Here is a 60948-nt window from a genome sequence, read left to right on the forward strand (position 1 = left end):
AAGCGCACAAAAAACATAAAATTCCTAGCTGCGTGACATAGTCACTACGGATCTTAGTTATTACTAACGTCATTAATTTTCACAAAATAGCGCCATATATGTTATCAAATTGTCTGGTTACCTATGCTGAAATTTTGCTAAAATCTTTTGTTTACCTAAAGCCTGAAAAAATATATAAAAAATGCCAAAATGTTTTATTGAGTGAAGGCAACATCTTCGCATTTTTTTAAAGATTGTGTCCATAGTCCGTAGTCCGTAATCCGTAGTCCGTAATCCGTAGTCCGTAATCCGTAGTCCGTAATCCGTAGTCCGTAATCCGTAGTCCGTAATCCGTAGTCCGCTACCCGCGTTTTCTACCATGCCGTTTTGTTATTATAATATTAACTGTTTGTGATTGGCTAATTGCGCTGGGACTGAAAAGGGGGCGGGTTAACAAAAAAACTTAGCCAAACCTGGCAGGAAGTCTTTCGTCGTCGTCGCCTTGCCCGATTTCAAGAACCGCCTGCCATGCAGGCTATCACCAAGCCTGTTGCCAGACACTTTACCTCTGGTAATCACTGTGTCACGGACATGAAAATTAGAGCCCTCTGTCCCATTTCCGGTAATAACGATAGCCGTTAACGACAAGAAATGCGACTCATTCACAGTCTTGGCACTCTCCATCCCGCTGGCATGAATAAAAGACTCTCTTTCATTTAAGCTACTTCACCCAGAGTAATATGACTCGCATTTCTTTGTTTACATCAAAGCTGGTTGTAATACGTTTTCGTTGCTGATCAGGCTTGCCTCATTGCGGGCTATTCTTAGACCCACAACCAGGCGTCTCTTTGCCACTGTAATGTGTTCCAATTTATTTTGATTTTTTGTTTTCTATTGGCCCAATTTTATCACGTGTTTCACAGGTCAAAACGTCGATAAGTGTTTTGTCTTTTTTAGACAGTTATTATACCACATTTGATGCTATGTGTAATGTGTTTACGAATGTAGCTAAATGTTTCATACTCTCATTACTCTGTTAGTGCTTGATCGTATTCTTCTTCAATCGTGAAACAACTAAGGGACAAGTCGGCGCAAGGTTTTCGTTGGCGTGAATGATATCTAGACTCTTTGTGATGATCTATCTGAAAATTTTTCATTGTTCTTGCAATGCATGTTTACTTTCATATAATTTCTGCAGAAATCAAGCTAGTTTCAGCTCAAATATAGCAGTATTAATTTTGATTCGTATGGCGCATAATTGAGCGTCATGAAAAGTAAGACGCGGGCCAAGTGTCGGGTTTCTTCCACCTGCAACTTTTACAGCTGAACATCAGAACAAAAGTCCCGTACGTAACTATACTTTTCGGCAGGATGATAAAAAAAATAATGAAAGACAAGTGGGAATGTATGACCTGCGGAATTTACCAGAGTTACAAAAATGGTAAAATCTTTGGTACAAGAGGGAGGATAAATTATAATAATTCTTATGTATAGCTGTACACTTAATATGCAAGCATATAATACAATACATAAGCAAAATAAATTTTATATGAATCGTGTTCAAATAGGCATGAAATTGCTCTACGTCACTCTTACGTATTCAAGAGCTTTATTCATACCCTTTTCCGCCAGTATAGTGGAACAGGTGGTGTAAAAACCAAATGTTCGATTTCTTGCATAACCATCTGGGGTTTAATAGCGCTAAAGGCCAGGGGATCCCATGGTACAACCAGATTTCCGATTGTCATGCGTTCCATTAATTTTAAAAAAATTAAGTATTAATTTAACAATTTAAGAAAATATTTGTCTCTCCTGTAACTGGGTGTATGGAAAACATTTGGAAGCATTCATCCGTCTCTCGTACAAGCGGTATAGATATGGAGGTACAGCATCGAACGATTCTACGTTTCTACCGTTATTCAATTTATGAATCTAGCAATAATTTTTGAATATTTACGTAATATTCATGTACCTTATTGGGATATATAGAGAGAACCAGAGCATGCTTAGCAGATATTTTCAGTAGAAATAGATCTGAAAAAATAAGGTATTGTTAATAAATTCAACTTTTCCACTTCAGCTTTAGGTGACTGAGGAATCTTACTTGCGTTGGCTATATTGTTTATTCAGTACAAACATGAATTGCTTGAAGATTGGTGTCTTTGCTTGTATACTAATTCATGTTTCCTTAAATGAGGCGAAGGGTAGATGTGGGGTAAGTAAACCGCCGCGGGTCTGTATTTTCAATATGGCGAAGTCATTGGATTTAATTTGTTTCTCATATTCTATCAACGAAAGCGGCATATATTATACATCTCATGCATGGCCATGAACTTTTAATTAACCATTTTGTGTACTAGCAAAATAATAATTATTATAATAATATAATCAGATATTCATATATAATTATCTAAGTCTTGTGCATGCATGTACAGCTGTAGCTGCCAGCAACTTGTACTGCAGTATTTATGAACAAAAAAATTAAATGCAAGGTATAAATGGTATAGTTTACTTTTAACTTGAGTAAGTGGCAGAATTGGCCAGAGAGAAGTCATGTATTTTGGGTTAACAGGCCAGACGTTAGAATAGAGTCTTACTTCGGCAAATAAAAGTTGATAATAATATTATGTGTTCAGGTTAGAGCTAAAAAACCGCGTATAAAATCGATCGTACAAAAGCAAGGCACTTTTCCAATATCGCTCCTCAGATCAAATTCGCCATTCCAAAGAAATTTGCTTATACAAAATGAAAGCGCTGTTGAACAGAATTCAGGCTCAAAATGAATATTATAATATGAAAGAATATGAAAGTATAATAATTTATAATTATTCGTGTCTCGATTTTATTTACAAAGCTTTTTGCAGATCATACAATTTTTGCATTAATATTTATCTGTGTATATCTCAGTCTCTCTTGTATTTGCAGACCCTTCAATCCTCTTTTGTCGAGAGATGTTCAGAAAATCAAGAAGGAACGTACAGAGTTGCTCTGCAGGTTTGCGGGTACTACTGGCGTTCTAAGAAACGAAATTGCTCTCCTCAAACTCGCTTCCAAATTAAGTATGTCATGCATATATATGCCTATCGCAGCATGGCGATTTTTCCCGCTATTCACTAATTAATAATACAGTAATGGGATTAACGATACAGATCATAAAAAATTAAGACTCTAAAAATAATTTCGTACCAATTGTTTTTCAAGGTACAAGTTGTCTTGATATAAAAAGAGAGGTTGAGTGTCGGAGATGGAAAATATTTGATTGATCCGGACGGAGATGGCGCTGGTAAACAATTTCAAGTATACTGTGATATGACCTCGTTTGGTGGAGGATGGACAATGTGTTACACGACGGACAGTCATGTTAATATTAAAACTGAACTTCTCACCACACCTGCTCTTGGCTATCGTGCAGATTGTAATAATATACCGGTAAATTGACTTTTCTCGAATAAATCGGTGGAATTGTATCATGTCGAAATTGTCCTATATGACATACCTTTGAAGTAAAATGTGGTCAAATGAGGAGTATTTTATAAATTATTGCTCAAATGGCAATTTTTCTGAAACTAAAATACCTCCTCTCATTTTGCGGGTACTAAAAATTCCGGCGGCTGATTGGTCGAGAGGAGTAAATTTGTTTCATTAATCGAACATCACTGGTACTATAATTAATCACGAATTGTACTCGCCATCGCATGATTACCAATAGCTATACTAATAGCCCAACTTCTGTTTGGATAATGTTTACGCTTGTAATTGTGCATACAATTCGTCAATTCCTCTGCATTTTACTGCCAAACGTAAAATTCAAAATTCATCCTTGTCTGCAGGAGTATAACAGATATGAAAATTTCATATCAAATTTATAAGTATATATGAATTTAAATAATATTAATTTTAGTACTTATTCAGAACAGTTAATGTAAAAGTAATTTCTTTCTGTTTTAAGTTCACTGAAGTCATATTTGTTGATGAAAAATCCAAACAAAAAGCAGCCTTTAAAAAAAGTGGTTCACCTGTGACATTCACTGGAAATTACGATAAGCGGGCAAATGCTTATGGCTTGTGGACGGCGCAAGGTGTGGCAACAACGCAGTACAAATACCAAATGTTGATATGTGACACAACGTTCTACAAGGGACTGCACTTCTCCGGGTTCACCAAAAACTGCTACAAACAGTGCAATAATTGGTGTAGTGACACAACCTCCGCCTACTTCCGCACATCTGCTGTCTCACACCAAAGTTACAAAGGTGTTGCATTCAACCAGAATGGTCACAAACCGTTGCCAAACCGCCTCATCAGTGCAGGAATTCGTTAACAAAATAATTCGAGCGGAATAATTGAAATGGAATTAAATTTGAATTTAATAAGCTTAATTACCTGATATAATTTGTAGTGTAAATTTGTGAACTGAGTATTTGAAGAAACTCGGTTTACTTGTTTTGTGTTTTTAACATTTCTAATACTTTTTGTCTTTGTATTAAATTCAGTATACTAACAAAAGTAATTTTTTTTTGGTTTTTCTGGAATAAATATTACATTTCATTACGTGAAAACAATTTTGTTTTACAAGAGTTGCGGATAGGGCTTGGGATAACTAGAGACCTTATTATAGACTCGCGGTTACTTTAATCGCCAAACTGTTAACAAATTGTTGCGTTTTAATTATATACTCTGCGACGATTTTCAGCTTGAACGTTTTTTATGAAACTCGTGATATTCATGCATATATCTCGTGATATCAATACATTTATCTCGTGATATCCATGCATTTATCTCGTGACATGCATACATTTATTTCGTGATATCCATGCATTTATCGTTTTGAGCTGCTTTCACAACCAATCTTGCATGATCAGTCCATAGACATTTCAATGGCGAAGAGTTTATCTCAGATAAAAATGCACTAAAGTCTAAAACATTGAAAATTTGTCCACAAAGCCATCGTTTTTGTGATGAAATTACATAATTATATATTATGAAGTCATTCGTTTACTTTCGAATAACTACAATCTTGTTGCCTTAAACAACGATTTTTTAGTGGATTTTTAATTTAAATAATGAAATTTTTTTTATTTTTTTACAATTCAACAGTGTGCGGAATCCTAGTCTTTGCTGCAATCTGATTGGCTGTAGCAACGGGCGGAATTTTACGATATCTGACCACGGTCCGGAATCCTTTTATGCTCGAGCGAAACCGAATTTGTCTTTTTTTGTTTTTCTAAAAAGTTAATCGTAAATTTATTCACTTTTTATTTTAAAATATATGCATGACCAAATGAATATGACGATAAATTGAAGTGAATTATAAGAAATTAAACAAATAAGGTTTTGATTGCTTATGTTTTTGTCGCCATTGCGGAGTCTGACTATACACAATGCCAATGATATATAATACGACCGAACGCCGCTTTGTGTACAAAAAAAATACGGTATTTAACGTTTTGGTCGGCCGGGTAGAAAATATTTTTCTTTCCGGACCTCGCAGGGTGAGTTTTTTCTTTAAAGACCGATCTTCACTAGGCATGTAAAGTTATTCGCGGGAAGAGAAGCGAAATTAAAAACGTATATCTGGTGAAGATTGGTAAGCGAAGTAATTGGTAAGCGAAGTAATTCCTCGCTTGAAAGTGCGATCAATTCCTACTTTTTATGAATGTCAATTCACTCTAATATATTATATATTATAAATTCACCCAGTAAAAACGAGCTTTTTTACGTACATCATCTCACCCACTCAACTTGCAAGCTCGCTGTGTTTAATTTCGTGCAATCACAATGCTTGACAGTTTATTACTCCGGCGCCAGCGACGGAGTTGAAAATTCGCCCCGGTTTTGTTTTGTTGTTGTTTTTTTTTATTTTTCGTCGTCGCAAGTCTGAAATGGCGCGAAAAATTCTAGTATTTCGAAATGTGTATGTAACCGTATTTATCTACGTCCCAGTCTTTTCTCCCAAGAGTTGTGGTGTACAGCTTTGGCTAGTTTTCCGATGCGCGATTCGATTTCGCTCCCATGATACGGCTAGTCCTCCAAGAGGAACAAATAAACCGTTGTTTTCATGCTGTTCGATTAAGTTTAGATTGAATTGGGGTAAGAATATATTTAATACATGTAGATTCTGGTCCTACTTTAATAATATTTCGCCGTTTAACAAGATGATGTGGTCGTGTATTGCGAGCAAATGGCCTTTTTAAATTTTTTTATTTCCATCAGCGAAGCGGCTACATGGGTTTCTATGAAAACTAGCCACACCAGCTCTGGGTTCGCTCGAATCCAGAGCCAGCTCCGTTTTCGCGAACCCGGGTCCACGAACCCGGAGCTAAATATCCTGTCATTTTGTTGCTTGTACCCGCTTACTTCGGGGCTTTTTGTATCATGTCCGTTTAGCTTAAACGGTGGATAAGTCAAAATTAAATAACACTCTTACAACTCTCCTCTATGGACTTGAATGAGTCAACTTAATTGAATATTATAAACTGAATGTGTATAGTTGTACACAGTACTTAGTAAAAACATTTAGTTCGCTTGTTGCATAAAACGGAAGACTTGCTTTCTATTTTGAACTTATCCACCGTTTAAGCTAAATGGGCACGATACATGCAACCAGCCCAATGCAGGTGTATTCTTCACCAGTTATTGATTTTGCCAAGTATATTCAATAATTCTCATGCTGATTTGCCTAACAATCTTTAATTTTAATTTACTCAGACCTTTCACTACATAAATTTCCTAAAGAATAAATTTATTCTTTTAGGCTATCCACCCATTCATTTTCGTCTATGCGGATAATTCGTGTTGATGAAGGATCCGTTTGTTTACCCGTGTTTATACACAGATGAACTATTAATCTTGCTTGCCCACTAGTTCGTCTAGCCTAATGATCCGTAGTATAAATTGGGCCAATCGTGCAAGCTTAAATTGATCACGAAATTTACAATCATTTACTGCAAGGTTTGTTTCCAAGGCTCAGCTTCAATGCCTTCCACAACTATTTTGCCTAACAAAAACTCATTTGGAAAGATCTCACCTGCATGTATTTTTGACTTCACCGACTATACGCTGCACGTTTTTTGACGCCGCTTTCCAGTGACCAAACGGTCCAAACCTGGGACATTTTGAGTCGTTCGCTGGGAAACTTTTCTTAAGATGCATAGGTTAAGTACCTACCACATTTTCCCTTGCCTTTGTTTCATTTGTCTTGCTCACAGAGGCTTAACTCTTTATTATTTTTTTTGTTTTCGCAAGCTTCTCTACGCGCATGCACATGTTGATTTGCTGCCCGTTTACCGTCGCTTCGAAGGAAGCCTTGCTCCTACTTTCTGACGGCCTATTTCTGTCGAGCGATGTTCGCGGCTTTTCCAATGCTGACTTTGAATGCTTCGAGCTGTAATTTTCCGACAAGGCTTTCTCTCGGATTCCAACAACAATAGAATCACGGATCAGAGTTCTTTGCGTAGAGCTGAAATCACAATGTTCCGCAAGATTAAACAAGTCTACATGTAGCTATCATAAATACGTCGAGGGTCTCCTCTTCCTACTGGCTTCGCAAATTGAACTTTTCTCGCTCAAAGATTACGTTTCTCTTAATGATGAAGAAATCTCCTAGTTTCTTTTTAAGTTCATTCAGTATGATCGTCCGCTTCGCTATCCATTGAATAAATGAGGGCATTAATCGGGTTTTCTTCGCTTTCCTTCTCAAGACCAGACGCTATTCTGAACCATGCAATCAATTTCAAGCAACATACTCTGCATTGAAAGAAAATATTTCCGGTGGTTGCACTTGTCCCGTAACAGAGCGACCAGGGTCTTGCAAGATGTTATTGGCGGTGTCTCTGACGAAAACTAGTAAAATCACTCGTTGTTAAAATTTGAAGGCCGTGTAAACGAATTTTAGCCCGTGGGGATTTAATGCAACTTATAAAAATTAATGCTAAATACGAAAAATTTGAAATTGTGAATATCATTATGATATAATTAAATTTAAATTAGCCTTGTTATTGCTTTGAAAGAAAATGGTACAGCTGACCGCCGAGCAACGAGTGTTTATTGTGATATTATCCCAACAGAGTGCTTAGGCATTCGAACTCTAACAATTACATTGTTATGGGTGATTTCAATAGTTTTCGGGGTTTTTTTTGAGACACCCTGTATATCCAATAGAGCACACGGGATCATGCTCTAACCCTTACTCAATGTGCATATGTCATAACTTCAACAGGAATTCAGGACATACATAATATATACATAATCAGAATTATGCATGCTGATGTTAATATGCTAGAGCACAACAATTTGCTCTTAAACTAAGGAGTTCAATAAAAGTATTTACATGCATGCATCATGTTTAAGCAAACAGTTACAAACATGAGTAAGCAAATGGCTATCCACATCTTATCCCACAAACGCGTAACAAATGAAGGTGTCGAAAACCACGATAGCAAGTGCTACAACGCACTGTATTGCATGCGTAGGGGAATTGACTTGTAATCCTAGTTCTTCCCCTAGCCAAGTGTATAAAGTCTGAGCACAATCAACCACGGGCAGAGAAATGCGTATAGCATTCTTCGTAAGGCCTCAGTGCCTAAATATTATATTATTGTAAAAGCAAAAGTACTAAACAAAAGGAGTTAAAAGCCCCGTTTACACTACACTCAATTTATTGGTACGGCACGGCGAAAATGGGTACCTGTGCCCATTTTATCTATGCTCGGCCTTTGTTTTGGTATAGCCTGAACACAGACCACTAATAAAATAGGTAGGGTACCAATTTTAGCCGTGCCGTGCCAATAAATCGAGTGTAGTGTAGACTGGCCTAAAGTTGAAGAGGCTTTGTGGAGTTGTGCTTATAGACATGCAGAGGTTAGCACAATAGGTTAGCACCAATTTCTCTTAAAGCCAAAGCATAAGAATTAACCAACTCACCCGGATGCTGTACACGTTGATGAAAATTATATCTCTGCTCAGTCGCTGTTAAGTTTCAAACAACACTTTTAAGCGTTCAGCCCATTGTTTTGCAAGGGTTTGATGCTTGCTCGACGTCTTCGCTTCAGCCATGTTAATACCACTTTCCCAACTGTACTGCAAACGCAGTTAACAAACGCCAATACAAACACACCAATTTTCCCGATATAAACACAGAATTCTGTCGCGGTGGGACCTCCAAAAATGTAACGAAGCACTCCCCTTAGATTAACTTCCTATTTATTACTTTGTTACAAGCTCACAAATATAACTTCAAACTACTTTCAAAACGTCGCCCTATCGTTGTTCTCACGTGTCTCTCCTATCTCTAATATTACATACTTCAAAAGGCACTAAAATATCATACTTCAAAACGACACTACTTCTCATACGAAAGAAAGCCCGTTTTTACTGGGGGAATTTATAAATGTATAATATATTAGAGTGAACTGACATTCATAAAAAGTACGATCACACTTTCAAGCGAGGAATTACTTCGCTTCATTAATTCGCTTACCAATTAATTCGCTTACCAATTACTTCGCTTACCAATTACTTCGCTTACCAATTACTTCGCTTACCATTTTTAATTTCGCTTCTCTTCCTGCGAAAAACTTTGAATGCCTAGTGGAGATCGGTCTTTAAAGAAAAGCTCACCCGGCTGCGAGGTCCGGATAGAAAAATATTTTCTACCAATCTACCCGGCCGACCAAAACGTTCAATAACGTATTTAATGATTTATTTTCTACAAAAATCGGCGTTCGGTCGTATTATCATTGGCATTGTGTAGTCAGACTCCGCAATGGCGACAAAAACAAAAGCAATCATTTGTTTAATTTCCTATAATTCACTTCAATTTATCGTCATAATCATTTGGTCATGCATATATTTCAAAATGAAAAAGTGAATAAATTTTTGAATAATTCTTTAGAAAAACAAAAAATACAAAATTAATACGGTTTCGCTCGAGCATAAAATAAAGGATTCCGGAACGTGATCAGATATCGCAAAATTCCGCCCGATGCTACAGCCAATCAGATTGCAGCAATGACTAGGATTCTGTCCGCTGTTGAATTTTAAAAAAATAAAAAAATATTTTCATTATTTGAATTAAAAATGCACTAATAAGTTGTCGTTGAAGGCAACAAGATTGTAGTTATTCGAAAGTATACATAATTTCATCACAGTAACGATGGCTTTGTTAACAAATTTTCAATGTTTTAGTGCATTTTTATCTGGGATAAACTATTCGCCATTAGATTTTCTACGGACTATATAATCATGCAATATTAGTTTTGAAAAGAGCTCAAAACGATATATACATGGATATCACGAGATAAATGCGTGCATATCACGAGATAAATGCATGTATATCTCAAGAGGAAAATACATGGATATCACGAGATAAATGGATGGATATCCGGAGATAAATGCATTGATATCACGAGATAAATGCATGGATATCACGAGATTCATGAAAAACGTTTAAGCTGAACATCGTTGCAGAGTATATAGTTAAAACGCAACAATTTGTTAGCTGTTTGGTGTTTAAAGTAAACACGAGTCTAATAACGTCTCTAGTTATCCGAAGCGCTATGCACAACACAGACTTGTAAAACAAAATTGTTTTCACGTAATGTACTGTAATATTATTCGAGAAAAACCTAACAAAAATTACTTTTGTTAGTCTACCGAATTTAATACAAAGACAAAAAGTATAAAAAATATTCTAAACACAAAATAATCAACCGAGTTCTTCAAATTACTCAGTTCACAAATTTACACTACAAATTATATCAGGTAATTAAGCTTATTAAATTCAAATTCAATTCCATTTCAATTAGTCCGGTCGAATTATCATGTTAACGAATTCCTGCACTGATGAGGCGGTTTGGCAACGGTTTGTGACCATTCTGGTTGAATGCAACACCTTTGTAACCTTTGTCCGAGACAGCAGATGTGCGGAAGTAGGCAGAGGTTGAGTCACTGCACCATTGATGGCACCGTTTGTAGCAGTTTTTAGTGAACCCGGAGACGTGCAGTCCCTTGTAGAACGATGCGTCACATATCAACATTTGGTATTTGTACTGCGTTGTGGCCACACCTTGCGCCGTCCACAAGCCATAAGCATTTGCCTGCTTATCGTAATTTCCAGTGAATGTCACAGGTGAACCACTTTTTTTAAAGGCTGCTTTTTGTTTGGATTTTTCATCAACAAATATCACTTCGGTGAACTGAAAACAGAAGAAAATTACTTTTACATTAACTGTTCTGCTTAATTACTAAAATTAATTATTATTTAAATTCATATATATTACTTATAAATTTGATATGAAATTTTCATATCTGTTATACTCCCGCAGACCGCAGAACAGTATCACGTGCGCAAGTGTGCACAAAGATGAATTTAAAAAAATATTCTGTGTAAAGAATATTACGTTTGGCAGTAAAATGCAGAGGAATTGACGAATTGTATGCAGAAGCGTAAACATTATCCAAACAGAAGTTGGCCTATTAGTATAGCTATTGGTAATCATGCGATGGCGAGTACAATTTGTGATTAATAGTACCAGTACTAGTGATGTTCGATTAATGAAACAAATTTACTCCTCTCGACCAATCAGCAACCAGAATTATTAGTACGCTAATAATGAATTTCTATCGCCAAGCTTCGGAAAATTGCCATTGAAGCAATAATTTATGAATACTCCTCATTTGACCACATTTTACTTCAAAGGTATGTCATATAGGACAATTTCGACATGATACAATTCGACCGTTTTATTCGAGTACAGTCAATTTACCGGTATATTATTACAATCTGCACGATAGCCAAGGGCAGGTGTGGTGACAAGTTCAGTTTTGATATTAACATGACTGTCCGTCGTGTAACACATTGTCCATCCTCCACCGAACGAGCTCATATCACAGTACACATAAAATGGTTTACCAGCCCCATCTCCGTCCGGGTCAATCAAATATTCTCCATCTCCGCGACTCAACCCTTTCTTTTTTATATCAAGACAACTCGTACCTTGAAAAATTTGCGGAGATTATTACAATAGTCTTAATTTTCTATGATCTATAGCCTTAATCGCATGGCTGAATTATTAATTATTAGTGAATAACGAGAAAAAATCCCAATGCTGCGATAGGCCTATGCATGACATACTTAATTTTCAAGCGATACCTATTTGAGGAGAGCAATTTCCTTTCTCAGAACGCCAGTACTTGCCATCACAAAACTGCAGAGCAGCTCGGTACGTTCCTTTTTGATTTTCTGAACATTTCTGGACTAAGGAGGATTGAAGGATCTGCAAATACAAGAGAGACAGAGATATAAATACAGATATATATTAATGTAAGAATTGGATCTGCAAAAATCTCTGTGAATACCAAATCGAATGATTATATTAAACTTTCATGATAATTATAATGTTCATTTTGAGCCTGAATTCTGTCACCAGCGCTTCCATTTTGTATAAGGAAATTTCTTTGGAATCTGATCTGAGAAGCGAGAAAAGATTATTGTATTATTTTTTAAATCAACTATGTTCAAAGTCTTCTAAGGCTCCGTCTTTATACTGTACTTGACCCCTTTATTCGACGCATTACCAGAAATTTGGGACAAAATGGCGTCTTGCGTTCGGATAAAAACAAACATGGCGGCCAAATTTCATGCGAAACAATATGGCTCAATTACAAAACTTTAAATTACGCTTCCTAGCAATGTGTATTTTTTTCTTGGTTCGGAGTTCGAATTCCGTAAATCGCTCAGAAAGGAAGAGCTATAACAAAAAATATTCACTCACTAGCAAATCCTCTAGGTTCCTGAGTGTGATTTATATACAAGTCCAATTTGAATGATTCGGCTATATAAACCATAGTAATATCGGTAAACATGCGCTACAATCTGGTCAAATACGTACACCACTTTCCTTTTGAACGATGCAAAGTTCGGAGTTGGAAATGTCTTTGGTTGTGATATAGCTACCGATATAACTCATAAATACCTTCGTATTTTTTACCGCCACGGTTCCCACAGCGTTTGAAATTTCATGATTCTTCAGTGTGTTAAGCATCCGGCCATATACATTTGAAGCATAATCATAATTGCATAACTATACCATCGAGCCATTTTATGAAATTTTCACCAATTCCTTCGGTCAAGAAGCGGACGCTGCCCACGAACGCGGACGCAAATGTCCCAAATTTCTGGTAATGGTTAGGTCATGACACCTTACTTCGCCGTTATGAAACAACGGTGCGTGGCAAAGGCTCGTCAATGTAATCAAATGGATGTGTTCAGGTTTTGTTTTTAGTATCTCCAAAATTTTTTACATCTCTTATAGTAAAAAGCGATGCCATGCATATTTGGAACAGTTCCTTGCTTTTGTACGATCAATTGTTTTACGCCGTTTTGTAGCTTATGAACTTTAATTTGCCGAAGTAAGACTCTATTCTAACGTCTGGCCTGCTAACTTATCATTAGGTTGAAAAGAATTTACTTTGCTTTCATTTAGTTGCATGAGCTGGAATGAAAATATTAATCTCACGCACATGGGCCTGTTGTACCAAATTAGTTAACCCAATCGTAGTTAACCCAAAATACATGAGTCATGACTTCTGACTGGCTAATTCTTCATTAACTATAGTTAAAAGTTAACTATAAAAGTTAACTATACCTTTTTATACAACCGGTCCTTGCACTTAATTTTTTTTGCTCATAAATACTGAAGTTGAAGTTGCTAGCAGCTACAGCTGTACATACACAAAGATTCCTAATGCTCCAATAATGTTTTGGGGTAAAAAGTAAAACAAGAAACATGGCGGATTTTTCGTGCTAACGCAAAATATGATCCTAATGGGCAATGATAGTGACTACAGACACGGCTCAATAATGAGCCCACTCCAACATTCACCCCCCCCCCCTGTATATCGGCTTTTTTCAAAACACTTGGCATGTTACACGGTCCTATTTTTCTTGCAACTTGCAATGCAATTCTACTTTTTAGAGATGTAAATTAGTGAAGAGGCTTTAAAATTTAAGTGTGGGAAACGCCATGGAGTGTATTAAGGGGGGCATTGGTATTGGAAACATCAGTAAAAAAAGTGAGCGCGTTAAAGGTGGCAAATTCATGTCCCGGATGCTAAGCTAAGCGCCTACAGGCTACATCAATGCCTCTCCTTAGATACCACGTTAACAACAACTAGAATTTGTATTAAAAAATTTACATCCGTTTCGTAGTTCGGTTTTTGAGGAAAAACAATGTTTTTTGAACTCATTTTACTACCTTAGACATCCTGAAATGATAAGGAAGCTTTGAGTGGAGTTTTACGAGGTTTTTCGCAAATTTTCATAGTTTTTCAAAATTAAATTAGTCAGAGAAGACTTAGACAACAATTAATCGGAAAAACATCCGCCAATTTTGCTTACACGCATCAAAATCATCCACGAGCGTTTTGTTTCTACTTTCTAGTCAAGTTATATAAAATAATTACTACACAATTCCTTTCCAGCCTTTGTTTTATAACCTTTGTTTTATATTAACTACTTTTATAATACATTATAATACACACGTTTTCTCATTAAAACTATTTACAACATCTCAGTTTTTTGACAAAGTTAATTACCAACGTCTTTATCTTATTATCATCAATCCACTAAAAACGAATTTGTTTAGCGAGACCCAGACATCTGTACGAAGTTTAAACAGAAGTTACAGAACAAATTTCAAACATTTTCCTGATGAAAACGTGAGAGGATTTGTGAAAACAGCCAAGTTGGCCCAAGTTTAAACTTGCTGAAGTATTGGAAAATTAATCTGGAAATCCAGAAGTCAATGTTTGTGCATTTAACAACAATGCACTGATTGTAGATGCTATGGCAGTTATTCAGTCGATGAAAGGAAAATGGAAAACATTTGGCGATGATGCTCTTTTAAAAACCTCATCACACTAGCACGAAAGTATAATTCCAAACGATTAGATTGTTGCAGACAGGTATCCTTAGTTGAGCATAAAGAATGCAGAGAGACAACGAAGAGCTGAAAAGTGAACACTGGAGGTCATGTAACTCCTCCCAGTGGTGTTCCATTTCTACTATGTATGTAACTGCTAAAGAAAGATGCTATGTTTTATATCCCGGTGATTCCCCGAACGATAGTGTGACAAGTAATGAGGTGTCTTCGCTTCATAGCAACCACGAAGAAGCAGACACTCGTTTAATTAATTCTACATGCTAACCACGCAGCAGCAACGTACGATAAAGCTATTATCAAAAGCCCTGATACAGGTGTTCTTATACCTGCGATTGCCATGCAACAACAGGTGCAGAAAGAGATTTTCTTTTTGACTGGCACGGGAGATAGACGTCGTTACGTATTTGTAGCAATTATCTCGAAATTCTTGGGCGCGGATGTTGCTCTTTGTTTACCAGGCTTTCATGCGTTTACCGGTAATGGCATTAGCAATCAAGCAGCATCATGGTATCAGTGTTTAAGTGCAGAAGTCGATCTTCCATCACTGGTTGGCAATGGCTGGACGCTTGACGAAAAAGAGCTGGAGATAACTTGGCTATGTTCGTGTGGTGATTGCCAGAATGCATGCAAGATGGTAACGACGATGATAGCAGTTATGGCCTGGCTCAATCTGATGACGATGATGAACTTGAAGGATCAGGATCTAATCTGGATTTCGGAGATGACGTCGATGATGAGACAGAGTTGTGGTATTAACTGTCCGATTAGAAGGGTTGAGTTCAACATTTTACTGATTTGTCTTTTGATATTATAAGGTGCTCACAATTCTCCCAAAATGGTATTCAAACGTATGGCTGATATCTACCTTGGTATGCGTGTTCAATAATTTAACATGTACAGCAGTTGTACGTTGCAAATCACGTTTAAATAATTGTTGAGGAAACGTGTGTATTATAAAAGTAGTTAATATAAAACAAAGGGTATGCTGGAAAAGAATTGTGTAGTAATTATTTTATATAAATTGACTAGGAACAAAACGCTCGTGGGTGATTTTGATGCGTGTCAATAAAGTTGTTCTTATTTATTTGTAAATTCCAAGAGCAGAATGCTATAAAAAAATCGCAAATTGGCGGATGTTTTTCAGTTTAATTGTTGTCTAATTCTTCTCTGACTAATTTGGTTTTGAAAAACTATGAAAATTTGCGAAAAACCTCGTAAAACTCCACTCAAAGCTTCCTTGTTGAAACCTGCTTGCACAGCAAAAATGCTAAAAACTTCATGTAAATACCGGTATAAAACTGCTGAATCTGCTATATATGTCGTATATTACACCAAGTATCCACGACATTTCCTGAATCAAAATGGCGTCGGTGTATTGCAAAACATGCAAATTCACTGATTTTTCGAAGATGAAATGCTCGAAAACTGCAGGTTTATGAAGGTGAAAACAAGTGAATTTAGACTTTTTATAATTTATCCTAGTTTTCTATCGTGTTTTTAAGTAGTGCCCGAAGGGGGGCAACGAAAATTGTTTTCTAAGCGACTTTTCGTGCCAGAGAATACGGCCTATCAGTTTTTTTGTCAAGAGCAAGTCCTCCAGGAATTTCTATATAGCTCTGTGGACCGATGGCTTCGCCATTATCAGCCATATATTAAAATTGAATATCATAAAAGCCAACAGACCCACCAGTAGCGTAGCCAGCCTGAAGATTTGTCCCGGTATGCTATTATTTTGGTGTTCATTGACTGTGAAAGAATAAATTTCTGAAGAAATGAGTAATTATAAAACTCGAAATTTATACGGCGGTTTACTTACTCGACCCTCAGCCTCATTTAACGAAACCTGAATCAGTATATAAACAAAGACACCAATCTTCAAGCAATTCATGTTTGTAGTAAACAATGTAGCCAACGCAAGTAAGATTCTTCAGTCACCTAAAATGGAAAAGTTATTGAGCTAAGTGTTACTCTACCTCGCTCACATATAAGTTAGTCTATTATGCTAGTCGTCCGTAGCTTACAAAGTGAATATATTTGAATGTTGGTATTAATACTGCTTGCTCTGCATGGTTCTATATACACTGTTCTATATAGCACCGGCGCTTCTTAGAAGGATGCATGAATATAACGTAAATACACCATCGCAAGTAAACACCTGTAAATACACCCAGTTAAAGGAGAAAAAAGTTATAATTTGTTATAATTTGTTAAATTAATACTTAAATTGTTAAACATTAATGGAACGCATAACTATAGGAAATCTGGATGTGCTATGAAACCCCCTAGCTTTTAGCGCTTTCAGCTATACCCGAGAGTGGTTATGCAAGAAATCGAACGACGAATGATTTGGTTTTTGCCCAACCGGTTCCACTATTAAAGCTCTTGAATAATACGTATATAAGAGTCACGTAGAGCAATTTCATGCCCATTTGAACTCGATTCACACTCGTTGCGTTGCTTTGCGTTGCGTTGCCTTGCGTTAATTGCGTTGCGTTATAACGTCGCGTCGCGTTGCGTTGCGCGCGTTGCGTTACGTTACGTTATAAATATGACTTAAGTACAATAGCTTTTGAAAGAAACCAGTCGCCAGTCGGGCATAAGAGGAATATACTAGAAGACTAGAAGTACATGCATCCAAAAGCAATTTCAATTGTATAAAGCTGGTCATAAAACGATCAGTCCGATATTTATAAGTTAATAAATTATTTAATAGATCTAACAAAATAGTTATGCTCGTAAGCTCGTTTCATCTAATTTGGGTTATACCAGCTAACAGTAACCATTAATGCTTCTTTGTTGGTTTGCTCAGGTACATAATTCCACGGGAGTTTTAATTATGTTGACCTTGCTTATTTATAGTATTATGCATGCATATAATGCGTATAGCTACATAAAAATTATTATATTTATTTTATCCTCTTGTACCAAAAATTTCACCATTTTTGTAACGATAGTAAATTCCGCAGGTAATACATTCCCATTCACACTTGTCTTTCAAGATTTTTTTTATTATCCTGACAAATAGTTTATATCTGCATACGGGACGTTTGTTGTGATGTTCCGCTGTAAAAGTTGTGAAAGAAACCCGACAATTGACCCCCCCCCCTCTTACTTTTCATGACGCTCGATTATGCGCCTTACGTGTCAAAATTAGTGCGGCCATATTTCAGCTGAAAGTAGCTTGATTTCTGCAGAAATTATATTAAAGTAAACATGCATTGCAGCAACAATTTTCAGATAGAACATCATAAAGAGTCTAGCTAGAATGATATCACAGGAGATTTGTCCTTTAGTTATTTAAAGTTCAACTTAATTTTATCTAATAATATAAAAATAGCTTCAATGCTGCCAATGTTTGAAAAGTCACAAACTCAGTTTGAACTATACTATAGCCGGAATATGCCTATAATTATGTAGCGTTTTCTTTTATCACTTTCTGTTGTTTCCAATTTTGAAAAGCTGAGCCTGGTATACACTGAGCTAAATTAAATTCCTGGAGGACCGGCTCGTCATTTTTCGGTAACTTCGCCGCCATCTTTTTGAAGCCACCAATATGGCAGATTTCGCCTTCTGCGCAGTGCGCAGAAGCTCTGCTGACGCCACTTGGTTCCTTTTGGCCATGGTATTTACCACTGACCAGGCTCAATCCTGAGCCCGCTACAGCAGTATTCTCCCCCCTGGTTTTTGTAAATAACAGTTCTCCCCCCTGGTTTTTATAATTTTTTTTGCGGTGAAATCTTTTTTGTTTTTGAAATGTTTTTTTGGTGTTTTTTTGATATTTTTCGCCCTGACATACAATAAAGTTTTATTTTAAGATGAATACAAGTTATACACGCTGTTTTTGCCAGAGCGGGAACAATATATATTAAATATGGAAAAATGTGGAGAATTAAACTAAAGATTTTAATACTGACACGAACTGACAGGTTTAATATTTTATTTTCGTAATAATATTTTTATTATTTATACATTCCAATATGAAAGTTTACAAATGTTTGAATGTTTTGGCACTATCCTCGCATATTTTGAAGACAACTAGGAATTTATGGGCAACAATTTGACTTTTCTAAACCCTGAACTGATGAATTCGATTGCAGGAAGTATGTAATCAGTATTCAGTATGTGATGTTGTCTTCAAGACTTTATATCTATGCACAATCCAAAATGCAAAGAAAGCTCAGGCAAAATGCTGGGCAGCTGACTAATACTAAGTGCAGGAATATAGTTTCAACCAAGAATCATATTTGCATAATATACTTTTCATTCAAGTCATCAACTTGTACCTTAATGGGCTATAAAAGTTTTCAGTATTTTCTAATTGCATCCCTGGACCCCTCGGCCTGGTCATAGTAAATAATAACATTTATCCCTCGATAGGCTCCACTGATTAGCCTAATGAATATAGCCCTCTTGGAGGTTGATACCATAAACAGAAAATTATAAAAGTTGCCGCAGATTGAAGACACACTGCTCAGTCAATGCATGTATATATTTATTTCATTAATCAATAAATATCACAATAGGTAACAGTCATAAAATGATGTGAACCCTTATGTTAATTTCACCATATGCATCATCAGCGCGTATGAAACACATTCGAATAAATAATTTTTGGGTCAAACTTTATACTGTTGTGAACTTTTATATATTAATATTGATGTATAAAATTTATTTGACGTGTATGTATGCAGTTCAAACCGGTGGATGGCGCATCTCGTGTGATAGTATCATCAGTATCACACCTGTGATTGCATATGAGCCAACAAAATCTCTCTTATCAGGTTAATCTTGTTTTTAATTAGCTGAAGACTACAACAGGAAATCGAAAATCCTCAAGAATCAGGGACAATATAAACTGCTGGTCAGCCATGCAGATGTTGAAACTGCATAGCATATCTACAGAACAAGAAGAAATGGTATGGCTGTTGGTGGAACTCAAGTCTGGCATTAAACAAGTAAAAAATAGTGTGCAATTGTGCCCATTGCAGTTTTAAACATTTGCAGATTGCATTGCAAAGAAAAAAATGTGCAAATGTGCTCTTCACTTGAAAATAAAAGGTTGAAGAAAGGAATAATGAAGGCATCTCTAAATGAGCAAACAAGTTGCTTGGAGGGCTTTAATCCTGTCTTAAACCAATTCTCCCCCAAGATAATTAGTTACAAAGGAATGCTTTGCAGGTACATAAAATGCATCTTGTCAATCTACAACATTATAATCTATTTTCAGTTTTATATGTTACTGGTACAGTACTAGAAACTACCATGAAAAACTTGTTTAGTTCAATGTTTCACCAACAAACCCAGGTAACTCACAGGGAATATACAATAAAACTAATCAGTTAATTTTATGATTCAATCAATGAGAGGTAATATTGACAATAATTAATAATTTCGGTTCCTGCTGTTACAATCCACTGAAGTGCAGTTTATGCAAAAATCCTATAAAAGGACACAAAAGTGTTATTAATTGTCCTCTAAACAATAGGCCTTTGAGCCATTGTTATTGTAAATACATGTTAATAAAGTTATGAGCTTTCTTCATCTGATCCCAAGTCTTCATAACCTTTGAAATCCTGATCACTCATCACTCTTGATATTATGAGTCAAACATATATAGCAGTATAAAGCACAAGCAGGCAGCGGTAAATGTCTGTCCTTTAATTTAATTACAATGTAGGCCTAATTAATTACCTATAGGCAAAAACCTACAGTGAATAGGAAAATTAAAACCTACAGTGAATAAGTTAAAAATTTAATAAGTATTTTAATAAATAAAATTTTGTAAAATGAATAGAAATCTGATGGAGATTATAAAATTTGTTATACCTTGCAAACCAGTTGTTCCATGTTTGTTTGTTTTTAACATTTGTACCTCAGCTTTGTACCGAGTTGATGATAACGATGAGTCAATGGCCACCACAAGTATTAAATATGTCTGCTGCAAGCTCCAATGACCATCATCTGTTCAGGAACACTGCTGGAAAACCAGGGTGTTCTGTTATACAAATCACTTTGACATTAACTGACTCCTGATCTTGAGAACCCAAATCATCAACAAACTCAAAACATTTTTCAATCTACCTACCATGCAACAATAGCATTCTTTAGGATTTTGAAGCATCTCAGTGTCGCAGTTTCAACACATGTACATTAAATTAGAAAATTAAACATGTCAACATGATATATATAAACAAAATCACAAAGAGTTAATGCATGATCAAATTGAAATGCTAGAATGTAATACCACGATCGAAGTCAACGATTCATTCCCTTCAAAACGCTGCTTCAAAATTCTCACCTTTTCGTCACCCTCCTCTCGCTTTCGATGATATTCTTGATTGCCAACCTTCGTCGGCAATCGCTTCATCGAAGTATTTATTAATAAAGCCTCTTCGTCTGTGTTTTCATACTCATACACAATTCGATGCATTGGCTGGGCCCAATTCGATTTATTAAAACGCGCTTATATTCAATTTCACACGCAGTATCAATAGAATAATTGTCAATGGTGCTAATATGTGAAGTTCAACTCGACATTTCACTTCTTTTACAAAAATAATAGGCATTAATAGCCAATATTTTGGCTTGCCCACTCAAATTGCAACAATTTCTAATTTGCAAATACCACATGTTCCTCCAAACCAGTCTCCATGTGCGCGCTACTTTGTTTTCGTATCTCAAAAAGTAGAAGTTTAAATCAAAATCTAATCGGGTTGGGATAAAACGCGGATCCGGAATGCGGAATTGCGGAAACAGAATGCGGAATTGCGGAAACGGAATGCGGAAAACGGAATGCGGAATTGCGGAAACGGAATGCGGAAACGGAATGCGGAATTGCGGAAACGGAATGCGGAAATGGAATTGCGGAAACGGAATGCGGAAACGGAATGCGGAATTGCGGAAACGGAATGCAGGGTTGCGGAATGCTAGAATGTTAAATTTAATTTTAACATGTATAACAGAACTAAACATATATAACATAACTAAATATGAGCTATGAGCTATGTTTCGTTCATGTAGGTAATCGAGGTCGGTCGCAATATCCTTGAAGCACACAGGCAAAATTTCGGCAAATGATCCGAGGTCAAATTCGCTGTCTACATAGTGGCAGAAATCGTCGAGATTGCTTACAACTTTCTCGATCCCAAATGGAGTAAAGTCGAAGCCAACATACTCCATTATCAAGCCATGTGGGTTGTCGGAATAACCAATAAATGCAGGAATATTATTATGGCTAATGCTCTGCATCATTTAGCCTCTTTCAAGAAGCGGCATTTAGCCTCTGCAGATTCTCCCTTGAGTTTTTTCACAACAACTTTTTGGCCATTATCACCATAGTTAGTTGAATAAACTGTGCCAAAAGTGCCGCTAGCAATTTCGTTTCGTCTCGTCTGGGAATGTTTTGCACGTGCGGGAATTTGCACGTGTAGGAATCCTTTAAGTGCCGATTCCGCTTTCTGGCGCAGGTATGTTACAGCAGTCAGGCAATTAATTAATTAAATGGAATCAAATGTCTTCACAAAATAACACACAGAAAGACCTAGCGCTGATATTAAAGGTAACAATGTAATCACTGTGTTAAACAAAGTTATAGTAAAATAATAATAAAAAATGAGGTTATATTTATTAGTTATAGACCTTAAGGTGGCTCCCTACAGTTTTGATTGTGTAATGCGCAATTGTGTTGGAAAGACCTTTATTTTATCATCTTACAAAGTATGATCACGAAACTTGGCCACATAACTGCTATGATATCGCAAATTACGAAATATATAAAATTTCATAAAATTTCCTCGTTGCCATGGTAACATAACGATTTTAAAAAGGGCCAATTTACAGACTGAGATAATTTTTTCAAATTTTCTTCGGTAAAACTTTCTAATTTTTTCCACACAGTAATCTTATCCATAATTCTTTCTAATGTTAGCATTTAAAAAAAATCGTACGAGCACTTTTTTTTAAATCCTCAAAAAATCCTGTTTTTTAATTAAAAAAAATTCGGCTCGTACGATTTTCTTAAAACTTGCACATTTTACGCATTTCAAGATTACAGAAAACTGTGTAAAGTTTGAAAAGAATTTACCGAAGGAAAAACGAAAAAAATACATTTATTTTTATGTTTATGACGTCACAAAAATCAGGATTTCAATTTCCTCGCGCGACCAGTCGACATCCCGCGAAGGCCCGCGCGTGTTTATCAAAAGTTCACAATGACAAGTTTTAAAAAGCCCGCCCTGCATGCAACATCAGCCACGCGTGTTGCGTGTACTATTTCGCGCGCGACAAAATTACCGCGATACAACCATAGAACTGTAGGGAGCCACCTTAAACGAGAGATATTTGGTTATATAATATTTCATCCCTCGGGTAATTTTTGGACAAAGACCCGGAGATTAAAATACAAAAATTGGTTCAGATTACTACGAACTAAATTTTTCATAAATATTTAATTGTTCTGAACTTTAAAATATACATATTAAGAATTAAGAAAGAAGAACAAGACTGTCGGGAAAAACACCCAGGGTAGGAACAGTTGGGTGCATTGTATTCGCTGAAAAATACCATGGTCGTATGGTATAAAACGAGTCCGGTAATTGCAAAAGTTTATTGTGAGGTATAATATATTAACTAAAGTTCATGGTTTGCGAAACGCCCGTTATCTGGAGGTTGGGTGTCGTTATCAAGGTGTGTTTACAGGCGCTGTTCGCGCAACATATGCTCATTAAACGTCATGTTATGCTAAACAGAGAATGTGAAACTAATTCACGATAAAGTAAGAATTTTCCCTTACAAGACAGTCCAAACTATGTGTTTCGTAAGGGTTTTTTATAAACATTTATTCCAGTTGCCTTATAACATTTTTATTAGTTTGACGCCGCATTCCGTTTCCGCAATTCCGTTTCCGCATTCCGTTTCCGCATTCCGTTTCCGCAATTCCGTTTCCGCAATTCTGCATTCCGTTTCCGCAATTCGCATTCCGTTTCCGCAATTCCGGATCCGCAATTCCGCATTCCGGATCCGCGTTTTATCCCAACCCAAATCTAATCTCATCTAGAACTTCTATTGTAACTTTTTACCTCTATTCGAATCACCAAAAACCCATTTTGGGTTTATAGAAACTTGTTTATAGACAATTGTGCGCCTTACGTATTAAAATTAATACTGGCATATTTGAGAAACTAGCTTGATATCTGCAGAAATTATATTAAAGTAAACGTTAACATGCATTGTAACAACAATTTTCAGACGGAACATCACAAAGAGTCTAGATATCACTGACGCCAACGAAAACCTTGCACCGATTTGTCCCTTAGTCGTTTCACGATTGAAGAAGAATACGATCAAGTACTAACAGAGCATTAACCATTTAGCTACATTCGTAAACACATTACATAATCACATATTACACGCTAATATAAACCATAAGGTTATCATATCAATAATAAGTTGAATCCTGAAACAAACAATTATTACTTTGAATACATTTTTTAACGTCTTCTATACTTTTAAAAGTACGATGTGCTGTCTGAATGTCGAACAACATTAATTTTGGGTTCGCCACGCTTCTAAGTTAATATGATATGAGCTATAGTGTTTATGTTCAGAAGTTTTATGTATTGAAAAGACAGGCACACGCGCGCCAGAGTTAACGCCAGAGCATGCCAAAGATTTATAATTAGCATCAGGATTCACGAAAGATTATACAATTATGTTTCTGCAAATTTTCATCTTTTAGTAGTTTCAAGATTAACGCGATAAATCTGTCCCATGCATGAATGTCGCTTGACGCTATTACACATGGCAAATTAACCGGGCAACCCAAAGTTTTAATGAAAGCAGATCTAAACTTAAGTTTTTACCTCATCCTACCAGTAAACCTATAAGGATTTTATAAGAGGGACAAATTGAGGCGGCCGAAATATAGTTAAGCCATATAAAAGTAGTTCATGGAACTTTGACTTTCCAGAAATATTGGCCAGTTTTTACCTCATTTGTCAAACATTGTAAATACGTAACGGTTCTAAAAGGAATTTTTATTTGTACAATGTAAAAACTTACCCTTTTATAACTTCAGATCTTGTTAAGTATGCTTTCTATCAACACACGCCAGCACAAAATGAGCAACTGTCTCGATCAGGGCTCATTACATAATATCTAGCTTACATTTGTGCATGACGCAATTTCCTGTCGTTACGCGGTATTAATTGTTTTCACCCACTTGCTTCAGTTGCTAGCTTAACAGAAATTTTCCTGAATATTATACAGTATATCCGTTGTGGTAATTTAACACAAATAACTAATTCCTTTTAACAACAATTACATCAAGAGTAAAAAACCGAAACTAGAGTACAACTTCGCTATTTTAATAATTATGATACAACCATTTTATTTTTCGATAAAAAATTTTATCAACTATAGGCTCCAGCTTTAAACCCGGTTAATGTGTTCTGTTGGAACCGCAGTTATATATTTCCCAAAAGCAGATATTTTGAATTTCCAACTTGTAGCTATTTATGTTCATGCTGTTAGGGCCTCCACAGACTAGGATTTAGTTGTCGACAACTATTTGTGATCGACATGCAACTAAAAGTTATCGACAACTACAAAACGTAGTCTGTCGCGCAAGTTGTCGGCAACTAAACTCTAACTTGATTATTAGTTGTCGACAACTAATACTCGACGGCCTCATTTTTTGGTGTTTTTCTTGTGTGTGAAAACTTTTGTTTTAGTCGTCGACCACTTTTAATCTCTGCACTATTTCGGTTGCTAAATCAGTATTCAAACGCCAGTTAGTGGAATCTTTTATCAGACTTATTTAGTTGTCGATAACTTTTAGTTGCATGTCGATCACAAATATAGTTGTCGACATCTAAATCCTTAGTCTGTGGAGGCCCTTAGACTGGTAAACACTGATACGTGATTATCAATTATCCATACAACTGAAGTTTATTTTCTATATAAGATCGATACGTTGTCTCACTTTCAAAATTCCAGTAGCAAACAATGTATAGTTGAAACAAACCTTCGAAGAGGCATTTGCTGTCAGCTGATTTCCATATGTTGGTCGCTAAATATTATGAATATTTTATATAGACTAGACAATGGCAATAGACAAATCACCATAGGAGACCAACTCGCTTCCTAGATCTGATTCATGCATAATTATCTTATCAGAACTTCAAGTTTATCCACACTGAAAGTATGAACAACATGAATCCAAATTACGCAATTTGGACAATTTAGTTGTGCAGGGGCCGGTTGCATTGTTCAAAAGCCGGTTAGCTCATCCCTGGGTTAAAGCAAATCTTTACATTGATTTTTAACTTCCTGTTTGCAAAGTTCATAATCAATTTTTCATAAATAATTTCAGGACTGATAGAAGTCATATTTTCTAAACGTTTTACAACGAACAATGGTTCAAAAGCACATAAACTAAAACTCTTGAATACAATTTAACCCTGGGTTAAGGCTAACCTAGCTTTGAAAAACCGGCCCCATGATATAGTATGTCTGTAATTATTACGTTCGCCACCCACGATACCCAATTGTCCGTTGCATTAATTTTAATGATGAATTGCATCAATAAATACGGTATGTTAGAAGTTCATTTTAACGTTCAGAGTGGTTGAGTGTCCAGCCTAGTATTTAGTCCGCTATTCGCTGATATTAAGGCGTTCTTCGATTGAATCGACTTCAGCAAAAAAAATAGGCCTAAATTTCCAAATAAAAAAATATAATAACGTAAAATTGCGCAGCGGGACTAATTCCGTAAGTTGTCAGACTGTCTGCCACTGGTCCACTCTACTGCAATGGACAAATGAGTAACACACGAAATTTTACAATAATAATCCACGCATGCGATTATCAACTATATATAGCCTGATATGAATAATATCGAGCTGAAGAGGAAGATGAATTTGAATCACCTTGATTTACCTTGATTGATATTCCTAACAATAGTATACGCACTGATTTTCAGCGATTCAAAGAAAAGAATGCAATCTGACGGCCCGACTTGTCAGATTTCCTTTGGGCTTTGAAGGCCCAGGTAACTTAACACACTGTTTAGAAATTACATTTACAAAGGGCTCAAATAAATACTCACCATATCAACTCAGGACTCGAGTCAATGAATCGACCGACAAGTTCCGAATGAAATGAATGGCTGTTTTCATACTAGAGACGCATAATGCGTCTACAAAATTTTTTGTCTAGTCTAGTATAAGTTTATTGAACTGTAAATGTCATATCATCAATGCTAACAATTATTCGAATACTCTAAGCAAAAATATCTCTTCTATCTGTTTTCTACCTGAAACAACACCGTCAAACAAGTGTACACAAAGCGGCTCAAATCGACGATGTTAAGTACGCTTTTCATCGCCGAGATTTTTTCGCTGATCACTTTGCTAATTCGACTTAAAAAAAGATTGTCATTTAAGATTTACATTCATACTCGTACACCACAAAGATTTGAGGTTCTAGTCAAAATTCTGTCACGATCCGACATAATTAACACACGAGACAACTACCGTGTTTAAAGCAAATTCACGCTTTAGCGGACAACGCTGGTATAAACCATTAACGCCATATCATTATTCTTAGCCATTATTGGAATGCTTTGCGCTAAAAATATCATTACTTCTTGTACTACACGGCGCAAACAGCATCGCTAAAAAAGTGATACTTTTTGGCTTCCACGTTGTTTTGATCTCAGGGAAAACTCGAATATCTTAGAGTTGATTAACTAACACGTAATACAATTATTATATAGGGGTTTCCCTGTCAGAAATCTCTGAGTTTAAAATCTCTAGAAGAACAAAATGGTTGTCCAGTTGAAGTGGTAACAGACTGACTTAACACTGAAAATGGTTTGGCAACCTCGTACCCAGGGTGAGTAAAGACCCTGGGTACGAGGTTGATGGTTTGGTAGCAGCAGCACAGTGCTATTCACGAGATAGTCAGAATGCACATCGTTACGTCCCATCTCCCAGAAACCAGCGCACTGAAGGGTGGTGGTAATATTTTTCAAAGAATCGTTCTATGTGGTGACGAAATTATTTTACTGATTTGGAATCACGTGAGGAAATAGATTTATCTTACGACCTAAGCAAAGAATGCCTGTGGTTTTCATTCTCTGGTGTTTTACAGCAAGATATTGATACAGTTAAGGGACATTGGAATACACATCGCAGACGAAAATCAACGTATTATACAGTACGTATGTGGACGGCCAGACTCTATTTATTACTTTCCTGAGCATCATGGAGGTGTTGGAAATCTTCTTATGCAAGTACCTGTACACGAAATTAGTTATGCTCGTGAAGAAATAGTTCAAATTATTCAGGCGAATGAGTATGAAGAGTACTTTGAGTATGCAAGAGAATCTCTTGGCCTCCCATATCCACAAGATTGTCAAGAAGCATATGAATTCTATAAAAGCTAATGCATGTTGCAGAAAATGGCATGTGACACATCCATATAAATGAGTAATTTTAATAACAATATCTTATTTGAAGAATGATCAACAAGGGGCCATTTACAAAGGATTCCCCAGCCGAGGGGGGGGGGTGGGATTTGGAATATCAGAACATAGGTGGGGGGACGCTACATGGAAGTCCGAATTTAAAAAAAATATTTTTGCTTGTATTTCCAACTTTGCTTCCCATGTTAATGTGGCGTCTTGAACACCCCATAATACCTCTATCCATCTCACATTTAGTTGGACATCCTTTGTGAATGGCCCCTAAGCATTTTTGTAACATTTACAAATTAGTTGTTGTTGAACATATTCTTATCTTGTATGTCTTGTATCTCTGACTGCTTTAGAGTCCAAATGTTTTGGAACAAAATTTCTCAACTACAGCATGCACAAACGCATCACAAACAAAATATGAACAAAACATGTCTAAATAACCCCAAACATGTATAAGTAATAACACTTTCTTCGCTGTCTTCCTCACCTTCAGAAACTAAATCTTCAGAAAACATAACTCATGTATTATAAAACCCCCTCTATCTCTTCGAATTTAAAAACTATTTGGTACGATCACTGACAGAAATTTGGCGGGATGGCGTCTATTACTTCATGTTACGAACACCTAATAGTTTGCGTTTTGAGAATTAACTCACCAATTCCACATTTGCCACAAAATTTATCATCTTGCGAAATCGCCTTTCCGCAGCCAGAACAAAATATCGTTACTTTCTGTCGCCCCAGCAGCCATGATGGAGGTAATGGAAATAATTGTAGAATATAAAATACTTCGCGGGAATGTACCCCTCACTACTTCATGTTAGGTACAACTAACGTGAGTTAATTTCATTTTGCCGTGAATTGATTTTATTCTGCCCTGAGTTAATTTCATTTTGCCGTGAGTTAATTTCATTTTGCCGTGAGTTAATTTCATTTTGCCGTGAGTTTATTTCATTTTGCCGTGAGTTAATTTCATTTTGCCGTGGGTTAATTTCATTTCGCCGTGAGTTAATTTCATTTTGCCGTGAGTGATTTTATTTTGTCGTGAGTTAATTTCATTTTGCCGTGAGTTAATTTCATTTTGCCGTGAGTTAATTTCATTTTGCCGTGAGTTGATTTCATTTTGCCGCAGGGGCACCGTGGGTGTGCTAATGTAGGGGTGGCCAAAGGCAACATTATTCCGACCAGCACGTTTTTTTTCCGACATCTTTATAAGAAAAAAGTAACGAATATTGATAAAACTGACAAAGGGTTTTGGGCAAGGACGCGCATGCATTTGCTATGACGAAGATCACGAGCTACGCTTCATGCACAATGAATATGACAGATAAATATTCACGTCTTACATACGCTTTTCAATTGAGTAGTTGAATAATTTTTGACAGTTCACTGTTTGTGGGAAAACTGTATTACATAGATTTCTAATCCACGTGCATTAACAAATAACGCGATACGTTATTTCACGATACTCTATTATAGCTTTGTAATAATAGTAGATGAGCATACAGCGTATTCTATACGCAACATTTGTTTATAACCAAAATATAAACATAATCGCAATTGCTTCAATCCTCTCATCAGTTTAGTTCTTCCGCTGTACTATCGTTGTACCTTATCTTTGTATAAACTTCAGGAACCGTTTGACTAAAAGTACTAACTTGAAAAGGATTTGCTGTAGCTCTAGCATTCTGATACGGAACATGCTGGTGTTTCTTTAGACGGTCAACATATAATGCAATAAACTGTAAAAACTCACTGAACAATAAATGCGGTCGAAGATACATCGCCATTCATGATTTTATCGCGCCAATCTCCGACATTTCGAAAATTACATTCCTTGCGTAAAGTTATATTAATAGAAAATATGTTTATCGGAAACCGGAAACGTTCGGAAAAAAAAGCTAGTTTAGCCTGCGCGACAACAGTATAATAAAAACTTGGGGTAGTGTCGTACCGTATAATATTAGAAATAACCGCGTCTATTTTCTGATAGTTCAAATACTTTTGAGTTGTTCAGCATAACACAGCCACAAATGCAAAAATAGCTTAGTCTCTGTTATGATTGATATACTCCGACAACATGCAATGTTCATAAATTTCCGACAGGTTTTAATCCTGGGGGGGGCCATGGCCCCCCCTGGCCCCCCCGGCCACGGCGCCCCTGTTTTGCCAAGAGTTAATTTCATTTTGCCGTGAGTTAATTTCATTTTGCCGTGAGTCAATTTCATTTGCCGTGAGTTAATTTTACTTTGCCGTGAGTTAATTTCATTTTGCCGTGAGTTAATTTCATTTTGCCGTGAGTTAATTTCATTTTGCCGTGAGTTAATTTTATTTTGCCGTGAGTTAATTTCATTTTGCCATGAGTAATTTTATTTTGCCGTGAGTTAATTTCATTTTGCCGTGAGTTAATTTCATTTTGCCGTGAATTGATTTCATTTTGCCGTGAGTTAATTTCATTTTGCCGTGAGCTAATTTTATTTTGCCGTGAAGTAATTTCATTTTGCTGTGAGTTAATTTCATATTGCAGTGAGTTTTACTTTTGCCGTGTCACTTGTGGGCCTGCGTAACAATCAGAATGGAGGGAGAAATGGAGCTTCCTTTCCCGCGTCCTCCCCAAAACGCCTTGCGCGCTCACTCAGGTTAGCCACTGATCTATGTAAAAGCCTGTTGTGTTTCTATATTTATTTTATTTAAAGCGCCTGGGAACGAGGCTGGCCTACACTGCTACAGTACTCATCAATGATTTTCTTATATTGATATACTGTGTATATAATACAGCTGGAATAAAGGAAATTAATATCGGCTAACTACGCATGTAAGGGCGAGTTTAATCAAAAGTTTTATAGTTATTGTTATTGTTATTATCGGCTCTATTGCCTATATTGATAGGGCGGCCAAAACACGAGGCTTTTCATGCTGAAGAAACGGGAAATATCTTACCTTTGCCATAGCCCGCAGGGTCGCCAAAACTCGCCATTCATCAAAATGCGAATCGTATCCTTTAAAATGCGTACGAACACGTTTATTTTTTTGTTCAACCTCTTTAATCTCAACCTCATAGAGGCTGTTGTCTTTCGCCTCCCGTTTAAATGAATTTAAGATTTGTATAATTAATATAAGTTTTTGTCATTGTCATGTTGTGTAACACGTATATGTTATCATTATATATTATATAGTAAAAGCAATTTGATAGGTTAATTAATAGTTGACAAATAAATCGCGCAATCACGCAAAATTCAGTTACCTGCAAGTGAGCCTGCGGTGGTTAACAAGCGGTATTCATTTGAATGTATTTATGTATTAATAATCTATGTATTTTTGAATGTTGCTATTAAATAAGTTTTTTCATTCGTTAATACTATGTTTACTATTCTTCAAATGTCGCGCCTTCGGCTCGGCTGATAACGCTTACCTCGAACTTGATAGCTCTGCGTATCACAAAAACCTCATCCAATAATCGTTTATTATTTGTCTGTTTATGTTCGATAGTATATAAATATTGGGCTGGTACATAAATATAATTCTGACGCTTTTAGTGATGCGTCATTCGTTGATAAAATATTTTTCTCTTCCCCCTGGACAGTCAAGGGTCTCCCAAACTTGTTGTAATAGATCATAATTCTTTTTCAAGCGAAAAGCCTAAATATTAGGCACATTCTTGTTTTCTCTATGTAGACTCGGTAGTTATTTATATTTTTGATAAAAACCTACATTTTGGAGTTTGGTTTGCTGTGCATGGCTTTTAAAAAATAAAATGGGTTTCAGTAATATTAAGAATTATACGTATAAAATTTGTTTGCATGAGTTGAAATATTTTGAAGAATTATTAAAACGTATTAAATAGGTTTATAGGCTATTATTATGGAGAGATGTTTTGTCGGAAGAGCTTTATAATAATTTCCTGTTATGTGAGTTGATCAACCAAGAATCTGTGTTGGGAATGCCGTTAGAGGCTATGTTGAACCGACACAATCACAATTATAGTTTAACTTTTAATAATAAAGAGTAAAGTAAAAACGCCAATTCACATTCACTATCGCAATCCCTAATTGATAATCTCAAGTTGAGCGTCACTTCCAATCTGTCTTCAATCATCAGAATTTCTTACTCATTATTGTTCGCCAGGCAGTGCTAATTATACCTTTGACATTTGCATGCATTATGTTAATTATCATATATCCGCACAATTTCCAACACACTCCCCCTATTCGATTTTCGAAGAAGCGAATATGAAAAGTTGTGCCTCGTTCAGTGTTCACCGTCCCAATAATTATTAACTTGATTTGATTCTAATTTTAACGTAACTTTTCGAAATATATATTTAAAACTAAAGCACTAAGTTCTATACTGTCTTTCGTGTAAGACCAGATCTACTGATCTTCGTTTGCCACAGTATCTTGAACTCGCAATTCTGCAGCTATGGCGGCATCTCGCTTTGGTCTGAATACTTCAGCTTCGGAGCGTAGGTTCGGTTCTTTCTTTTCCGGTTTGAATATGTCGCAACTTAGTTCTAAAGGGTAGAGATGTTGCACGGCACGTTCCAGGTGACCTTTACCCGCCCTCAACTTTGCCACGCGTACGACACCGTCTCGTCCTTTGATTAGGTTTCGACGATCCCAAGTTTCCATTTGTTCCGATCTCGTTCGTCTGATTTGATAATTACTACTTCACCGACCTTCAACGTGAATTGCTTGTTGTTATGTTTCAAGTTGTGTCTTTCTCGCAGCCCTTTTAGGTATTCATCGATCCATCGTCGCCAAAGCTTGTCCTTGCATTTCTCCAGACGTTTAGCTGTTTTTCGCAAATCTCTTTCCTCTACTTCGTTGTAGTCTTGAGTTGGGATATTGTTTGGTCTATTGTGCATCAGGGTGTTTGGTGTTAACAGCGGCAATTGAATGTTGTCTTCTACGTAGCTGAGGTCTTTTTCAAGGATACTTCGATGTCAAGAAGAAGATCTTGCCAGGCATTCCACGTAAGCAAGGTGTCTCCTCCAGTCTTATATAGCGCTTGTTTGACCAGGCCAATGATTCTCTCGTACTGACCGCCCCACCATGGAGCTCTACTGGTGTTGAACTACCACCTGATCTCAAACTTGGAGAGCCAGTCATGTAGGCGTTCATCTTTCATGATATTCCTCAGCCATTTCGCTGCTGCAACGAGCGTCTTGGCGTTGTCGGAATAAATTCTCTGGGGACGTCCTCGTCTTGCTACTAACCGCTTCAAATTTCGCACGAATTCGTTTGTTTCTTGATTTGGAAGAAGCCCCAAATACGTGGCTCGAGTGAGGCGGCAAGCATACAGGATAATGTATGCCTTCCTTTCGCGTTTACTCTTCTTAAGGTACTTTATGGGACCTGCGTAGTCTACGCCGACCACTTGGAACGCTGTGTTCCCTTCGGTCCTATCCCTTGGGAGGTTTCTGATTGGTGGGTTTGCCACCGCGATAGCACGGAATCTCTTGCAGGTATGACAACTCTTTGTCACTCGTTTGACGATGTTTCGCAATCGAGGGGTCCAGTATTTTTCGCGAAATTTCGCCATTGTCATCCCCACTCCCCCGTGACAGCTAAGCTTGTGGGCATGTTCTACGATCTTTTCAGTCAGGAACTCGTTGTCTGGTAGGTAGATAGGGAAATGACCTTGGATTCTTCCTCGACACTCGTACACTCCTGCTTCGTTCTGCTGAAGATTCAGTTGCTCTCGATCTTCTTCAAATTTAGCGGTTCCTTCGTTACGCGCCTGGATCTTCTTCACCCAGAACTTGACTTGTTCGCTGGTTTCTTCTGTTGTCAACGGAGCGGTATTCTTGTTCTCACGACCGTCTTTCACGTTGTCCACGAATCGTTTTGCTGTTGCTGTAATTCGTATCGTTTTCCAAAACCCGAATTTCTTAAGAAGCTGATCTAATTCATCTTGCACTGGTATCGTCAGTGAAAACAATTCCTTGACTGCTTTCGCTTCAGCTTGCGTTTCTGTTGCTTCTTGCGTTTTGATGTTCAGAGGCCAGTTGTCCTCGTCGCTCAACCAGTCAGGACCGTCAATAAAAAGTCAAAACTATACGATTACGTGTCTACTACATTCATCGAAATAAAGCGCATAACTCCAACGGACCAATGATCCTTCCGGATTTGTGGGCTTCGTCTCTCCGCTTTCGAGCTGTGCTATGTTGGAGTGCCATTTATGTAATTTGAACATAGCATCTCGAAAGATGTCAATGGCGTTCTCCTTTAGTTGCTTCACTGTATCAACAGAATCACCACCGCTGACCAAATCATCAACGTACATACTCTTCCTGATTTCTTTCACGACTTCCGGATAATGTTCCTGATAATTTGTTAGATGTTGTTGAATAACGCCCCCAAGGAGGAAAGGCGAGGCCGACAATCCGAAAAACGCTCTGGTGAATCGAAATGTCACTACCTCTCTCGACTTTAAATCTTTAAACCAATGAAAACGCATTGCATCACGATGTTCTTTTCGGATGCGTATTATTATTATTATTATTAAACTTTATTTACACACGGTATTCTCAATCAGGATTTTCATGCTGACAAATGACAAGATTATGAATTACAAAATAAGACTACAAAAATATTTACAATGATAAATCAAACTAATAATTAATATACCTGCTTTTCATGAGAGCCGTGTAAGGAATATATACAAGAAATAAAATATAATACAAATGTGAATGTAGATTAAAATAATTTGGAACAGCCCGCTTTAAAATTTGATAGGTTATTTGCTAGCCGTAGCCCAATCGGTAGGCTGTTCCATAGCATCGCACCACTATAACTAAAACTATTCTTCAGATAGTTTGTGCGAGGCTTAGGAACAGCCAGCTTACTATTTGTGTTTCTCAACGAATAAGGATTGACACTGTCACGGTTTACAAACATGGAACCCATGTATTGTGGAGCAAGTCCATTGAGTGATTTATAAACCATGACAGCCTTTTGAAATTGGCGTTGGGAAGATAACTTTTTCCAGCCAAGTCTATCGAGTAAGATGTCGCATTAGTGTCATAGCTTGAAAAGGTCAAAACTCTCGCTGCGCGATTTTGTAGTTTTTGAAGTTTATCTGCCAAGGTTTTATTGCAATTGTCCCAAACTGTACAGCAATAATTGAAATATGGCTGGACAAGGAATTAAAATTAAATACAATGTTGCAACTGGACAAATGAACGAACGAGTTTTAAAGCGCCAATACCAGAAGCAATTTTTTTTGTTAATTCCTTGATCTGTATATTCCAAGATAGATTTCATCAAGGTGAACTCCTAGAGATTTTGTATGTGAAACCTTGTCTATAGGAATTCCGTCTTTTTAAAACATGGTCTGATTGGAAAGTAGCTATTCTTTGTCGTGAGCCAATTAGCATAAATTCAGTTTTGGATTGATTCAATGTAAGCCTATTGGCGATAAGCCATTTATTAACATTTTCAAGATCTTGATTAAAGTAATAATCTATATCTTCAATTTTATTGCTTGCAAATGTTAAATTGGTGTCGTCTGCATACATTCGTGCTTGGGAGTGCTCAAGACAATTTGGCAAGTCATTTATATACAATAAAAATAGCAATGGTCCCAAAATAGTTCCCTGTGGAATACCACAAAGTAACGTACGGTTGGTAGAAAGATGGCCATTGACATAACATTTTTGACTGCGGTTACTTAAATAAGACCTAAACCAGTTAGCCACAGCACCCCCAAGACCATATGCTGACAGTTTTGACAACAAAATTCCATGGTCAACTGTATCAAAGGCTTTCTTAAGATCTAGGAAAACGACAGCATTGACCAGTCCTTGGTCAATATTGTAGGCCCAGCTATTAGTAGATTCTAGAAGTGCAGTAACAGTTGAATGCAAACGTCGAAATCCAGACTGGCTATTACATAGTAAATTGTTCTCAGTAAGAAAACCGTAAATTTGATCATAAATAATTCGTTCGAAAACTTTCGCCACAACCGGTATTATCGAAATTGGGCGATAATTATTTAAGTCTCTACGCTCGCCCTGTTTGAATAATGGAATGACTTTTGAGCATTTCCATTCTTCAGGAAAGATACCGGTAATGATAGAGCAGTTAAAAATTACGGCAAGGGATTCCGAAAGCAAGTCAGGACAATGACGAAGAAGCTTGGCAGATATTTTGTCTAGCCCAATTGCTTTGGACTTACAAAGTTTGTTAAGAAGCGAATAAACTGATGATGGGGTTATTGACTTAAACTCTATATTATTGTTACTATTGTGGCAAGTAAGATATTCTAAATACGAGCGATTGTTTTCTTCGTCAGGTATTTTTTCCTTAAGCTTAGGTCCAATAGTAGCAAAATGAGTATTAAACGTCTCAGATAGGTCCGAGGGGTCAGTAATAGAAACCCCGTTTATTTTGATTTCATTTACTCGTGAACTCATCTGTTTTCTTGAGGTCAATTCATTGATGATACCCCAAGTTTTTTTAACATTATTCTCGTTTTCATGAAAAGCGTTCATATAATAGGTTTTCTTAACAAGTTTAATTTCATTGTTTACAGAATTTCGAGCTTTCTTAAAAACAGTCCAATCACAAATATCTTTGGATCGAATAGCTTTTATTTTCAAAACATCTCTTTCATGCATTTGCCTTTTTAATTCAGGCGTGATCCACGGCGCCTTAGAAGATCTTACTCGCCTAGTTCGTAAAGGGGCATGCTTTTCCACTACGTTGTTAAAGGTCGTTTTCCATATACGCCACATATCATTCGGATTATTATAAATCCTTATCACGTCCCAATTCTGTAAAGAAATATCTCGTCGAAAATATTCAGAGTTGAAATTTTTAAGTTTTCTATAACTTATTGTAGAATGGCCTTTGTTGCGTGGACTGATAGAAAGCTTACGGAATGCGTAAATTAAGCTATGATCACTGATACCGACATGAGAAACACCAGAGGAAACAATATTATCTGGTGTATTGGTAAAAATATGATCGATCATAGTTGATGAAGTTTCGGTAATTCGAGTTGGTTCATTTATTAATTGATGTAAACCATAGAGTTCAGTGATGCCAATTAAAGATCTCGAATTGCAATCTAAAGTAGGCGATCCAAGGTCACAATTTAGGTCGCCCAATAGGTAATACTCGACATTTTCTGCGTCAAGCATATCAATAAACGTTTCGAAATGATTAAATTTATCAGTATTCGAATTAGGTGGTCTATACCATGTTGTAACGAGAAAGGGCTTAGAATTTGGTTTTTGAATTTGAATACATAAATTTTCCAAGTCATCGATAAACAGGTCCTTGCGAAGTATAAAATTTACGCAGGAGCGCACATAAAAGCAAACACCTCCATACGTTTTTCCATCGGCACTACTACATGCTCTGTCCCGACGTATAATTTCATATCCAGGTATGTAAACATCGTTATCGCTTATTGTAGAATTAAGCCATGTCTCGTTAATTGCTAGAACATCGATTGGGCTAGTAGCAAGCAAAACTCGCAGCTCATCAATGTGATTTACTATGCTTCTCACATTAAGGGCTGCTAACTTAAACCCGCGTGAGGTAGGAATAACGGATTTGGGAAATTGTCAATCTGAGATAGATTTAGCAAAATCTAAAAAGTTTTGTTGTAAAGCTAAGCTACCTTGTCTATTTAAATGAAGGCCCTTCGTGTTTAGGTGGCTTTCATTCATATTTGAATTACTTAAGAAGGGAATTTTATTGCGAATACAATAGCCTTTAAGAATGTTATTAACCTGAGTAGCTTTAACAGTTAAGTCATGATTATCAGACCTTACCAGAATGGCTGATATTCCAACATCTGTACCTGGTGAATCTTCTTTTACTTGCGTTACAATGTTGACGATAGAGTCAGCTATTACTTTTGGCGTGCAATGACTTCTCAGGTCGTTTGTTCCAACATGTAAAATCATCTTGTCCGGTGTTCTTCTTGTAAGTGGCTTGACAAAGTCCTCCATGTCTGTGACTGTTGCTCCAGGGAACGGCTTTACAATAAAATAATGATTAGGATCTTCAGCATTCATCTTCGGACCGATAATATTTTTAACAATTGAGTCTCCTGCAATAACAACTGATTGCTTCTGCGAGTTCTGGCCCTGTCTCGTTGTTTCAATGTTGGAGGTATTTGCAATCCCGCCAGAGCCAGAGGTATTTGCATCCGGAGCATTTAGTTGACTGGTATTATGAGCTGATGGTTTAGACTTGGTTTTCTTACTCTTCTTTTTACTCTTTTTTGTAAGACTTTCTTTGGCGTTGGGCTGACTATAGATTACAGGCTGATCAGATTCATGATTCAGTTGAGTGACTTCATTATTATGTATGATTTCACAGGCCGGTTCAATGTTAATTTCTCCGTCTTTTGAAATCACAGTGTTAGTCATGGACGTATGTTGAGAGTCATTTTGAAATAACTTAAGAGCAGTCAAAAGGCTGCTCTTTTCGTTTTCCAAATTTTTATTTGCCATTTTCAAATCAGATATAGAACAGGACATGTTCATATTTTGTGCCCTAAGATCATCATTCATTCTGATTAGCTCAAGCTTGTCTTTCTTTAGGTCATTAAACTACGTTTTCAAAACCAGAATCGAGTAGGGTTTACTTTCTTTAATATTGTTTATCTCAACTGTAATATCCTGTAGTTTGTTTGCCACATTTTCGGAAAATCTCTCAAGTTTCGAATTCAATCTTGCTATTGACTCGGAGTCGCAGTTATAGCTGGAGTTGCTTCCCAAGGGATTATGCCAATTTGTTAAGTTTGCGTGCATACCGATTGGGCCTTCATGCAAATTTTTTGACTTCGCATTCAACTCATCATACTTTACACCGATTTCAGAATCTATTTTCGCTTGATTTTCGTCTTGGTATTCCAATTTCTTTTCAACATCAGGTTGATAACTAAACGAATGTTCAAGTGCATCATCATTGACATCGTCAGGTTCGACAGCTAGCAAATTTTCAATTGATTGATTTAGATGTAGTTCGGCATGGCTATCGATTTCAGAAGCACTGTCCAGATCTTGATTTAAAAGCGAATGTATTCTTGCCGTTATGTCACTACCTTTCTCACCACCAAAGTTTATATTTTGGCTTTTTGTTAGCCAAGTAACTGATAACAGCTTACTTTCAAATAACCATTTACCGCCACTGGGGGAACGCCATGTTGTTGCTTCGGCAGTCTCCTCGTCAATTTCGGTTAGTACAAGCGCTTTCAGGGTTTCAAGAGATCCCGTCCAAATAAGTTTACTTTTCTTAATGTTGAAATAACTGTATAACACATTTAAAACAGTTGAGGAATTCATTTTAACTCAACAGAACTTGAGAAACAACAGAGCTCCAAAATACACGTCCGTCTCGGTCACTTTGAATGTAATGCGTACTTGGAGGAATGCTTGTTTAAGATCGTCAGTTAGGCCAACGGGGTGGAATCATCCGCGAAATAACACTTGCCAGAGATCGTTTTGCATTTGTATAGGAGGGGGTTCCTTTTTTGAGACATTCGTTGAAAGAAGGCGCTTTCTCGTTTTCACGTGCCGAGACGTCGTTAACGATTCTCATTTTGGTGGTTTCTGCCGATTCTTTAATGACTGCTTTATGTGGTAAATAAAACTCTTTACCAACCGCCTCCGATTCTGCTACCTCTACGATACCTTCCTGCGCTTGCTCCATGATGATTTTATCATACTTCTCCAAAATATCTTGCTTCTCTAACTTCTTAACTAAATTGTCTAGTCGCTTTAGGCTGCCTGTCTTGTTACTAGGTAACGGGGGGTGGCTCTCTTCCACGGCAGGTCGGCCTCGTACCTACCCTCACCACTGCGCGACAATTGTTCCTTAAATTCGTTATAAACATCATGTTGATCACCCGTAGCTGAATCTTCGAGACCTAGAACATCTAGCCTACAAAGTTTTTCATAATCCTCACGATGTACTTGAGTTAAAAACATGTTGTTAAGATCAATTTCTTTACCGGGGGACATAGTCGTCCAGCCAAACTTAGTGAGCTCCGCGACCGGGTCACCGGGAGAACCAACCCTTGGTTTTGTTGCGGTTTTAATTTTTGAATAGTCCCCAGTCCCTAGAATTAGATGGACGGGCAGCCACTCCTTTTGATCATTATCGTGCATATTTATGCTTCCGCATATCTCGGATTCTCTAAAGTTAATAGTTCATTCCTTTCAACACGTGTCACTTCTGTTTTAATGTTGAATTTATTGTTTGTTTCGTTTACCGTGAGATCATAAATTTTTACGTTCCTTTTTCGCTATGCCAAACATCATTTCAACGCGCCGAGTTTCTTGCTTTTTAACTTTAGCTTTGATAGTGTCTAAAAGCGCTGACGAAGCGTATGAACTGCCCTTCCCTGTATCGATTAAAGCGCGACATTTAACACCATTCACATCAACGATCACAGCAGCATAACGACTGGCTTATTGGCATCGGTTGCAGTATTAAGCAATCTGTCACGCCTCGGCTCAGGTGGGGGTGGAGATTCACTTGGGGCGTCACAAATTGAGGTGTGATGCCGGCGCTTACATTTTGTGCAACCTGCTCGACTACGACATTCGGCCGCACGGTGGTCTACTCCGGTGCAGTTAAAACGTTTTTCGCTTAGGCACTTCTTACGTTCCGCTGACGTAATTAATTTTGTCCAATTGACAGATAGATAGATATAATTCTTTATTATTCTTACAAGAATAGTACTCAAAACATACGTTTGAGTTTACAGCGTTTTCTAAGATTAAATATATTACAAGATAAGATTTACTGTTATTTACATAATTTTAACTATTAATTACTATAAAACTAAGACGATAATTGGCTGTAATCTACAAGACCAAGAAAATAATAAGTGGATTTATTATACAAATTTAAAAAGGCATCTGTTTATGAAAGTGCGTTTATAACGTTCGGTTCTTATTACAGGTAACTCGAACTCGTGTCCCCTTTGTCTTAATTGTCTATTTAACTTATTCGGCAACAATTCTTGTAATGCATTGTTTTTATTGTTTGTAATATTCTTCCATAATTTCCTGTCTCTGTCTACAATAATTTCTTTAAAATCATACTTCTGTGATATGTAACCATTTCGATATGCACGGCCAATGAATTTTTCGATTTGATCAATGTACTTACTATGAGTGCCTCCCCAAAGTTCAATTCCGTAAACAAATAACGACATTATTAAGCTTTTGAATAAAAGGTCTAACTGTTTGGTTTGTATACCATAATACTTACAAACTCTCAATATGTACATTCTTCCTCCTGCTTTGCTAATCATTTCCTTAAAGTGTAAGTCCCATTTATCAGGTACATTTTCCAACGTTATTCCTAATAATTCCAGCCATGATGGGAAGATAGTGTCGAGCGTTGTCAAGATGGCGCTGTATTCTTTGATTTCAATCCAAAGCATTTTAGTGTTATTTTGAATTATCTTCGAGTTAAAAAGATTGCCACTTCAGAGAATCCGGTGAGCTTACTTAAAATTCCTGAAGATGAAGCGAATAATTTCTACATTCTTGTGGAGTATCTTGGCTTGAGTGATAAAATCGTTCCAACTGAGATTTTGCCTGACGAGAAATTCAACTTGCACAGCCCAGGAGTCACTCTTGAGGAAGACGGGAAAGTCGCAGTTCATGATGGAACTGATGGACTCAAATATGCCCTTGGTGAGAATGTTTACAAACAAGGAATTGTGAATCTCGAATTGAAGTTGAAGTCGTTTGAAAATTTACGTTGGGTTTTCGTTGGCATAATGGATGTTGATATGTTTGTGTCACCCAATAATATCTCACATGAACGGCTTGGTGGATATGGATGGACATTGGGGGTCGACGGTGGATCAGGGTGGAAGAATGGGTCAACGTTGCCATTAAATGTAGATAAAAAAGCTGCCTTACAAAGTCAAGTTGAACAGGGTGATACGATTGAGTTAGTCTTGGACTATGAAACAGCAAGGTTGTCGCTGAATTTGAGCAAAGACTATAGATTCCATATCGATATACCCAAGTCTAATAGCTTTCGACTATACTTTGGCTTGTATTATGCCAATGACAAGATACGATTGAGTAATACCTAGTGATTTAGTGAACTATTTGAGGCTATGCCACCATTTTTGAAGTTCTACACAGTTGTGACTGTTCTTATTTTTGAGATAACGTTATTCTTTGAACAGTCGAACCCGTTTTCGCACGATGACATTATTTGGCCCAGGCGATTGGACTGACATAGGCTACCATAACCACTCATTAAAAGTCATGGTACACCTGGATACAAACTTACGACTTGACGTTACTGGTTTTGGACAGGATCAGATGGTTAGGATTCACACGACTTCAACAAACGTCCAACTCAACGGTCACCTCTCACCACCTGCTGGACCATGCAAAACCAATGATCGTGACCTCCAAAAGAAATTCTTGAGCCAAATGAAGCAACACGTTCCTTCGCAGCCCCCCCCCCCCTGCTCTCTTTATCTTATATCATAAGGGACAAAGCGGGAAGCATCTGCTTTTTCAATTTATAGAATTTTATTTCAGTTTTTGATAAGGATCTAGCTTCTGATTGCTTGATTTTTCTACTCAGAGCAGCTGTTAAATTCACCAAACTTGAAAGAAAACGTTAAGACTCAGGAAATTTCCTTTGAAAAGTTTGACTCTTTCGAGGGGAGGGAAGGATAGTTATTATATTCTTTTCAAATATGTTCTTTGCCTCGGGTTATTCAAAAAAACTTCCCCAGAGTAAAAAGTGGGCATATTTAAATTGTCAGAGCAAGCTGTATTTGCCCTGTCATCATTTCGGCGTCCATCGAAATAAATAGCATGTAAACCGCGTATGGAATAATTCATTTATATAACTATCACACCAAGCGAAATTTCTTAGAATATCTTAAAATGGATCAACAGCTTCACTAGGCATAATGGACATGTGACATGAACTTTGACCATGACGTCATATAGAGCATGTATTAACATTTAACACCAGCACATAATTAGTGAGGGAAAAAGAGCAAGAGAGACGGAAAATGTGTAAATGTATGTATGTATGTGATTAATGTGAAGTATCTGTGAGAGACTACGACAAGCTAACCTGCGCCATCATTAAGTATATACTTAAAGGACCTCGCCACAGAAGTAAGCTATCGAATTTATATTGTTGTTTATGTCATATTATTAAGGGTAATTTATATCACACGTGCGAACTTGATCGGAACTATATATGCATGTTTTTATTAATATTCTTTGTATTAATTTGTTCTTATTCTAGATCGAATTGTTTAATATAATTTATAATACGATTTGCGAGTTCCTTGGCCATGTGCTTAATCTGAAATTGTGCTAACCGGTCGTCTTGGTTCCGACGAAACATAAAACTTATTTTGAAATCAAATCAATGAGTAAATTGTTTAGAAGTTATTAGACCAATGTACTTCACACGTAAGTTTGGAACATTTTGAACATTTTTGATCATTTTGAACAATAATTATACAATATTATATACAATAGGACCGATAGTTGACTAATTTTTCTCAACTGTTCCTGGGTTCAATTGAGTTGTGTTCAATTTATAGCATTATAGATGTATACAATTTTATAAACATTTAATACAAGATTATCATTGTCATGGGCTGATGGGCGTCAATCAAACCATATTCATATAGGGGGACCATATTCATATAGGGGACCATATTCATATATTCTGTTATGCCAGGCTGATTTCTATTGAAAGTGAAATTGTTCTCAATAGAAATTAGCCAGGTATAGCAGAATATATGAATATGGCCCCCTTGAATTAACGGTCAATTTACGCCAATGATCATTATATTTTACTAGAAGTACACGCATGCAGCAACCCCTTGCTATTTCAAACCAAGTTCGCAAAAAACTTAAACTTATATTCAAATGACACAAAACTCAAATATATTATAGCTAATGTTTCCATCATTCAATACCAAAATAATCACAAAGCTAGTGTAAAACAAAGCCCGTTCAAATTTGCTGCATTATGTGATTTAGTTCACATTTCTAGGATCATTTTGATATATCTAACTTCAAAATCGAGCCTTTAGACGATTTTTTGCCGATTTTTTACATAAACATTCATAATCTGCATGATGGTATGTACTATTGCATTCAACAAAAATTTCGGGCAAAAAAAGCCGGAAAAACTGACCTCTTGGTCCAATTTTACGACAGGAATCGATTTTTGGGGTCAAAAAGATCCTAGGGGGTGGGAATCACAGACTTTTGTCACATTTTTGAACCGCGTGACAACATTCTAAGCAGGCACTAAACACGCGGTTAGCAACGCTCATCAAGGCTCATCGCTTAGATCTTAAAATGGCTATTTCTCCGATTCTTTTGCACATCCTAATCCAAAAAAACATCAAAGTTATAACTGAATGATAATAGGCAAAATTCAGACAGTCTAAAAACAACAGAGAACAAAATAAATCGAAAAATAAGGAATTTTGAAAATTATATTGTTGCCATGAGCAAGTAATTTGAGATAACAACGCAAGCTAGTATTTTGACTTATATTACAAGTGCGGGTTATAACTATATCTGCTAAGTTGAATTATAGCATTTATACAAGATATTTATTTACCCATAATGTTAAAACAGAATTGTTACATCATCATAATAATTATAACATATATTATAGGGTCATTGATGACCACCTGAAATAACTATTAAGCTAAAAATACCAGGAGGCCACAAGAGATTTGGAACCATATACGTCACATATCATGTACTTTTACAAAATAAATTAACACAAAAACTGACAAAGTTACATAAATTATTAACACACCAAGTTTTTCTTTTTTTTTTTAAAGAATACATAATTTTAGATAAAAAAAAGAGCCTAATATTTACTTAAGAGCTCCATTTGTAGATTCTTTTTAAATTGATTTATGGAAACTAACTTTTTTATATTATCCTGAATTGAATTCCATACTTTGGGCCCTTTAAATCGGATATTAAAGAGACCATAATTTGTTCTTACTTTTGGAAGATAATAAGATTGTTTTACAGAAGATCGAGTTTCGTAGCTATGTACTTGACTGACTGCACCTCTTCAAGCGCTATCGTTTGGTGGTATTCCGGCATCTTTAGCCTAAATACTTGCAGAGATATTTGATTTAAGCAACGGTCCATTCTATGACACCCGACAGTAAGACCAAACGAAAAGGTAATAAAAGTCTTACGTCACGAAAAGCTTAATTCGATAAAATTATTAGTAAAATAGTTTATAAGTTTGAGATTCGGTTCCCAGAGTAATAATTTGGTAATTGTACTTTAAAAGTTGATGATAAATATTTTACGTTGTGAACAAGTTTTAACAGTGATCGATTAAGCAAAAAACGAACTCGACTAGTGCGTAAACGCCCTTAAGTAAACAAAATACGAGAGCTGGACCGAGCTTCTAACGCCAACTAACACTAGTAACATACAACGTTGACTGGATAGCGTGGATCACACCACTTTGCATATGGCGTCTTCAAGATCTCCTCACATTTTATTATAAAAGGATGTGCAGCACCCGAACCTTCAGTGGAAAAATGGAGTAAAAACCATATGAAACGTTAAAGAAGCTCAAAGTACATTACAGAACCAACGACAAAAGACAGGACAGGAAACAACGAGAATCCGAAAGGACAGAATCCAACGAAGATTCGAAGAGCAAGAGAAGGCTAGGAATAGAACATTAAGAACATTAATATTAGAACTTAGCAATTGTAAAGATCCACTACCTCGCGAGAAATTAAAATAAAAATATTTTTTAAAATTTGTCCCAAGCTTTTGATGAGTATGAAACAAATAGTGTACAACAAATTCAAACGAACCTGTTGAATCAACTGAAGGCTTGTTACAACTTATTACAATCATGTATACACATTAACCACGCTTGCTCTTGTTAGCTACCTCTGCAGCTCAGTGGCAAGAGCATTGCATCGGCATCGCAACTCATTTTTCCATCAACTGTTCCTGGCTTGAATTTCAGTGAAGTGTGTAAACGTTAAAGAAGCTCAAAGTAGCAAAGAAGCACCAAATTAAGACCTTTAAGCTCAAAGAAGCACCAAATTAAGACCTTTTAAACCTTTAGAATTTAGTCACAATTAAGGCTGTTCCAAGGCATAAAAATCATCTAACAATATTGTTACAATCTTGTGTTGCTAGATTTGTAGCAACGTTGTTATATATAGCCGCATGCATGTATGATGTATCAGACTTTTCAGAACAACCCCGACAACAAGTTGATAATGCTTTTGGACTTGTTTTAGCGTTTTTTTACTTTATTCTACCATTTGCGATAATTCGGAAATGAGAATATACAATACATACGAGGAGCGAAAGCCACAGGAGTTTACGGTGGAGTGACCCAAAGCCATGCACTCAAAGAGTGTTTAATAAAAATTCGATTTCTATTACTAACATAGAATATATCGTTTTATAATAATTTTTGAATGCAAATACTCAATTATCTTGCTGCCATTCCGACGGAAGATTGTTCCAAAGCCAAAGGCTAGCGGCACTATACTTAAAACTTCTTCCGAAATATACATCCTAACAAAATGCTAGCCGCCGTAAACACTAAAGATATCCGATTTATGATATGGATGATCTATTCTATGCTTTTATAATTACGATACTAGCTACTTACTGATCTTCACAACTCTCAAAATTATAACCAACGTTGAGCTTTCTCTACCTACTTTAGCGGCAATTTTTTAAGCCAATACAAACGCTTTGCGATTCGTCTCCAAGGCCCTTCCTGTGGCTTTTGAAGACATTTAATCAACCCGATGTTATCGTCTGATGATTTATGTTGTCAACAAAGTTGAAGGTTGTCGCATTTAGACTTCCGATGAATTGTCAAACAATCGCATTTCTTGGAAACGTTGCTTGCTAGTTCTCCATTCTTTCTCACCGATAGTCCTCATAACTACGGTTGAAGGAAGCAACTTTGCTGCTTTTCAATTTTACAACGTTTTTCGGCCGCATTTTGACAGGTAAGATTGACCCGACTTCGGGTTAAAACCTACCTCCTCCGCAGGCCCTTTTCGGGCAAATATGGCGGGCGGTGATATTTTGCGGGTAGGAATTTAAAATTTGAAAGCGAGAGACGAAGGGCCTGCCGAATAACATGTCGAAAATCGGGAATATGTGTCGAAAATCGGGAATCCAAAAAAATCCCGTTGAAATTTCGTCCATCCTTTGTTCAGGGTAATTTGTCACGTAAGCTGGGTTTATTTTGGACTTGCTGGCAAAAAATACTGTGGAAATATGGCAAACAAAGAAAGGAATATATATACGCCGAGGTTATGCAATACTTTGACGAAGCAAGCAGAAAATACAAAGAAATATTGTTTAAGTTTAAAACGTGCCAAGATCTACCAGTCATGCAACCACATCCAACAGGACATATTTTATTTTTCGATTTGATTCGAATTACATTCTGAAGAAATTTGATCCTCTGAAACATGAAACGGTATTTTTGGGCACATGTTGTGCCCGTAGTTTCACAGCAATGGAGGAAAGCACTGCGATAAACATTGTCGATAGCGATGTGGATATTCTTAATGTCTCGTTTTCTGAAATAGAACTTGGTATGTATAGACTTTTGTTATGATCGCTCTAAAGTCAAAAGACAACAAAGAACAAGCGAACTAAGACGCTATAGTACTTCCTATTTATAAAGTAAATAGCTATTGCCTATTTACATAATTTGTAAATGGTCTTTGTAATAAAATGATAAAGAAATTGTGCTTTGAATGTTTCATTTCACTGATATTTGGCTCTTATCTGAAGTATTTGGAATAGCTTTATCACAGCAAAATATACCTATATCCTTCCTCATACTTACAAAGTGAGTACTTAATGAATTATCAGGAGTATTTGCTGTATTTGTGAATTGCTGTATTTTGTTAAGATCAATGTGCTCTTATCCACTGTTTAAATATAGGGCTATTTGCAGAGGGAAAGCTCTTGTATTTTGCAGTGTTAACTTTGTAGACAGTAGGGTCACAATAAGGTTACTTCTGACAGTAGGATCACAATAGTGTCACTTCTGACAGCAGGGTCGCAATAGGGTCACATAGACAGTAGGGTCACAATTAACAGACCGGTGAGGTGCCTATTGGTACCACCTAAACATTGGTTCCCTATATCATTGAAACAAAAGACATGAGTCACATTACATAGTGGGGTAGGCAAGTTCTGACAAGATGCCACCATGGTTGGCATTGACACTGAGTGAAAATGTTGTTTTTGATTTGGATTAGAAAAAAATCATTATCTTTTCTAGTTGCATAATGTTTGACCCCTGGGCAGGGTTATCTGTATACCCATTTTACCTTCAAGATAAATACATACAGTGTAAATTGTCTCACGGTCCAGTAACATTCTGAATTTATGTAGCAATTGTTTTCAAAACTATGACAAAACCTAAAACTTCCAACAAACTAACAATTTTACAAAAGGTGAGGGGATAGTCACCCCAATGAAATTACTGATGTTCACATGCTGTTCAAGACTAAAAATATTATGCAGTATACCATTAATTAAAATTAATAATTTTGATAATTTTAAATTACTAATTTCAATCTAATGAGCTCAAATGTAATGGGTGCTGCTATGAGTGCATATTAATCTCAAAATGAACAAAATACCTCTAATGTACTTATTATCCATTTGTGGATGCGTGGAATGTTTGTTCTTGACATTTTAATTCAAAAAATAATAATTTCTTCTGTGACTGATGATTAAATAATGAATTATAAAAGGTTTTTTGTTTCATTTCTGTCTATACGCATATCAAAATAGTGAACTGGAAATCCTGCTTTATCTACTCAGTGTGAAACTGCTTTTTGACTTGATGAAACTTATTTACTTTGAGCAGTGGAGAATTTAACAGGATTATATCTGCTTCTCTCTCTGAATAAATGTCTCAATCAGTTGTTTCATACCAAAAATATAAAAAATGAACGGGTATCATGTTAATTTAAGTGAACTGAAGCTATATTTTGAGCTTTGTTGGTTGTATACAATTTACGCCTTTGCCACCTGATTATTTAGTTTTCTGATTTTGTCAGATGAAGCCAGTTCGAAAAAATCCACACCTGTAAAAGAGAAGCTTTCAGGCAAACATCCCTTGACACCTTCAGCTAAAGAAAGGGAACCCGCATCCAAGAAACCAGCAACTCGTAGTCAGAAATCAACCAGTGAGTTATTACCTTCTACAAGTTCGACTGAAGTGGTTGGTGAACACCCCTCTGGTTTCAAGATTAAGAAGAGAAGATACTCATTGATTACAGCTTTAAATGAGCATTATGAAGTTGTCATTGGTGATGAAAATTTTGTGACCCAAGAAGAAATTTTAAAAACGCTTGCAATTAGCAGTGCTAAGGTGCTTACCCAAACAATCTCAAAACAGTTTCCTGATGTCAAAGTATCACGGCGCGTACTGTCCGGGAAAGGAAGAGAAATAGTTTATGAAAACTTGAAAAAAAGGTGCGTTGTTTCCCATGAAGCAGATAATGAACGAAGAGTTTTTCATGAGAACACGCCAATTGATAACTTAAAAAAGGCAATTGTACGCCTTGAACAAGAACTATCTACGGTTAATAATGAAATGGAAAAGGAAATGGATAAAGCGCAAGAAAACTGGAATATTAATTATCTGAAACTTTTGTTTGAGCGACAAAAAGCTATCAACAGAGATATTTCAAAGTTCACAAATGGTTTAGCGAAACTATATGAGCACGAAGTGGAGAAATTAATGGAAAAGAACCAAGCTCTTGGACTGTCAGAAACATTAAAAAGAGATATTTCTGATGAAGTAGCCCGCTTTAAAACAATGCTCAACCTCGGCCTCAATACCAAGACGGAAATTCAAATCGATGGTTCGTTGTTTTCCAACCTTTCAACGTCTTTACTTAAAGATTGCCCTCTTCTTTTTGAAATTGTCGAATGTCTGTTGTTAACTTCAAGTAGTGGAAACGTACAGACTGGAAGACGAGTTCATAGTGCCAGTCATGCACTCGCAATACTTTGTAGTCTCAGTAGTCAGAAGATTACAAACGACTTCAAAATATTGTTTACAATTCTATGCATATCATACGGAGCAGGATCACGGTTTGTTGGTATGTTGAATCACATTGGTTTGACGGTGAGTTGGAAGAAAGCCATGGATGTTCTTGATGACAGAATGGATAAAATGAAAGCCCATGTTAAAGAAATTACCCCTACAGATATCGCTATTATATTATTAATGGATAATATAAATATTTACAAAGGAAAACGTAAGCATTTAAGAATCTTTAAAGAAATCACACCTTCCATGTGGAACTTTACTGGAAGAGCATTTATTATTCCTTTCTTATCGGAGACAGTAAAGACGAAAATGGGTAACAAGGAAGATATGTGTCAAAGCCAAAGAGATGTCCTGAAACTTACTTATTCAGATATACTGTATTCTTCCAAGAATGAAGACGATAAACTTTTTGAAAAGTATAAGGATTATTACTTACTGTCTGCTATGGACAATGCATACAATTGCTTACCTAATTCGACAAAACGTTTTAGAGACATGAGTGAAGCAGAATTCAATGCATGGATTTCAGCATCTAATTTTTTGAAACCCAAGAAAAGGTATAAAATTAACGTTCCATTGGTGGAAGGTATACTAGACATGGCAAACAGTTCGAGAAAGACGTCCGCATTTGTATTACCTTTGTCACTTGAAGATAATGGTACAATAGCAGGTACATCTTCCATACTTAAAGAATTTGAAACAGATTTTGAATTGAATTGTTCATCACAAAATCCTGAATTTCTTCCATATGACACCCTTACCAAATCGTTTGATGTTAATACTGCCCGATCTCGTTATGAATGTTTGAGTACTCAATCAATGCATATATCGGACATGAACAAGTTTGAGAACCATCTGCGCAATAAAGAAAAACATTTGGACGGAGTCGTATTCAGTGATCTATCAGAAATTGGACAGAGCACGGATATGACAAATGAAGACGAAGATGACGACGATTTTAACGGCCAAGATAGTCAACAAACTGACGAGGACGCCTTTAGGGTAACAAGCAACGTTATTCGTACGTTGGAGGGCGAGAAACGGAGATTCAGAAATGAGAACCAGTCATTTTGGGAATTGTACAATAACGTCGCTTCACGTATTCAGGCGGTATTGGTTTCAAACAAAGAAGAACACTACATGGAATTAATTAATGTTATGGCAACAGAAAACTTGGATGTTCATAGAGATCATCTCAAGAGATCGTTTCTTCATATTGCCATCGATAAAGAAAATAATCAACTTGCAAAAGCCTTAGTCTACAGTGGCTTCAACGTCAACATTAAAGAAGGATGTGGTCTAACACCCTTGCATTTAGCTGTTATAAATTCAAACTATCCAATTATAGAGTTTTTAATTAATAGAAACGCAAGATTTAGTGGTCCAATGTTTTCTGGTGTTCCATCTCCAAAGGATGTTGCGGAAAAGCTTCACCTAGCTGACGCATTAGTCCTTATGGCAGATAAAGAACATGATTCAGACGAAGAGAACACTTTGATTTCTGCAATTGATAAAACATTATGTTTTCACATGCCGGCTGAGCAAGACTTTAGTGAAGATCAAAATCCCGATCAAGTTATTTTTGGTAGGGATGCCCCAGGGGTTGTTACTCCAGTTGTCGGCGATGTGGGCACCTGCAAAACAAACAATGCCACTATGGCACGTTTTTCTTCTTTTCATTGGGCTGGAATATGTGTCGGAGATATGCACAATAAGGGGTATATGTGTGAAGCCTTCTTTAAAGAGCATGGTAAATCCGGATTTCATTACATTGTCCACGATGTACTAAAACGAAAGAAACTAACATCAGAAGCCTTTAAAAGCAGGAAATTTCAAGAGAATTTCCTACTACAGATAAGGGAAGCAAATCGCGATGTTTGCCTTGGCTATTGCATTGCTGCGTGTCTTACATTTCAGGAATCACCTTTTTTCCCATCTAATACGGACCTCGCGCGTTCGATGAAAGCAAATGGTAATCATTCTGATATTATACTGGCACGTTTTAAGGAATGGTTAAAGAAAGGCTGCGCAGAAGATGTGGTATTTAAACATCATTCCGGCACGTTCAGCTATTACGGTCCTCTTATGCAGATGTATGATGATTGCATAAGGTACGGTGACGGAAAAGCTCGAGAGATCGTCTACAAGCTACTACTTCCAGTTTATGCACAACTAGGATTCCGGAACTACTTTCAGGAAACTTTTAGGCATGTTGTAAATCTCACAGCTAAGTGGCCTAAAGTAACCAGACTGGTTCTTCAAGATAACTGCTGTGTTAACCTGTCTGGGAATAAAGGGAAAGGAATTGAAATGGATGCGTATGTGGAGAGTGAGGTGGTGCGACCGCTTAAAATGTATATCAGTGGGCATACCACAGTCAACATGTGTCAACGCATTATGGGAAATGTCGACCTTATGAAATCTTGTCGAGCAGCGTACAAAAGTAGAGAAAGCTTTGATGTTCACCACACAACACGTCACTCCGTTCAAAGTCCCTTCCCGGACCAACTAAAAGCTGCATGGGTTTGTCTATCGAAGCACTTCTTTGCAATAAAAGGTAGAAAAGATGTACACGCTATTCCTTTAGGAAAGAAAGGACATTTCGAGGGAAAGATCTCAACTGGGGTTGTAAGCTCGTACGAGAAGGGCGTGGACAAAATAAAAGGTAACTTTAAAACGAAACTATACAACTGCTTTCCAGACTTACGATACAGTATTTTAGTTGACGATGAGTTTGATGATGAGTTTGACGTTCACTTTGAGGAAGAGTTTGACCGACGAGCATAAATTTATGGCATATGTAGAGTTGATCCTTTCCAAAACCAGTCTCCAGTCTCCAGAAAAGTAGACCCTTTCAACTTAGCCATAGGAATTATGGCTAATGACATATGACCTTGTGCTTTTATGCAATTAATGTTCTATTTCGCCTAAGTTGTGGAATAATATAGGTCATTGCTGAGCCACCCTTTTCAGTTCACTGAAATTCAAAAGGGCATACTTGTTGTGTATACACGTTGTACATACGGTAAACAGGAAAATGATAATGTACTTTACTTCTGTTCAAAAATGTACTTTAACCACAACATACAACTTTTAGTTTGATTAACCTTTTTCAAATTTTCTGTATCTGATAATGTTTTCAAAGTATACAAATATATTAAAGCAGGTATGACACAAATGCAAAACAAGTGGTTATCACATAATATTTCCAATATTTACAACTTATGTACAAATGTGTAAAATGCAAACTAGAACATAACATTAATGTTTTCACTTAAAATTTCACGAATATTGCCTACAGATAAGTATGTTGACTTTAGCTTATCATGTTCATCTCTTAAATTCTCTGTAAATATATTGCTAATTATTAAATGGTTTATGAAACATGTAAGATGACCAACAGTTTTAAAATGACCCTTTCCTTTACCATACTCTGGTACCTGATCAAACATTTGACTTTTCACAGCTGCTGATTTGGAGCCAATATATGTTGATCCCAATTCATTAACACTTACTTTGTCTTTCAATGATTGCATGTGTTGCAGACAAGTTATAAGCTGCTTTGCATGCAAAGTACAATCTTCTTTTACTGGAATAACAGGGTTAAGACAGTTCCCACATTTCCCACATTTTCCTTCCAAGGTGCTCCCAAAGTATTCAGCCATAATTTTTTGTAGGCAATGTACATTATCCATCAAATATTTCGAAAATTCATTTAGAGACTTGAGGCGTTTTGATCTTGCATCAGGCAGTGTCGCTTTTGTGATGTTATGAAGGTGAAAGTTCCTGTCTTCAAACCTATAAAACACAATGCAGTGTGCATCAATGCCATCTCGACCAGCTCTCCCTGACTCCTGAGCATATGCTTCATAACTTGCTGGAAAAGTAAGGTGAATTACAAAGCGCACATCCTGCTTGTCAATGCCCATCCCAAAAGAGTTTGTTGCACACATGACATTGACATTTCCATCAAGCCACAAGTTTGCATGCTTCAATTTGATCTCTGGATCCACAATACCACCATGATAATATATCGATGAAATGCCATTTATTTTCAATTCTAAGGATAGCTGAGATGTATCTTCCCTGCGACTACAATATACAATTCCACACTGACCACTGAATCTTGAATTTATTAGTTCCACAACTTGATTAAGTGTTGCTGAAAAGCCAGGTTTCTTGGGGAAAACTTCAAATATTAGGTTCTCTCTAACAAATGGCAATTTGATTACTTCTGGGTTTAAAAGTTTTAATGTACTTTTAATTTGTTCGATTGTTAGAGCTGTAGCAGTTCCAGTTAAAGCAACAATAGGAACCCCATACTTTTTTAGAGCACCAAGCTCCTGGTACTCTGGGCGAAGATCAGCTCCCCAAGTGTCAATGCAATGTGCCTCGTCTATTGCAAAAAAGTTTAGTCGCCCTTCACATTTCAACTTCTGGAGCAATGTGTGCATTGTTTGGCTCATTAACACTTCTGGACTGGTAAGTAGTACTTTATATTCACTATCTGGTCTACATAAGTTTGATATCACTTCTTCACGGCTCTCCTTAGTTAGCATTGAGTTTATGTAACATGTGTTAATGCCCTTTTCTCTTAGTTTTAACAACTGATCATGCATTAGCATCAGTAAAGGCGAAACAACAACAGTTATGCCAGGCATAAGTAAAGTTGGGATTGTGTAAATTACTGTTTTTCCACCACCAGTAGGGATGACAACAACTGCATCTTTTTGTTGTAACACAGCATTCATTGCTTCCTTCTGTCCTGGTCTGAATGAAGAATGTCCAAATACATTTTTCAATATTCCATCAGGATTTTGTCCTTCGACTGGTTGATGATAATCATTGTCCTTATTCAAAATCATGTCTTGCAAAGGTAGCTCATCAAAGCATTTAAGTGGCATCTAGAGGCCCACAGAAAATACATTTTAGCCATACTGTATATTGCAATAATTGCATCATAGAAATTGCATTACTTACCTCTCTGTAATAAACAGATTCAACATATATCTTAGAAGAGGCCTTCCAAACAAGGAATTTCTCTTCAAAATCTTGCGCATCTCCTACTTTGATCACGCTTAAAGGATAGCCATTTGTTAACGATGGATTTACGTAGTTTCCGTGAGATAAGACTAATCCAGCAAGTTTCGCAGCTTCTTTCTTACACGTGCTGTAAATACTTGTGCGTAAATGTTCCGTTTTAACCTCGTATTCCTCAAACAAATTTAACCCAAGACTGTTACGTGATCTAAACGCAGATAACTCATTTATGAAAAGCTTGCTCTCTTCGAAATGTAACGCAGTAAACAGTTTTAGAGAATTTTCCTCTTTGAAACAACACCGTTTGTGAGCACGCCTGTAATGAACGTCCACTCCAGCCGATGAAAAGAATTTAATACTGCCGTCAGCCTCATAACAGTGAACACAAATAACTTTCCCGCTCTCTTTCGCTTTTTGAAAAAGTCTATCACAGTAGCCTTCCTCAATAAATTGCTTTTCTTGCCGATTATATGACCTTCGATTTATGGCATCCGCCATCTTGAAAACGTTAGTTGGCAGGCGCTCCCGCTTGTAACCCGCATTTTCCAAAATCGCCCGAAATGCCAAAATCGCCCGAAATGCTCCCTAGCGCCTGCGGAGGAGGTAGGGTTAAAACTGAATTATCGTATCATATTGTATTGGTAATTATGAAGTTACTTATATCGATTCCTGTGTAGGTTAACGGAGTGTATTAATCGCTTTTTTATACATTTTCTTAATTATCAAATAATAAAACCATAAATCTGCCTGTTTAATCATTTCGTCATCGCCTGTAATGTGCAAACACATCATGCAAGTCTAAAGTGGCTATTTGCGAACGAACTTCCTGAATTTTAAACCAAGTAATCTCTCTATAGCGTAGAGTACAAAGTATTTGATGTAAACAATTATGAGAATAGACTTGTTGCTTTCACAAAACTTCATGAATTTACAAACTTGTTATACAAAGTATTCAGAAGCGACGTTGTAACACTCTCTACCTTTTAAACGTGTTGAAAGGAAAGATTGCGAGTTAATATTATTGGCTGCATGTATGTCAAATGTTTACGAGCAAATCGCACCGTTATAATTATAACAGGTTTGTTGTGTCACTTGTATAAACACACCAAAGTCTTGTTGTGATGTTTGACCATGAACTTTGTATAAAAGCTTGTTTGAAAATAGCTACAGCCGTAGCAAGAGTGTTATATCAACAATCGTGGTATATATCAGTATATATAACATATACAGAAATATATTATCCTTTTAAAGCAGGATGTGCTTCTGAATGTCGCGATCGAACAACATTGAGGTTCGCAAGGCATCTAAATGAGTATGAACTGTAGTGTTTATGTTGAGAAGCTTTATATTGAAGACTGGCACGTGCGCGGCACGCTGGAGTAAACGCCAGAACAGGCGTCTTGTTGTATGTTAAATTCTTGTATTTTAATCTTTTAATAACCATCCCTGTAAATAGATATCAAAAATCTCTGCCCGCGGGAATACTATTTTCATTTAATGAAATGAAATAAATGAAGGAAATATATCCTCTTCGGCGATGAGTTCTCTGATTGATAACCAAGTCGACCGCATGCATGCGCTTGGTAATCAACCTAAAAGCTAATTGTCGTTACCGTAAATTTCAGATTACTTTTTCGCGCCGAGTTGCGAAGTACGTTAGCAAATTGGGAACTACGTTTCGAATTACGGAAGTACGTAGCCAACTTTCGTACCTACTTCCGATTGTAAATTTGAATTTAAATCATAACGAAGTACGTTGAGTGTAATAAAATATGGAACGAAACTACTTCGTTACACAAGGAAGAGCTGTAGATAAAAACGTTCGAGATATAATTGTTGAGAAGTGGTTAAGCGGGTCCGGTTTTTTGAAATAGCCCAACAGTTGAATATAAATCGCGAGACGGTTTCAAATATTGTGGATCGATATTTAGAAACCGGGCGCGCTGAACCAGGAGTTGGCGGAAATCGATCACGATCAGCGAGGACTGACGATGTTATCTTCTATTCTGAGTACTGTAAAAGTAAAAAACCCAGTACGTCTGCTAAAGAAATACAAAAGCAGTTAATTGAAAATGACGTTGTATTGTATACAAACGTACCGTCACGGCTTCCCCTACAAAGTTCGCTAGAAATACCTACGAAAGTAGGTACGAAAGTTGGCTACGTATTTCCGTAATTCGAAACGTAGTTCCCAATTTCCTAGCGTACTTCGCAACTCGGCGCAAAAAAGTAATCTGAAATTGACGGAAAATATTGTGTAAAACGTCTGTCTGTTGCATTGACATATGATTCCGCAAATGATAATCTTCTTATTAAAGAGCAGACATTATAATATATACGATAAAGTACATCTACAATGTGTGTACATAGTATATACTTATATTCCATTATCAGATCAGCTGTGCCAACCAATTACTTGAAGTTGAAACTAAATTATTTTAGGTTTCTTTTACTAAGCAACCGGAATTTTGACAAGTATACACTTTGGAATTCGCGCTTTATATATAGCTAGCTAGATTAAATCTTCAATCCTGTGCAAACTACGACGTGTCAACGCACCCGTAAACGAACCACATTTTGTTGACCACGGCAAAATAGCAGCGATATTATTAAAATAGGACCAGAATCTACAAGCATTAAATATATTCTTACCGCAATTAAATCTAAACTTAATCGAACAGCATCAAAAGAACGGTTTATTTGTTCCTCTTGGCTCTTGGAGCAATTGCCGTATCATGCAAGCGAAATTAAATCGTGCATTGGTAAATTAGTCAGATATTTCGAGCTGTGCACCACAACTTCTGGGAGACAAAACTGTGACGTAGATAAATACGGTCACATACACTTTTTAAATACTCCATATTTCGCGCCAAAACACACTTGCGACGATGAGAAATAGTAAAAAAAAACAACAACAAAAAAACAAAACATTGGCGAATTTTCAACTCCGTCGCTCACGCCGGAGTAATTGCGGTGCCCGCGCCAAGTTTGGCACCGCATTATATTCTGCCTGTGAGTTTGTTTGTTCGCATCAATACGTTTCCTTAATCGCCAAGTAAAAATTCCTTGCACATACTTGGAATGCTTGGAATTTTTTCCTAATTATTACTATTAATCTTGTTGTACGTTTGGCAAATTCCTTTTTTAAAGGAACGTTCTTTTTTCAATTTCAATCTCAAACTCTGATAATTGCGTGTATCTCTGCTTTTATGCACCCAAGAAGGACAAAAATACCACCATTCGATTCAGCGTAAGAAATTATACTTACAGGTCTTAAATATATTACTGAACAAGAGTATTCGCAGCGATTTATGACGTTTGAAAGACAAACGAAATTGAATTGTTGACGAATCGCTCAAAATTACTATGCTATACTTTACTAGTAATAGTAAGTTTGGTCTTTGACATCTTTCATATCGTTGGTTTTCTCTTTTAATTTTCGTCCTTAAATAAGTGGATCGGTCTTACATTGCGATTTATTTTATAGTACTTTGAGCCAAATATATTCTATTTCGAAGGTTTTAAAGTATAGTTTCAATAAGCGAACTTTATGACAAATCGCTCAAAATTATTAAACAAATTAAAAATGCAGTACGCTTAATCCTTGACTTCTGTATCGTTGCTTTTCTAGTTTCCGGCTCTACGCCAGTTTATTCGTCTCACGTTTCTCTTCATTTTGATAGTATTCTTAGATAGTATTTTTAGCCTAAATATTTTCTGAAGATTTTAAAACGGCGCAATTTTGACCTTAATGTACCAACCAACCAGGCTGCGGCCAACAGGAGAATGTAAGTTGGTGATGTCGTTAGAAATGAGCGGACGTTTTATTTCTAGACAAGCATTGCGGGCACCGCATTTTAGTACTGTGTCTGGTTATGGTCTATTTGACTACTATTATTATATTACTATATATTACTATTTCTGCTATATTGTAATCCCCGAGCCGGTGCGAAGCACCGAGCGAGGGTACTAATTCCGCCCGGGAATGCAAATTGGAAATGAAAGTTGTCCGCCATTATGTTATGGACGTTGGGCGTTTTTGTAAGTTATGCGCATACGTGGGTTTAAGACGAGTTAAAACTGGTAACTAGCAAACGTTTACAAACGTGGATTACGTCAGCATAACTGATATTTTGAATTATAAAACTTTTTTTAAATAATATTTTTCATTTGGATGGTCTTAAAAATAAACGTAAAATTGAATAAAATATAATGTGAAAGATGCCTTCCGATAGAAAAACTTTCATTCAAATGGATGGTAAAAAAACTACGATTTTGAAGCATTTTTAAAGTATTTTTGAACAGGTAAATGGGTAGATTTTGTATTTTAAAGCATGCAAGTATTTTGTAAGTTTAATATGTGGTTTTATCAACAAATGTATGACACCTCTTTGAATTTATTCGTCAATTTTGTTGAAATGATTTTGATTCGGAAGGTATTTATTTTTAAAGATGAATCTGTTTAAAAAGTAATTGAAATTTCGCTAAAAATTGCAGTATTTAAAACTATTCGTAGCACAATTATGATTATAGTCGAATTTGATAGCTCAAGAGTCGACTTTATAATTGTACCAAGATATAGCATTTTACTTTACGAATTCGATCATTCAGCAGAAACGAGTATTATAGAATTTCAGTGATGGAAATATATGTTTATTGCTTCAGGCGAGGGGACTTTGCATGCAATGTATTTCTAGTATTATTTAAAATCGTGTAGTCGAAGATCGGAAATATAATTACATGGCTCACTTTAAAAACTGCTGAACATCAGCTGTTTTAGCTCAGTTTTCAGCTGTTTTTTTTCCAAGATAACCTTTTAAAATCTTCACCTAAGTCATTCCATGGCTTCACCGCTCTATAGTGAAGAGTTCTTTCCCCTGAAGTTGTTTTATGTTGTGGAACATATATGTATAGCGTTTTGCTGTTTCTTGTATATTCAGGTCGTGTATTTCATTTCTTTTTATAAAAAGCTTCGATATATAAGATGGTGCCAAACCGTTCATACATTTATATGTTATTAGTGCTTCCCTAAATAAACAAGAGGAATTTCGTTTTAAACTAATCGCCATATCGAATCGGCAAAGCCAATCAGAATAGCAAAATTTTTAATACTTCATGTAAAATGGTATATATTGCACTTTTTATCAAAATTTATGCATTCTGTTTGGATTACGGAAAATGTAAACAAAGTTGGTGATTGGTCGAAATTCCCCCTTGTTCCCTTTTATATACTTTATGATCGTAAAACGATGGTACAGATTACGATTAAGGCTTTTTGTTTTTGGCTAAACTGGACAAACTGGTGCTTAAACTGAACAAATTCGAACAAAATGAGCATATTTCTATAGTTTACTTTACACCAGCGACCTTGCATGACTTCGACATAAAAGCCGGTTTCCACTCGCGATAT

The 60948-nt window shown here is 36.6% G+C and overlaps 5 protein-coding genes and 1 long non-coding RNA gene across 10 annotated transcripts; 2 read left to right on the forward strand and 4 right to left on the reverse strand.

Annotated features, from left to right (window-relative positions):
* The first annotated feature begins 1798 nt into the window (after nucleotides 1-1798).
* Nucleotides 1799-2981, forward strand: LOC114535556. The gene is made up of 3 exons (XR_003688316.1): nucleotides 1799-1862; nucleotides 2060-2194; nucleotides 2905-2981. It is a non-coding gene; the product is annotated as an uncharacterized LOC114535556 (long non-coding RNA).
* Nucleotides 2982-3219: 238 nt separating this feature from the next.
* On the forward strand, nucleotides 3220-4489 carry LOC114535551. The gene is made up of 2 exons (XM_028556853.1): nucleotides 3220-3408; nucleotides 3929-4489. Exons 1-2 carry the CDS (start codon nucleotides 3289-3291, stop codon nucleotides 4298-4300), a joined length of 492 nt encoding a protein of 163 aa, XP_028412654.1. The 5' UTR covers nucleotides 3220-3288; the 3' UTR covers nucleotides 4301-4489.
* A 6286-nt stretch (nucleotides 4490-10775) lies between these two features.
* On the reverse strand, nucleotides 10776-21529 carry LOC114535549. Of its 5 annotated transcripts, none has more exons than XM_028556851.1 (6): nucleotides 21220-21529; nucleotides 20748-20895; nucleotides 16738-16856; nucleotides 12131-12254; nucleotides 11745-11974; nucleotides 10776-11174 (listed from the first exon to the last, which is right to left on the reverse strand). In XM_028556851.1, the coding sequence occupies exons 3-6, from the start codon at nucleotides 16807-16809 to the stop codon at nucleotides 10803-10805; spliced, it is 798 nt and encodes a 265-aa protein (XP_028412652.1). In that variant the 5' UTR covers nucleotides 16810-16856; nucleotides 20748-20895; nucleotides 21220-21529; the 3' UTR covers nucleotides 10776-10802. The 5 variants fall into 5 exon arrangements, 4 of the variants coding, with proteins under 4 accessions (XP_028412652.1, XP_028412650.1, XP_028412648.1 ...); XM_028556849.1 differs by having other exon boundaries at nucleotides 21007-21529; XM_028556847.1 differs by having other exon boundaries at nucleotides 20748-20898; nucleotides 21007-21529.
* An 11942-nt stretch (nucleotides 21530-33471) lies between these two features.
* On the reverse strand, nucleotides 33472-34683 carry LOC114535535. Its single transcript, XM_028556835.1, has 2 exons — nucleotides 34592-34683; nucleotides 33472-34417 (listed from the first exon to the last, which is right to left on the reverse strand). Exons 1-2 carry the CDS (start codon nucleotides 34681-34683, stop codon nucleotides 33472-33474), a joined length of 1038 nt encoding a protein of 345 aa, XP_028412636.1.
* Nucleotides 34684-37956: 3273 nt separating this feature from the next.
* LOC114535523 lies at nucleotides 37957-38959 on the reverse strand. Its single transcript, XM_028556823.1, has one exon. It carries the CDS (start codon nucleotides 38927-38929, stop codon nucleotides 37973-37975), a length of 957 nt encoding a protein of 318 aa, XP_028412624.1. The 5' UTR covers nucleotides 38930-38959; the 3' UTR covers nucleotides 37957-37972.
* Nucleotides 38960-53731: 14772 nt separating this feature from the next.
* Nucleotides 53732-56073, reverse strand: LOC114535550 (putative ATP-dependent DNA helicase Q1). Its single transcript, XM_028556852.1, has 2 exons — nucleotides 55479-56073; nucleotides 53732-55402 (listed from the first exon to the last, which is right to left on the reverse strand). Exons 1-2 carry the CDS (start codon nucleotides 56034-56036, stop codon nucleotides 53747-53749), a joined length of 2214 nt encoding a protein of 737 aa, XP_028412653.1. The 5' UTR covers nucleotides 56037-56073; the 3' UTR covers nucleotides 53732-53746.
* Between the last annotated feature and the right edge of the window lie 4875 nt (nucleotides 56074-60948).

The sequence above is a fragment of the Dendronephthya gigantea genome, unplaced genomic scaffold, assembly GCF_004324835.1.
Source record: "Dendronephthya gigantea isolate DGI-Jeju-01 unplaced genomic scaffold, DenGig_1.0 000120F, whole genome shotgun sequence".
In the NCBI taxonomy this organism is placed as follows: Eukaryota; Metazoa; Cnidaria; class Anthozoa; order Malacalcyonacea; family Nephtheidae; genus Dendronephthya; species Dendronephthya gigantea.

Bases quoted from the DNA above. Each gene is read 5' to 3' on its own strand.
- LOC114535535 (XM_028556835.1), bottom strand. From the start codon at position 34,683: ATGTACGTTGATGATTTGGTCAGCGGTGGTGATTCTGTTGATACAGTG. The intron at 34,418-34,591 runs GTTCAAATTACA...TGACTGGTTGAG, and splicing joins GACATCTTTCGAGATGCTAT to CGACGAGGACAACTGGCCTC.
- LOC114535523 (XM_028556823.1), bottom strand. From the start codon at position 38,929: ATGAATGATGATCTTAGGGCACAAAATATGAACATGTCCTGTTCTATA.
- LOC114535549 (XM_028556851.1), bottom strand. From the start codon at position 16,809: ATGAATTGCTTGAAGATTGGTGTCTTTGTTTATATACTGATTCAGGTT. The intron at 12,255-16,737 runs GTAAGTAAACCG...TTGTATTTGCAG, and splicing joins TAAATGAGGCTGAGGGTCGA to ATCCTTCAATCCTCCTTAGT. The intron at 11,175-11,744 runs GTAAATTGACTG...TTCTGTTTTCAG, and splicing joins CAGATTGTAATAATATACCG to TTCACCGAAGTGATATTTGT.
- LOC114535551 (XM_028556853.1), top strand. From the start codon at position 3,289: ATGACCTCGTTTGGTGGAGGATGGACAATGTGTTACACGACGGACAGT. The intron at 3,409-3,928 runs GTAAATTGACTT...TTCTGTTTTAAG, and splicing joins CAGATTGTAATAATATACCG to TTCACTGAAGTCATATTTGT.
- LOC114535550 (XM_028556852.1), bottom strand. From the start codon at position 56,036: ATGGCGGATGCCATAAATCGAAGGTCATATAATCGGCAAGAAAAGCAA. The intron at 55,403-55,478 runs GTAAGTAATGCA...GTGGGCCTCTAG, and splicing joins AATCTGTTTATTACAGAGAG to ATGCCACTTAAATGCTTTGA.